A 72,089-nucleotide genomic window follows, 5' to 3' on the forward strand; every position below is an offset into this window, starting at 1 on the left:
ACTTTCTTAGTTTTCGAGGCTTCCTCTCGGAACCTCTTTATGTAGTTCTCTAAGGTCTCGGTGGGCAGTTGCTTGATGTTAGTCAAGGCACTAACCTCCAGGTTGACCTTTCTTGCGGCGACAAACTGTCTCCGGAAATTGGTCTGTAGCTTGTTCCAACAGCCCACGGATCCTGGTTCCAGCTTCTTGAACCATTCCTCCGCGGACCCACTTAGAGTAAGTGGGAAGCACAGACATTTGGCGTCATTGCTGACTCTCATGACCGTCATGACACGGTTGAACCGTGACAAGTGGTCGCTCGGATCAGAGTTCCCAGTATAAGCTGCCATCTCGGGCATCTTAAAGTTCTTAGGGAGCTCCGCCTCCAGGATGTGCTTAGAACATGGCTCCCGGTCCTCGCAATCTGAGTCGGAGTTGTCCCCTTTCTGCCTTCGGGAGACTCGGGCAATGTCTTTTCGAAGTATGGCGAGTTCTGCCATAATTCCTTCATTTAACGTACCTGTGGAGACCGCGGGTCCGTATCTTTTTTGGTCAAGGTGATCCCGGAGGTCACCTTGGTTCCCATTGATTTGATTTCTCAGATCAACGGTAGGACATCTCTGTCCTCTTCTTCCTCTACCCCCGGGCTCTTGGTGCACGGAAACGCTTTTTCGGTCCTCTCGATCCTGAGGGCCAAAACTCCCTTTTTGGGGTTTGCCCCTCTGCGGACCTTTCCCTTAAGGGAAATCTGAGCGGACTTTTCCCGGATCCTGTGCCTTTTTCTTTCGCCCTGGGGTAGAGGTAGGGTTTTTTGTTTGGTTTCCTTCACCAGGGTACCTTATAGGGCTAGGCTCCCTAGACTTCTGCTGTTGGGAACTAGGCGAGGATGCCTCTGGTTCCTTGCCAAGTCCAGCAGTCATTTCCTTGGGATGCACGTGAATGCCAGCCGCCTCCATGGCTTTTTGCATGGCCAGCATCACTTCTTGCATTTTTTGGTTTTGTGCTTTTTGAGCTTCGATCTCGGCTTCGTGATCGATAGCTTTTTGTCTGAGAAGCACCAACTCTGAGTAGCTACCTTCGTCATAGGCATACTCATCGAGGTTTCCCTCGTAGTCATCATCTGGAATTCCTTCTTCTTCCTCAGAACCCTCAGCTGCTCTTGAGGCTACATCTTCCTCATTTGGGTCTTGAGCATCTTCTAGTGGGCGAGGCTGACGAGTACTTCTAGTCTCCACCATTTTTGTGAAGTCAAGTGTTCGTTTACAGTAGCTTTCTTCAGCTCTCAATGAAAGCACCAAAATGTTGACCGAGGTTTTCGGCAACTAATAAAATATTATAAGTTTATAGAGCTGTAAGAAAATTAGAGAATGATTTTTACGTGGTTGGGGCGTTAATGAGCGTTAGTCCACGAGTCTTTTTTATTTATGGATGTATTTAATACAGAGAATGTATTTGGTGAGTATTTTACTCTTATAAATACAGAGAATGTTCTTGGTGAGTATTTACTCTTCTTGCTCTTATGCAGCCCAAGATTCTCGATCCCCTTTAATGAGCTTTGAGGGGGTATTTATAGTGTTTTTGGTGGGATGATCCCCAGAATTAATATTACAAGTGTATCTGTAAGTATCCATAAAGTTGGGCATTCCCAATGAATATACCATGAGTAATGCATGGTCAAATCCCTAGGTGTTGTAGGGCTTTTATGTGGAATGTCCTTATTGTCTTTTGACTGATGTGACTCTTCACAGTGTAGCCGTCGCTAGACTTAAATGATCATTACTTTGTAGCTGCTGGTTGGAGGTTGTGCCGTCAGACTTTATTGCGTGTAGCAGTCCCAACACGCTTCCTCCCATGCGGCATTAAATGCGACTTGATTGCTCAGGAGAAACCTGACACCTCGCGGAGATGCCTTAGCGTTACTCGAGCTTCCGAGAGCATATGGGGTCCCATATGCTTTCTCCGGGAGCTACGTCCTGGACGCTGCCTTACGGCATAAAGACTTAGCAAATATTTTTGGATTGTAAATTGCTTGATCCACGTGTCCTTGTCTGGTTGGTCCACGTACATTGGGCAAAATCAGGGGCAACAGGTATGTATACTATATTTATGATAAGTTGAGAAACCAGTTATTACATATATAAAGAAAATACATATTAATACATAAAAACAAGTTACTAACATGTGCTTATAATTTTTTTTACTTTTTTTATACTTGTTACAATTTCATATATAAACAGGTTGAAGCAATAACTACTATACTATACCAAGTAAAAGTGGTAGACAAAGGGGATTTTACTATAAACTTACTTGACAAGACATGTACATGTAGAAGGTTCCAACAAGATCAGATACCATGTGCACATGCAATAGCAGTTTTTGCTAAAAGAGGACTAAAAACTTATGACTATGTGGCTGACTACTACAAAACATCAACTATGAGAGCAACATATGATACAACCGTACATCCTCTACCTAATGAAAGTGAATGGAGACTACCTGAGAGCTTGGAAAAGATTGTGATGCCACCAAAAACAAAAAAGACCTGAGGGAGACCTAGAAAAAAAAAAAGAATCAAATCTAGAGGAGAACCAAAAGTTGTAATGAAATGCTCAAGATGTGGACAGCTTGGACACAACCGACGAACATGCAACAATCCACAGATTTACAAACAAACCAATCGGAAGAAACAGAAGATGGACACAAAGCAACAATAAGTAATAGAACAAGCACTTGGAAAAAAAAAGTAGCTTTCAAAAACTACAATTACAAAAGCTACAAACTGGTTACTTTGCTATTATGACATTTGATAAAATTGCTTTGAAAATAGATTTTTTATTATTATTATTTTATTTGCTTTTTTTAGAGAGGAAAATAGATGTTTTGATATTAAGGCAGCTAAAAAATTAAAGAAACTAGTTATGCATCAACAATAAAAATTACAAAAAATAGATACCTTGAAATTTGAATAATATGTACCTACTAGTACCCGCAAAAACACACCATATCCTACAAAACAACATTAAACCAAACAAAAAAATATAACCAAATTAATAAACAAAAAAAAAAACACCCACAATACATAACCAGTGAAAAAATTACTTTCACAAATTTCTAATAAAGTAATAAACAACATTATAAAACCAGTTTTACCTGAAAAAATAAATTAGCTACAAAAATAGATTTTTAAAAATTGAAAAAATTAACGCAAAACTACTTATAAAAACCAGTTTTTGGATATAACATCAATTTCCATTAATAACCATAACATAGTGTGTTTAACATAACACATCCAAGATAACAAAAGAGAAACAAAAACATTTAAACCGTTAAGTATCATTGTCATTACTAAAACCAGTTATCTAAATGAAATAAAAAAAATTAACAAAAAGACTGCTCCAGAACATCAACATTCTCAAACTTCTTTTCTTTTGCCTTTAGCATTTTTCTTCTCCTTTAGTTTCTTTGACTTTTCCTTTCTGACTTGAACATCATCTTCAGTCTGATACCCACCAATTTGTTTCCTCTAAGCATGAGTAAATAAACTAACAGCCAAATCATCTCTGTAAGTTGCAATCCTATCAGCCATATTTCGTGGTATCTCATTTATCTTCTCATTGATGAACAAATCAGCAAACTTGATCACAAAAACTCCACAATAACTGTATTTAATAAAAGTTTTAACAAACAAAAATATAAAAATATCAAACATAAAATATATATTATAAAACTGGTTATAATAAGAAAATTAAAGGAATATTAATAACCAGTATTAATAAAACCAGTTTCTATTATAGAGTTAGAAAATTTACCTCTTCTTTTGAGTAGGCAGCCCCTTAATGAAGGTATAATTAAGAGGCTCCCTAATTCCCACAGAATATGACTAGCTTCCATGCTAAGATCTGACCTCGATGCATAAAAGTTGAGGAATTCCAAGAAATAAGGCAACATCACAGAATATGCCATACCATGGGGCAAGACCTTGTTCTGATTGCGTAACCCAGATAAAGAGTTGTACACATTAAGCATCCTGTCCTTGATGCTGAAATGGATCAAAATCCAGTGAGATTGATCTTTCACATGAACAATTATAAGAACATGATCTGTGAAAATCCAAGCAGTATTTGAAAACAAATATTCCCCAAGAATATAGCGAGATATAACACTATCAAAATTAATTGTGCTCGAATTGGAATGATTTTCCAAAAATTTGTTATATTCGCTGAAAATCAACTGATCAAACACACAATCGGTTGTTGTTATTCTTTGGTTCAAAGATTGATCTTGTTTAACTTTCTTTCTCAGATAATAGAAAGCAACATTCATATGCTACACAGGGGAAAAAAACAACACAAGAAACTAGTTATTAAACAAATAAACTAAAACTCGTTATTCAAAAAATAAAATACAGAATAAAACTAGTTTTATACAAACATTAAAACAACAAACACAAAAAATATAATGTATAAGAAAACAATTAAAAAAAAAAAACTTACAGAATCTGAAAGGAACTTCCCACAAGTTTGGAGTGTGTAAAACCACATTTTCTCATCAATTTGAATAAAACTGAAGTCCATAGGGGGATCAATCTTATTATCAACGTCGGAGTATTTCTTCTTAGTGCTACATATAAAATAAATAAATAAAAAATTAGAAAGCTAACAAAAACACATATATACAAAACACAAAATAAAAAACTAAAAAACTTTGATTACCTTTTCATATTTATATTATGCTCTAACCATTGAATGAACTTCAAACACTGCTCATTAGTGTTATTATCTCCAATCTCATTTTTAAAAGGATTAAGCCCATCAACTATCAATTTATCTCCAATCAAAATATTCATCAAGTTGTCTTTGCCTGAATCAGATGATCCAAAATCAGTTATAAAAGGAGACAATACAATAGCACTCTCCTTCCGAATGCGCTTTGGATTTTTTGGCATTTGATAAGAATCATCAAACACAACCATTTCCATATTATTATTTTTTTTACAAGAAGGCTGATCTTTTGAACACAAAACGTCTTTGATTGTATTGTCAACAACTTTCATAACATCAGGAGACAAATAATATTGACCATAATCAACATTGTCCTCATGAACCTACATAATAAAAAGAAACTAGTTATATAAAAAGGGAAAAAAAAAGATTCAAAATCACATAAACTGGTTTCAAAATATACAAAAAAATGGTTAAAACATGCACCGCAGACTTAACACTGTGAACTGATAATTCTAGACCACCAACATCATCAGACAAATCCCGATAATAAGCCTGTAAAAAATTAAATAATTTGATTAAAAGAGAAGAAAACCAGTTTCATACACAAAACAATAAGAAAAAAAAATATTTTGACTAAAAGAGAAGAAAACCAGTTTCATACAAATAACAATAAGAAAAAACATAATGGTAACTATATTAAAAAAAATTATATTAACTTCAAAAAGCTATTTCAACAACAACATAAAAAAAATAAAATAATGGAACAAAAAATAACTTTAAAAACGGTGCCAACATTTAAAATTAGTTTAATCAACAACAAATTAAACTAATTCTTCAATTTTTTTTTTTTTAAAAAAAGAATAGTTTCTTAAAAAACATAAAGAAAAAAATACAATACAAAAAGAAAAATTAATCAAAAAATAGTAACAACTTAAAAAAAAACAGTTTCAATGATAATCAATTATACTAAAGAATAATTACATATAAAAATTAAAGGAAGCTAATAATTTCGTTAATATAAACAATAATAAACAGATTTACCTCTTTATCAGAAGCACCAAATAAATCGGCTGTGTCCATCTTTTCATGGTTTTTGGAGTTCATCTTTTCAATCATCCCACTCAACTTAGCCAAATCCCTAGAAAACTCATCTCTAAAGATTGTCATCTCATTACAAATGCATACTTGAGAATCTTTAATAAATAATAAACTTTTGCAAATATTCTCAAACTTCTCCTCAAAATCCTATAAAAGACACAAAAAATATTAAAAAAGAAAATATGAAATGATAGCAAAACAATTTGTAAAAAAATGTTTAAAAACTGGTTTCTTACCTTCTCATCATCCACACTCTTAGGAAGATACACGGGTTGAAACTTAAAATTTTTCAAAAGACGATTACGTCTCTTAGCATCAGTAAGACGAAAATCCTCTACAATGACCTGTTAAAAAAACCAGTTTCAATACTATAAAACAAGCCAAATAAAAAAATCAAATAGCAAAACCAGTTACAAAGACTATTATACCTCAGGGTTATTGAAAATCTTTTCGAGTAAAGTCACAAAACCAGGAACACCGAAACTTTGCCAATTAAGTATTCGGCGAAACTCAGAACCTTTCCTCACACAATATTCAGAGGACAAGCTAGGAATAATCTCATAAAGCCAAACATGAAAGGGAACAACAAATCCAGGAAGTTTGTACTTCTTGAACTTCTTACCCTTTGTTTCAAGTTCATCAAATATAGAATTACCATCCTTAATAGCAATTGTCAAATAGTAGAATGTCCTCTCCCAAAGCATTTTTCCAAATGCAAAACCAATTAGAACATCTAGATAATCATCACCATTAACAAGCCCAAAAAGAAAATTATCTACATTTTTGTCATGTGTAAATCCAAACAAGTAGCAAGAGAGTAAATACACAACACCCATCTTAACTACATCATCATCATCCATGAGAAATTCTTGATCAAGAAAAACATCTCTCACATCCCTTCTTGTGACTTTGTCAGTAATGCCAAAGTTAGGAAACATCCTAGCTTTAAACTTTAGCATCTTCTTTTTGCTAAGAGGTTTCAAGTCGTATTGACCACTACAATTAAAACCAGTTATAGCTGAAAACTCCTCTACTCCAAATCTAACGGCTTTAGAACCTATCTTATACCAACACTCCTCATCATCCCTCTCCATGTTAAGTTGCCTTAATAACATAAGATGCACTAATTCTTTTTGAAAAACAAGTGTATGCATATCAAACAAAAATCCAAATGGCGTCTTTTGAAAGATTTTTTCCTGCTCACGTGAAAATCTTAACTTTATTTCAAGGAGGACACTTGTATCGTTGAAATCTTGAGCAACACCTCTGAATCTCTTTTTGGGTTTAATTTTAAAATAAAACACCTGAGATATAAATTCAAGAAACAAACAGAAAAATAATTTAAAATATCAAATAACAAAAATAAAGAAACAAATACTATAAATAAATATATAAGGGATAAAAACCGGTTTCGCAACAATAAAACTAACTTATAACAAAATATACAATTGACAAAAAGAAACCAGTTTCATGTTATAATTACCGTAGGGGCAGCAGGAATAGAAGAACCACTCGGTTCCATCGGGCGCTTTCTTCTTGTCACAGACTTCAACAGGGTTTTCTTTTTTTTCTTTACTTATAAAATCAACAACATGCTCAGAACCATCATCTATGGAATCAGACAACTTTGCCTAAACATTAACAAAAAAAATAATGTAAATAATAATGAAACATATTCAAATTAAAAAAAAAAAAAAAAAAAAAAAAACATATTTTAATACAATAATACAAACACATAACATGATGTAAAATGTATAAACATACCATATTTTTCTTTGTTTTATCCTTTTTTGATATACCACCAATATTACGAGAAGATTTTCTTTTACTGCCAACGACTGAACCAGTTTCAGCAACTCGTTCCATCTGTTAAAAAATATAAATACAAAGTGAAAACGAAATAAAATAGAAAGGATGATAACAAACACAAATAAATACAATTTAATAATTAAAGTCTAAAACTGGTTTATGAGCTCTTACATAGCTACCAAAATTTAATAAAAAAAATCGGTTTATAACAAGTACAATAAAGACATTCTTTTTCTAGAAAAGATAAAATAAAGAGTATGAAAAGAACAATCACAAAGGAAAAATAGTAACATGTCAAAAGCAAAACCATGAACAGAGAATATGGTGGGCAATGGTTGAGTAGTGTGACTCGACATGTGAGGATCTATGCATCTTATATAGATCCCGTTACATGCGAATTCGATCTAACCCAGATGGATAAGCTCACCTTTATTCTTGATCCCACCAATGAGTTTGTGTGGAACTCTAATGCTTGTAATAAAGTCTACTCTTACTTCCAGGAGCTTGTTGATCACTATGAGGTAAATAAATCTTTATATATATGTTAAAAAAAATTAATGAGTTAATAACATCAATACTAACAAATTAATCATTAGGATGCACCATTGACTGAGTACACTCTTCGCTTGATTGGTTCAAACATGGGGAGATTAAGTACCATATAAATATATATACACACAACCATAAATCTCACACAATGTCAAAGTGCTTAACAATGTTGTAAATCACTAAGAGATTCACTGTTTTTAGTTTATGATATATAGCTAATAGCTTCTTTTACTTTTTAATTAATTACCTCAGAAATCACTAAAAAGGGTTTCCATTACAAAAAAAAAAAGTACAACAAAACATGAACACATCAAAAAAGCTAATAAACAGTCCCCACTTATTCTCATTCTGCTCTACATTTTGATAACAAAATTTTTAACTCAAAATAGCAACCGATGCTCTAACACCCATTCTCCTAACACTCGACACACACCTACATCAACTCGGCAAAAACAAGACAAACAACACCTATTCAAAAGCACAAAACTTGGTTTACAACATCATTATGAGGCTGAAAAATTAAGAGAACATCATCAACTTACCACCTTATTAAAAAAATAAAAATCGAAACACAAAACCACACACCCACCAACAAAAATAAACTCAAATATAACACTGAAAATTTAAAACAACCCATAAAGAATAAATATAACCCGAACCCATAAAGAACCATAGATAATATAACACTTTCATATTTGAAACTTGTAACAACAACAACACTAAGATACCCACTAATCAAAAACATAAAAAAAAAAAATCAAAAGATAATATGAACAAACCTTATAGCAACTCCAATCCACACCACAAACGAAAATGCAAACCGGTTTCCGCCGATGACTTGCGTGAGGATGACGCCGTCAAAATATGAAGGGAAAAAATTGTTAAGATAAAGGAATAAGAAGAAGAACAAAACAAAGATAATAGCTAGAATGAGAATAAAATGAAATGAATATCAACGAAGAGAAGAAAAAAGAAAGAGAAAGAAACCCTAAAATGGGATGCACAAACTGGTTAGAAGAGAAACTTTGAAATGATATGAAAGGAAAACGGTAGATGAGTAATAGAGGTACTCATTACATGCAGAAGTTGAAAAGACAAAGGCTGATTTTTATTTTTTTTATTTTTTTTAAAAAAAAAAAGAACAACCCATGAAAAAAAAACGGTTGGCAAAAAATAATATAAAATTACAAACATACCCTCTCAAATTGGGCTGAATACACAATATGGGATTTAAAATTGAATTTACAAAATTATGGCAAAGGAAATACAATATATACCTTTAAATTTGGATAAATGCCATATAAGGGTGGAAAAGTTAAAAAAAGCCATATTTATCAAACTTTTTTGTAGAATCCCATATTTGGTGTAATTTTCACTTTTTTTTATATATAAGAAAAAAGAGAGAGAGAGAGAGAGATACGTAGGTATGATTGTTTTGAATAGAATAAAAAGAAAATTCAAATAGAAAGAGAGAAATATAGGGAGTAGATGTTTTTAGAAAAGAAAAAAAAAAGTATTCGTACATATAAATATACTAGGTGATTATTAGTTTTATTTAATATTTTAGTTTTTTATTTTAATTAATAATTAAAATAGTATAATTATTTAAACGATTTGTTTTATAAAAATAAAATATGTGTCAGTATATTTAGTAAGTAAAACATAGTTGTGTTATAATAATGTATGTTATTAATAGTAAAATGTACATTAATCTTCTAATTGAAAAAAGTTCTATTATCACATTTCATATCTAATAATAGCTACACAACTATATATTTATAGACTTTCACATTCTTTGCAAATTACTAATAAGCACCAATAATATTTTCATATTATAATATTTTTCAACCTTCTCCTCTTGGTGGTAAAATTATAAATAAAACTAAAAATAAGCACAAACATATAAGGTAAATACTAATTACAGCCCATTTCATCTTTGTTGCTCCAAAATTCGCCCAAAATACGTGGACCAGTCGAGAGGGGACACGTGGATCAGATAACTTGGAAAGATTTGCTAAGTCTTTTTATGCCACCAGGAAGCGCTATTAGCATGGGTCCCGGAGAAGACACCCGGAGTACAAGGTACTCCAGGAAGCTAGTATAGCATGAAGGCTCTCCGGGATGTGTCAGGTCTCTCCCGAGAAATCAAGTCGCATTTAATGCTGCATGGGAGGAAGCGTGTTGGGACTGTAACACGCAATAAAGTCTGACGGCACAACCCCCGAACAGCAGCGCTACAGTAATGATCATTTAAGTCTAGCGACGGCTACTCTGCGAAGAGTCACGTCAATCACAAGACAAAAAGGACATTCTCCATAAAAACCCTACAGCACCTAGGGATTTGACCATGCATCACCCATGGTATATTCATCGGAAATGCCCAACTTTATGGATACTTACAGACACATGTGTAAGAACAATTCTAGGGATTACCCCACCAAAACACTATAAATACCCCCTCAAAGCTCATTTAATGGGGTCGAGAATCTTGGTTGCAAAAGAGCAAGAAGAGAAAAAACTCACCAAGAACATTCTCTGTATTTAAGAGAAAAACATTCTCTCAAGTGTAGAATCAGTATTAAATACATCCATTAATAGCAGTGGCTCGTGGACTAAGGCTCATTAACGCCCCAACCACGTAAAAAGTCTTCATCTCACTTTCTTACAGCTCCTTATTATAATTATATTCTAATAGTTGCCGAAAACCTCGGTCAACATTTTGGTGCTTTCATTGAGAGCTGAGGAAAGCTGCTTCACAACAAGCATTTAACTTCACGACAATGGTGGAGACAAGAGCTACACGTCATCCTCGCCCTCTAGAAGACGCTCAAGACCCTAATGAGGAAGATGTAGCCTCAAGGGCAGCAGAGGAGTCCGAGGAAGAAGAAGAAGAAATAGTTCCCGATGAAAACTACGAGGAACACCTCGACGAGTATGCCTATGACGGAGGAAGCTACTCGGAGCTGGTGCTCCTTAGACAAAAAGCTATCGATCATGAAGCTGAGATCGAAGCTCAGAAAGCGCAAAACCAAAAAATGCAGGAAGTGATGCTAGCCATGCAGAAAGCCATGGAGGCAGCTGGTATTCACGTGCATCCCAAGGCGATGGCCGCTGGACTCGACGGGGAGCCAGCAACGTCTTCGCCTAATTCCCAACAGCAAAGGCCTAGGGAACCTAGCCCTATAAGGCACCCTGCTGAGGAAAACCAAACAAAAAACCCTACTTCTGCCCCTGGTCGAAAGAAAAAGGCGCAGGATCCGCGAAAGGTCCGCTCGGATTTTCCTAAAGGGAAAGGTCCGCAGAGGGGCAAGCCCCAAAGAGGGAGTCTTGGCCCTCAGGATCGAGGGGACCGAAAAAGCGTTTCCGTGCACCAGGAACCAGGGGGTAGAGGAAGAAGAGGACAGAGATGTCCACCCATTGATCTGAGAAATCAAATCAATGGGAATCAAGGTGACCTCCGGGATCACCTTGACCAAAAAAGATACAGGCCCGTAGTCTCCTCGGGTACTGTAAACGAAGGGATTATGGCAGAGCTTGCCATACTTCGAAAAGATATTGCTCGAGTCTCCCGGAGGCAGAAGGGAGATGACTCCGACTCGGACAGTGAGGATCGGGAGCCTTGTGCCAAACATATCCTGGAGGCGGAGCTCCCTAAAAACTTCAAAATGCCCGAAATGGCAGCATATACTGGGAACTCCGACCCCAGTGATCACTTGTCACGGTTCAACCGGGTCATGACAGTCATGCGGGTCAGCAATGACGCCAAATGCTTATGCTTCCCCCTCACTCTGAGCGGATCGGCAGAGGAATGGTTCAAGAAATTGGAACCAGGATCGGTGGGTTGTTGGAACAAACTCCAAACCAACTTCCGGAGACAGTTTGTCGCTGCCAGGAAGGTCAACTTGGAGGTTAGTGCCTTGACCAACATCAAGCAACTGCCCACCGAGACCTTGAAGAATTACATCAAGAGGTTCCGAGAGGAAGCCTCGAAGACCAAGAAGGTCGACGACGGACAACAGCTTGCACTTCTCCAAGCAGGAATCCGCACTGGGACTCCCTTCTGGAACGAGTTACAGCAAGAAGGCGCTGCTAGCCTTCAGGACTTCCAGAAGCGAGTCCAAAAATATATTAACCTCGAAGAAGCCCAGATCGTGGCTTACGGAGGCTATTATCCCACTGGGATAGCGGGATACATGCCAGGAGTGTCGCCCTCGGGTACTGTCCCGACCGCGACTCCTCCAGTAAGTGGCATACAGTTCTCTGCTACTCCCGGATACAGCCAGGGCCAGGCTTTGGCCCCGGCATCTTCCCATTACGGCAACCCGTCCGGGGTAAACGGACGGGCTCCTTCACAAGCTGCCCCGACTGTTAGCTTAACAGGCCCTACCCAGGGGTCGAGGAGCAAAAGGTCTTCCAAAGGCAGCACCCGAACGGGAGAGAAGCGCCAAAAGAAGGGGTACGCACCCCAATACACCCAGTACACAGAGCTCACGGACTCTCAGGAACGTGTATATTTTGCCACAAGGCAGAATACGCACTACCGGAGACCCCAGCCATTGTACAAAGACAGCTCCCGGAGAGATCCGAGTAAAAGGTGCGAGTACCACAACGACATTGGTCATAGCACCAATGAGTGTAAAAATCTCAAAGACGAGATTGAGAATTTGATCCGTTTGGGCCACCTCTATGAGTGGATCAAAAATAGGTTGCCCCACCTTAATCCGGGGCAGGTGGCAGGGGGTATGCCTTCGGGAACACCAGGGGGTACAGCAGGAGTATTGCCTCCAGCTGCTCCCGCAGGTGACACCCAGCATATACCCGGACTACCGCCCCGGCCTAATGGACGGGTAGCCATGATCTCCGGAGGTCCCCATATCGGAGGAAACACTCGCAAGGAGCGAAAAAGATATGCCGAGGCCGCAAGACACAGTGAGGTGTGGGAGGTCACTCAACTCCCGGCTCAAAGGCCTCGGCTAATGGACCAACCCATAACGTTCACGGAAGAAGACGCCAAGACGGTGCGTTTTCCTCACCACGACCCGCTGGTCATAGAGACCCCCATCGCAAATAAAGTGGTGGCTAGGGTCCTGATTGACAATGGGAGTTCCGTGAACTTGCTCTTCAAAGAAGCCTTCACTGCGATAGGGTTGACCGACCGGGACCTCTCTCCTAGTGGATCGCAGCTCACAGGGTTTAACGGGACAACGCTAATCCCGATGGGAAAAGTCAGGCTCCCAGTTACCCTGTGCCCGGATACCCCCCAAAGCACATTCAAGTATTGCACCTTCGTGGTGGTAGACTGTCCAACAGCCTACAACGCAATCTTAGGCCGACCGGCCCTCGTCGACTTTGGTGCAATTACTTCAATCCGACACCTATGCCTAAAATTCCCTACCCAGGAAGCCGGAGTCGGAACGGTGAGGGGAAATCAAGGAGAGGCCAGGCAATGTTACAATGTTGCCACCCACTTGCCAGTACTCATGGTCCGGGGGCCCCCTGAGATAGAGAAGGCTGAAGAGGACGAGTTGGATCCTCGCATAGGGTCCGAAAGGGTCGTAGAACCAATGGAGGACGTCGAAGAAATACCAGTGTGCGACGACGACTCCACTAAAGTACTCCGGATAGGGAAAAGCCTGGATCCGGAGGAAAAAGATAAAATAATAAAAACACTGAAGGGCGCCATCGACATTTTCGCATGGCGCCAAGAGGACATGACCGGCATCAGCCCTCATGTCATCACCCATGTACTCAACGTCAACCCGGACATGCCCCCTGTACAGCAAAAGAGACGCCCGCTCGACTCGGTGAAAGCCGAGGCCTTAGAGAAAGAGGTGGACAAACTTTTGTCCAATAGCATGATCCGCGACGTATACTATCCGGAATGGCTGGCCAATCCGGTCCTGGTGCCCAAGCCGAACGGGACTTGGCGGGTTTGTATAGATTTCACAGATCTAAACAAAGCCTGCCCAAAGGACTGCTTTCCGCTGCCCAGGATCGACCAGATGGTAGACGCCACGTCCGGATTTAAGCTGCTGTCTTTCATGGATGCCTATGCTGGGTACAACCAAATAAAAATGCATACGGCAGACCAGGAGTGCACTAGCTTCAGGACCGATAAGGGGGTATACTGTTACCTAGTCATGCCTTTCGGACTGAAAAACGCCGGAGCAACCTATCAAAGAATGGTTAACCGGATGTTTAAAAGCCTCCTGGGACGAAACATGGAGGTATATGTAGACGACATGCTCGTCAAATCCAAAGCATGCAACAGCCATGCAAACGACTTAGAGGAATGTTTCGAAGTCGTCCGGAGATACGGCATGAAGCTCAATCCGAAAAAATGCACCTTCGGGGTCAAGTCGGGGAAATTCCTGGGCTTCATAGTCAGCCAAAGGGGGATCGAGGCGAACCCGGAGAAAATCCAAGCTCTTCTGGACATGCCGTCCCCCAAGAAACATAAGGACGTGCAGAGTTTGACCGGAAAGGTAGCTGCCCTGAGCCGCTTTATCTCACGATCCACGGACAAGTGCATACCCTTCTTCAACATACTGAAGAAATGCCAAAAGTTCGAATGGACAGATGAATGCGAGGAGGCATTCAAAAGGTTAAAAGACCACATGGCCAAACCTCCTATCCTATCAAAGCCCGTCCTTGGAGAAGACTTGTTCCTTTACTTGGCCGTCTCCGAGCATGCGGTCAGTGCTGCACTGGTCCGGGAGGAAGAAAAAATTCAGCACCCCGTGTACTATGTTAGTAAGCGCATGGTAGGGGCCGAGACAAGGTACCCGGTTATTGAAAAATTAGTATTCTGCCTCCTGATGGCATCAAGGAAGTTGAGACCATACTTCCAAGCCCATCCGATCAGAATCTTGACCAATCATCCACTCCGGCAAGTTCTCCAGAAGCCTGAAGCATCCGGAAGGCTCCTCAAGTGGGCGATGGAGCTGAGTCAGTTCGACTTACATTACGTGCCCCGGATTTCCATAAAAGGCCAAGCCATGGCGGACTTCATCACCGAATGTAATGAAGCCGAGGCAACAGCCAATACACCGGAGCCACCCATCCCCACTTGGAGAGTATTTGTGGATGGAGCTTCTAATGAGAACGGTTCAGGAGCCGAAGTGGCTATGATATCACCTACTGGATTGCGGCTCCAGGCAGCACTCCGATTCAACTTCACAGCTTCGAATAATGAAGCCGAATATGAGGCCCTGATAGCAGGGCTAAAATTGGCTAAAGCTGTAGGAGCCAAGAGGGTGGAAGTCTACAGCGATTCTCAGCTGGTCGTAAACCAAGTTTCCGGAGAATACCAAACTCGCGGCGAAAGGATGGCCGCGTACGTAACAATAGTCCGAGAACTACTCCACGAATTCACGGACTATAAAATAGAAAGAATCCCCCGAGAAAAGAACGCTCACGCGGACTGTCTGGCTAAGTTAGCCTCGGACAGCGAAATCGAAGAGCTGGGGGTAGTACCAGTAGAACGCTTGGAAGAGCCAAGCATCAAAATAAAAGAGACCACACAAACAGTTGGGCAAGAACCCAGCTGGATGGTCCCCATCATAAAATACATAACCACAGGTGAGTTGCCCCAAGAGAGGGCACTGTCTCGAAAGATTCAGTATCAGGCTCATCGTTATGTAATGATGGATCAAATTCTCTACCGGAGAGGACTCGGCATGCCTTATTTAAGGTGTGTATCGGACCACGAAGCTAGACAAATCATGCTGGAGGTCCATGAAGGGTTCTGTGGAGATCATACGGGAGGACCCAGCCTCTCAAAGAAAATATTGAGGCAGGGATACTTCTGGCCAACAATGAAAAAAGATTGTATAGACTATGTCCAAAAGTGTGACTCGTGCCAAAGGTACGCGAACATACCGAGAGCCCCTCCAAATGAGATCACTTTGATGACCAGCCCCTGGCCCTTCGCGGTCTGGGGAATAGATCTCATCGGGTCTCTACCTACGGGAAAAGGAGGGGTAAAGTATGCAATAGTAGCAGTGGACTACTTCACCAAGTGGACAGAGGCTGAGCCTATGAAGACAATAACTGCTAAGAAGGCGTTGGACTTTGTTATCAAAAACATAGTGTGTCGATACGGCTTGCCTCACAAGATAGTCTCAGACAATGGAAAGCAATTTGATTGCGAGGAATTTACTGACTTTTGCAACCAACACGGAGTGGTAAAAAGCTTCTCCGCGGTAGCCCGGCCTCAAACAAACGGCCAGGCGGAAGCAGTCAATAAAATCCTAAAGGTCACCTTGAAAAAGAAGTTGCTGGCCTGTAAAAATAACTGGCCTGAAGAATTGCCAAGGGTATTGTGGGCCTACCGGACGACCCCCAGAACCACAACCGGTCACTCGCCGTTCTCAATGGCGTACGGTTGTGAAGCAATGGTCCCGGTGGAAACATTATTCCCATCCCACAGGAGGACGACTTATGATCCGGCCACCAATCAGGCCCTGCTCCAAGAGGCTCTGGATCAAGTCGAAGAACTCCGGGATGAGTCCCAAATACGGATGGCTGCTTATCAAAAGAAGGTGACCAAGTATTTTAACTCCAAGGTTAAAAATAGAAAATTCGCTATTGGGGATATGGTCCTAAGAAGGGTTTTCCCAGCCACCCAAGAACCCGGAGTGGGGGTACTTGGACCAAATTGGGAAGGACCATATGAAATCGAGGACGAAATCGGTTCTGGCACTTACAAACTGAAAAGAATGGACGGAACTACTGTCCCAAGAGCCTGGAATGCCGATCACCTCAGAAAATATTACCAGTAGCGAATTAAACTTAGATTTTGTTCAAAGGGTTTGTACCGTCCAAATGTATGCCTCCTCTATATTAAATAAAACTGAGTGCCTTAAAAACAAAGTTTCTATGCCACTCAGGGGGGTACTAGGGTATACCGCACGGACAAACAAAAACAAACTAAGTAAAATATCCTGACCCAAAGGGCAGGTCAATCTAAGTAAAATATCCTGACCCAAAGGGCAGGTCAATCTAAGTAAAATATCCTGACCCAAAGGGCAGGTCAAAAAATATGCGCAAAAATAAAGAGCGTAAGTATAAAAACCCTGAGCCAAAGGACAGGTTAAAATACCTAAGTGTGACAAATAAAGATCGCATATATATAAGAAAAAAAATATCCTAGCCCGAAGGGTAGGTCATACACATGTAAATGGCCCGGGGACAGGCCTTAGACATAATTGTCTCCCCTTCAAATAAAAGTTGCCGCCTATATGTAAATTGTTCTAAGGCAGCAGCAAATATGTACAAACAAAAAAAAAAAAGGTTATAAGAAGAACGGGTAGAATCTGGGTCAATAATACGGCAGCTCAGTCAGCCCGCGGTGGAAGACGAGGTCCAATCCGTGCCTCAAGCGCAGCATCAAGCTTCTTCTTCTTTTCCCGAAATTTGGCAATCATGTCCTCGGGTTTGGGATAAAAAGTAAGCTTGATACTCTGATCATTGGTGGCCCAAGCCATGTAGACACCATCATCAAAGCGCTTCGGGCACCGGGCGCAGGAGACAGGAGAAAGGAGCTCGGCCCTCTTGGCCTTCCTGGTAGACTGATCTTTGTAATCCCTAAGCTCCTTCAACTCCGCAGCTAGAGCGGCCTTGGATTCGATATCCGACTGGTGAGTCTCCTCTAGAGACCTCACCTTGGCGGCCATTTCATCCAAAGCCTCCCTGGCCTCCCGGAGATCTCGCCTGGCCTTCTCGACAGCCTCGGTTTGAGCCCTTAGTTCCTCCTGATGATGGGCCTCCATCCTGTCTCTCCGCTGGGCCTCGTCCCGGATCATGGCCTCCGCCTGAGCCTCCCTCCGGTGGGCCTCCTCTTCCTTGGCCTTGGCCGCTGCCTCCTGGCGCTCGGCAGCCTCCTGGTAGATCTGCCTCTCCGCTGTGAGGTCTTGGAGGACCTTCCTGACGTCGTTCATGTCCCCAAAGTCGGACAGAGCGAAGCCATGGTTTATGATGTTCCTGGAGAGGCGACCAGCCTCAGCAGCAAGCTGGACCATAACGAGATATAAGAAAAAATTTCTCAAAGGAAGAAAACAAAATACAAACAACAAAAAGGAAACGCAAAAAATTGCAAAGTACTTACCACTGTGAGAGAATGGCTGAGGTCCTGGACCTGGAAGATAGAGTTCAGGGAAGCACAAGTGGCAAACCGCTTGGGCGCACAACGTGTAAGCTGAGAAGCGAACTCACCGGTCATCTCCGCGGCAAAGGGAGCCAAAGTGGGCCCTAGGAGGGGACGGAACCAGTCCGTTAAGGGGTCCAGATTGAGGTTCCACGGATCATGATAGTCCGGGTGGTTGATGCTCGCCTCAACCTCAGCTCGCAGAATCCTCCTAAGGGCCTCCACTTCGGCATACCCCCGGGAGTACTCGTCCATAGCATAGTTGTGTTTGGCTATGCGAAGCTCCTGCCTCACCTCATCCCCCGGAATCGGGGTAAGATCAATGTGGGGAGGAGCAGGATTTTCCTCCATCGGGGAAACCCCGCCGTCTAGGCCATGAGCAGGAGTGTCGGCCCTCCGAGGCCTCTTCGGCTCGTCCTGGGCAATCATCTTGCCCTTACGCTTGCGAATCAGAGCCACTTCGGGCTCCTCCTCGTCCTCCTGCTGCTACCACCGGAGGGGCTTCGAGGCTCTCCAGGTACCCTCGACCCGGCTTCCTCCGAGAAGTCCCACCCTCTCCCTTGGCCTTCTCCCGGAAGCACCTCCTCGTCATCCACTAAGTCAATGGTTTCGGGGGGAGCGCCGGAAGGAACCTTCAAGGAAGGAGCCGGGGGAGACGGGGTGAAAGCCGGAGGAGCCACGGGAGTATGAACCCCGGCAAGCTGTTCCAGGATGGCATCCATGGAGGTACCTGTTCCAATAAAATAAGCAAGTGTTAGAAGTTCGTGAGGAACCGCTCATAAAAGATGCAGCAAATAAACTACTCCTACCCGAACTTCCTAATTCGGCCCTAGCAAAGTCCCGAACTTTAATGCTGGCAGCATCATCTCCAAGATAACTGTCCGAGGGCCGAAACCAGTTGGACGCTATGTAAGCCGACGGACCTAAGGGAATAGGTTCCGGAGGGCCGGAGCCCATCCGGGACCGACCTAGGTAATCTCCTAAGTTCGTAAAATAAAATTCCTTCAAATGATCCCCCCACCGGGTCGACGGCATCTTAAACCTACGGAGACGCTCGTCGAACCCTATGGGCCTATGACTGGTATATTCATCAACGGAAGGAACATAGCGAATTATTAAGGGAGACTTACCACCGGCACCGGAAGTGCTAGTACCGGGAGCACCCGAGTTTGGTTCGGGGGCTGAAGGCTGAGGCCGGGAAGTCTGATTCTCAGAAGAACCTTCAAGACGAAGGGGCCTCCCGGCGGAAGGACCCCCAATCTCTTCTTGAAGTATCTTGTCAAAAAATTTAGCCTCGGACTTCCCGCCAATGGCTTGGCTCCTTCGCACCACCGGACTCCCCACGCGAAGCCCTCTCCCAGAGGCAGCCTGGGCCTTAGAATACGCCTTCTCCTGGGCCTTCCGGTAGAGATAATCTTGGTACTTCTTCTCTGCCGTAGCAATGAGCTCATCCCGGAAAGCCTTCTCCGCAACCGGCGCCCTCACATTGGGGCAAATGACCCGTGAGAGGTTGGAGTCATCCACGGATTGATGAGAAAGGATAAGTTTGGCCTTCCTACAATTCTCCGTGGTGACCAGGCCCCCGACATCAAGATCGGCATGGTCGTAGGAGGCAAAGGCTTGGGCCCTTTGAAGGAAAGCCTGAGTGGGAAGCGTCCGCTGGTAAGGTGGGATCCGCACCCACTCCGTGAGAAGCTCCGGGTGGTCCACGGCCCTGAACCCGGACGAGAAGAAAAAGCGGTGGCGGTACTCCTTAACATGAGTCTGCCTATTATATGGAACCACCCCCTCGTTAGCAGGGTGGATCCGGAACCCATAAAAACCATCCTTAAGTTTGTCCCCTTTCTTGGGGACGGATATAAGTTCATAAAAATATAAAATTTCCGCCGGGCTGGGAGACCCCCAGCCACGGGCGGTGTAAAAAATAAATAAGCCTGAGAGCAGGCGGTAAGCTTGAGGAATAAGTTGGTATGGCGCAAGGCCGACAAATACAAGAAAATTCACAAAGTAATCTTGGAGCGGGAGCATGGCACCGGTCATCAAATGGGTCTGACTCCAAGCCCCGAAGCCCTCATAGTTGTGGTTAGGCGTCTCCGAGTCACGAGGAGGCCGGTGGAAGGTCCCCGAGGTGGAGGGTTTGATCCCTGCCACATTAATAATGTTCTCCAGCTGGTGAGGACAAGTCAGGGTCGAGCGAAGCTCGGCCGCTTCCCAACCAGTTGCACGGGACTTGTACCCCTCCTGGGCAACGGGTCCCAGAGAAACCTCCTCCAGGGTGGCCATGCTTTTCCCTTTCTTCTTCGAAGATTTCGAGCCAGAAGCAGACATTTTATGTTCTGAGAAAAACAAAAGGGAAAAAGAAAAACCCAGCAGTTAGGTCCCATACCAAACCCTAAATCAAGAAAAAGGGAGTGGGGGTCCCCTAACCGCTGGAAAGAGGCCCCCTCCGGACACGTGTCACCTGGGAAACTCTGGAGAGAATCCCTCAACAAGTGTCGGGTGCAGTGAAATCGCAGAAAGTGGTTTCGCAAAAAGAAAAAAAAAAGGAGAGAAAAGCCAGCCTATGCCCTAAGCAACTGTTAAACGAAGAGCACATGGCCCTCTTCAAACAGAACTGTATAACTACAACAGGGGCATGATAAATGGCGATTCTACAACTAATGCAGTAAACATAAAAAATAAAAAAGAACTCGAAGAACTTAAACACTCACACACCCAGAAGCCTCTAAGTGCGAACCCAGAAAACGAACGAAGTAAATATAAGCATGTCTAAGGATGCAAGAAACTTACAGTCGATTGTTGAGCTGGAGGAACTGAAAGGTGGTTGAGTGAGAGTTGAGAAGCACTGGCAAAATCTACATTTTGATAACAAAATTTTTAACTCAAAATAGCAACCGATGCTCTAACACCCATTCTCCTAACACTCGACACACACCTACATAAACTCGGCAAAAACAAGACAAACAACACCTATTCAAAAGCACAAAACTTGGTTTACAACATCATTATGAGGCTTGAAAAATTAAGAGAACATCATCAACTTACCACCTTATTAAAAAAATAAAAATCGAAACACAAAACCACACACCCACCAACAAAAATAAACTCAAATATAACACTGAAAATTTAAAACAACCCATAAAGAATAAATATAACCCGAACCCATAAAGAACCATAGATAATATAACACTTTCATATTTGAAACTTGTAACAACAACAACACTAAGATACCCACTAATCAAAAACATAAAAAAAAAAAAAATCAAAAGATAATATGAACAAACCTTATAGCAACTCCAATCCACACCACAAACGAAAATGCAAACCGGTTTCCGCCGATGACTTGCGTGAGGATGACGCCGTCAAAATATGAAGGGAAAAAATTGTTAAGATAAAGGAATAAGAAGAAGAACAAAACAAAGATAATAGCTAGAATGAGAATAAAATGAGATGAATATCAACGAAGAGAAGAAAAAAAGAAAGAGAAAGAAACCCTAAAATGGGATGCACAAACTGGTTAGAAGAGAAACTTTGAAATGATATGAAAGGAAAACGGTAGATGAGTAATAGAGGTACTCATTACATGCAAAAGTTGAAAAGACAAAGGCTGATTTTTATTTTTTATTTTTTTTCTTAAAAAAAAAAGAACAACCCATGAAAAAAAAACGGTTGGCAAAAAATAATATAAAATTACAAACATACCCTCTCAAATTGGGCTGAATACACAATATGGGATTTAAAATTGAATTTACAAAATTATGGCAAAGGAAATACAATATATACCTTTAAATTTGGATAAATGCCATATAAGGGTGGAAAAGTTAAAAAAAGCCATATTTATCAAACTTTTTTGTAGAATCCCATATTTGGTGTAATTTTCACTTTTTTTTATATATAAGAAAAAAGAGAGAGAGAGAGATACGTAGGTATGATTGTTTTGAATAGAATAAAAAGAAAATTCAAATAGAAAGAGAGAAATATAGGGAGTAGATGTTTTTAGAAAAGAAAAAAAAAAGTATTCGTACATATAAATATACTCGGTGATTATTAGTTTTATTTAATATTTTAGTTTTTTATTTTAATTAATAATTAAAATAGTATAATTATTTAAACGATTTGTTTTATAAAAATAAAATATGTGTCAGTATATTTAGTAAGTAAAACATAGTTGTGTTATAATAATGTATGTTATTAATAGTAAAATGTACATTAATCTTCTAATTGAAAAAAGTTCTATTATCACATTTCATATCTAATAATAGCTACACAACTATATATTTATAGACTTTCACATTCTTTGCAAATTACTAATAAGCACCAATAATATTTTCATATTATAATATTTTTCAACCTTCTCCTCTTGGTGGTAAAATTATAAATAAAACTAAAAATAAGCACAAACATATAAGGTAAATACTAATTACAGCCCATTTCATCTTTGTTGCTCCAAAATTCGCCCAAAATACGTGGACCAGTCGAGAGGGGACACGTGGATCAGATAACTTGGAAAGATTTGCTAAGTCTTTTTATGCCACCAGGAAGCGCTATTAGCATGGGTCCCGGAGAAGACACCCGGAGTACAAGGTACTCCAGGAAGCTAGTATAGCATGAAGGCTCTCCGGGATGTGTCAGGTCTCTCCCGAGAAATCAAGTCGCATTTAATGCTGCATGGGAGGAAGCGTGTTGGGACTGTAACACGCAATAAAGTCTGACGGCACAACCCCCGAACAGCAGCGCTACAGTAATGATCATTTAAGTCTAGCGACGGCTACTCTGCGAAGAGTCACGTCAATCACAAGACAAAAAGGACATTCTCCATAAAAACCCTACAGCACCTAGGGATTTGACCATGCATCACCCATGGTATATTCATCGGAAATGCCCAACTTTATGGATACTTACAGACACATGTGTAAGAACAATTCTAGGGATTACCCCACCAAAACACTATAAATACCCCCTCAAAGCTCATTTAATGGGGTCGAGAATCTTGGTTGCAAAAGAGCAAGAAGAGAAAAAACTCACCAAGAACATTCTCTGTATTTAAGAGAAAAACATTCTCTCAAGTGTAGAATCTGTATTAAATACATCCATTAATAGCAGTGGCTCGTGGACTAAGGCTCATTAACGCCCCAACCACGTAAAAAGTCTTCATCTCACTTTCTTACAGCTCCTTATTATAATTATATTCTAATAGTTGCCGAAAACCTCGGTCAACAATCTTCTTTTTATTTTCTTAAGCCCAAGCCCAAAAATCTCTAAGCCAGCACAATCAATCTTCTTCTTCCCCAATAGCAATGAGTTGCCCCCTTCTGTAATTATTTATATATATATATTTTTTTTTTTGAATTAAATTCTCTTACAGTCTCACATATATCTATTCTATATAAAGTGTGCCTATGTAACTGAAATTCTTGGTTTATGAGAAATTCATGGTGATTTTTTATTTTTATTTAATAAAATAATAAAATATTATTTATATATAATAAAATAATAATAAAACAAATCTCATTAATATTTGAACTGATATTTGATCCTAAATATTCGAGAATGAGAACCCATTTAAAAAAAAAACAGCCGGGGATTTGAGAGGAGCTTCTCAACTCAACCAACCATGGCAACCGTGATGACATTTCAACCGTGATGCGTGATGCTCACAGTGATGCTGGAAGTGGCAACCGTGAAGCAGAAAGGCGAGCAACTGGTGTTGTTAATGGAGGACAGGGTCGGCACAACCTCACGAACTTGAATACGCAGATGTTGAATGGACTTAGTTTGAGAGATCCACCTCCTTTGAGTCCATCAAGTAAAGAAACTAAGGCTTATAACTCACCAGGAGAACCTGTATATGAATACCTTGAAAGTGAATCACCATATGTTCGTAAACCTTTATATGATCAGGTAAGTCCATTTTCTTGGAGTTTTATGTATTGATTTCTGCATAATACTTTTTTTTTCCTGATATGACATTATGCTTGTGCCTCTAATTCTGCTTTGATTGCCAACTGTATCAGATTTTAAATCTTGCATCTAAATTTCCTGGGCTCAACGTGTACAGAAGCTGTGATATATTGTCGATTACATATACACACATACATATATGTATGTACATATATATATATTGGACATTAGAGAGGTTCTTTTATTATTTACCACTTGTTTCTTTTTATTTTTTGTAACAGTTTTATGTATGTGATTTAGTCATTAGAGTTGTTTGTGATTCTTCAGTTGCGATAAAAGATATGTTGATAGTGGCGATAGTGGGGTAAACTTTTATGCCTATAAAGTGTTTGATATAATTCTTCGATGACTTCTTCAAATTGCCTAGAGCAGCAAGTACCCATACACCAACAATACAAGGTATACGATTTATATAAGCATATTTTAGGTTGTATCAATTAGTCTATGATGTCAAGAATTATCATTAGATTGTATTACTCTTGCTTTATCAGCCCTAAAAGCCATTGAAGCTAGGAAATTGAAACTTAAACTTGGAGGTAAAAATCTTCAATTCTCATAACCAATTTTTACAATTAATCAATATATTTATGTTGGGGTTTCAAATTTCAATATATGTAGGAGTTGCATTGGGAGACAGTTGGATATCTCCTGGAGATTTTGTGGTAAAAAAACTATGATCTGAATTTTCAATTTCTTTTTGATTTTACAACTATGGGAATCAAGTCATTTCAATGTTTGATTTTACAGTTTTCATGGGGTCCTCTTCTTAAAGATGTGTCAAGACTTGATGATAATGGATTTAAGCAATCACAAAGGTTCTTTTTTTAAATTTGGTTCTTATGTTCTTGAGATTGGAAAAGCTTTTCTGGTATCTAATCAAAAACCCCATTTCACAAAACAATTTATCTGAGAAGATTAGGCAACTAATTCAGGAGGGTCAGCATAAGGAAGCAACAAATTCATGGGGTGAACTTGAAGGTGTTATAAGCTCTAACAGCAATGAAGTAGTACTTATGAACATAAAATGTGGAATCATTTGTATGAACATTATATGACGTCATGACCTTAATTCTTTTCTTCTTTTTTTGTTGTTGTTGTGATCAATTTGAGGACTTTTATAACTTTTTATTGGTTTCAGGAATGGACTCAATTTCATCATCTTCAATAACAGTACTTCAATTGTCAAAAGAGAGTGCATACAAGAGATACTCAAGATATCTTAGTGTATTGAGATCATCATATATTGCATTCATTATTTACTTTTAATTGTCAAAATTATAAATTATATTATTTAAATATACATAATAATAATCTCACCTAATAATTAATAATAATTTTTTTTTAATTTTTAATTGTATCACTTTTAAATAAAATAGAAAATACTTAGCATAAAATTTAATATACGTGCCTCGCACGTAGATTTTTACTAGTATATATATATATATCTATACATTTTATCTTTTTTAGGTAATTACAGAAGGAGCAACTCATATACAGTCTCACATTTATATTATCTTTTCTAGACATTTTATCTATATTTTTCTTTTTTAAAAAATAAATAAAAAAATTATTAATATTCTCCCAAGATAGGTTTGTTAGAGAGATATGTAGCTAAGATGATTTTTTTAATTTAAAAAGAAATTATTAATATTTAAAAGATTGTTTAATTTTTTGGTTTAATTATTGACTTTATTTGTTAACGGGGGATTTTTAAGTATATTCTGTTAAACCAAGAAATGTTAAACCAAGAAATGTCGTTAAATAGGCACTTTTAATATATAAAGATATATATAGTTTTTTTTTTAATGAGATAGGTAATTATGATTATTTTTAATAGAATAGAAAGAGAAATTTAAAATAAAATAGAAAGATAGAAAATTAAGAGAGTAGATATTTTTAGAAAAGAAAAAAAAATGTATCCGTATAAATTTTTATTTTTATTTATTTAAAATAATTAACTTTAATAAAAAAATTAGAATAAATGAGCAAAAAGAAAAATAACTTTGGAGAGATTTTAGACCGCCACGTCACCGCCTCATACTTCTCCTATATATATAGATCTTATATATAGATATATAGATTCTATATAATCATATTTTTTTGTAATTTTTTTTATTATTTTTGTGTATTTGTAAAATATATGTTTTTAATGTGAGAATAAAAAAAAGAGGAAATTTACACCCATTACTGTTTTTTCCCTTTTTTTTCGTTTATACTGTTACACGCTCAAGTTTACTTTTATACTGTTTTTGAATTTTAAATTTTTTTGGCAGTATTTTGCCTTTGGAAAGTTTAATATACAATAGTTTTTTTGCTTTACACTTGTCACGATAGGGTTTTACCACGTTTTTGTTTAAAAAAAGAAATCATTTTATATTTTTTGATTTGACGGTTTTGTACACTTATCAAAAAGGTGGTGTACTTTTATATATTTTTTTTATTTTTTTCGAATATAAAATTTTTTTTATAACCCACTCTCTCCTCAAACTGTTCATTTTCTCCATTTTCAGTTTTTCTTTACAGTTTCGAGTAGTGGGTGGTTTATCCATTTGAAAAAATTTCAAATCTCATCCCACTTTCTTAAACTTCCCTCTCATTTTCTCCCCCATTTTTCTTATTTTTGTCTATAAATACCTTCATCATTGCTTCTAATGGTCGTTACTCGTTCATCTCCTTCTTCGGCTAAAGCTACAAAACCCACAAAACAATCCCAGAAAACCAGACCCAAATCAAAAATGGGTAAAAAAAATATTAAAGACAACCCTCCTAGCCCCACTTCCCCTTCTGCTAAAAGAAAAACTCATGGTGGACCTTCGAAGAACACTCGAGGGAAAAGACCTCGAACTGTGGTTGAAAACTCAGACTCAGATTTTGAGTTGGAATCTGAATTTCTTAAGTCGCCTGTCTCTGTGAAGATATTTTACTATTTATCTTTTGTTGTTTTTGATTTTATTTTTTTTTTGTTAAATTTGATTTTTCAAGTTCATATAACTGGGTATATGTTTGTTTTTGTCTCTGTATTTGTATATGTTTTATATATCTTGTTTGATTTATTTATGTGCTTTTTTTTTAATTTTTTTTTGTTGTTTTGTTGGTGTTGTTTCGTTTTATTTTAGGGCAAGGGTAAATCTCCTGTCAAGGACGTTGCCATCAACAGGTGTGGCTGAGGAAATTTCTGTTAATTGGATTGTTGAGGTTTGTGATGTTATGCATTCTGTTCTCTGTTTTTTTTTTCATTGTTTTTTTTATTGTTATTTCGTAGTGTTTTATGGTGTTTTAGCAGTGTTTTTATTGTTCTGTTATTAGGATTGGGAATGCAAGTACACCCGATCTCAATTCTATCATTCTAGACTAGTAACATTTGGTTATTACTCTGTAATTGGAGACATTAAGAGAATTCTTACTGAAAGCCAATTGGAATTTTTTTCAAAATCTGTGTTTGGTTATTTTCTTCGGATTCCGGAGTACATAATCCATTACCAATTACTTCATTGTTTGCTGTTGAGGGAGGTTCAGGAGCCTAATGGGTTGGAGTTTTGGGTTTGTGTCCAAGGGAAATATCTTAGGTTTAGTATCGAAGAGTTTGCGTTGGTCACCAGGTTAGATTGTCATGTTGATTCTGATTTTTATCAGTTTAAGCAAGATGATAATGAATTGGCCAAACATTGTTTTAAGGGGTACAAAAAAATTACCAAGGGTGCTATTCAGACTGCTTTTATTGCTGACAATCTGAAGGATAACGACGATCTTGCAGTCAAGTTGGTTGTCTTGTATTTTGTGTAGTGTTATTTGTTAAGTGGTCCCCCGGGTAAAGTTGTTTCGTCAGAGGAAATAGATGTTGTCGATAGTGGTCGATATAATGAATTTGGTTGGGGAAAGCATTGTTTTGATATCACTATGCATTCTTTGAAGGGTAAGATAGATTCTGGTTATAAGAGGGTAGTTCGTAGTGACGAGGATGGTGGGTATTACAGGTACAACAACAGTAAAACAATAGCAAAACAACAAAACAAAATCAACAAAAAAATTATACAACAACAGTAAAACAACAGGAAAACAACCAAATAACACTACCCATTATATTTTTTATTAGTTTTTCTTATTCTATTTGTCTGATACATATATTTAGGAATGTTTTTGTATTAATAACCGCAAAACAACATTAGAACAACCCTAATTTTTTGTATGAACAATTGTAGTAATTTGTCAACTATTTTTTTACCAATCATTTTGTGTTACAAACGACAAATTAATAATAGAACAACCCTCATTTATCATTTCGCATTATAAATTAAAGAATATCACATTACTGTTTTCGTTTTTTTGTCCTAAACTTCAGATCTAAATCTGGGGTTTTATTTTTTTTTTTTAGTTTCTTAAGAATTAAATTAATTTTGGGTTTTGTTGTGTTTACCTCTGTTTTTTGGGGGGACAATGTTCTATAATTCTTGTTCTTCGATTATGCTTCCATTTACCAAAAACTCTTCGCCGGATTTAATGGTTTCTTGGTTATCTCTGACTCCGGCGACTCCCCAAACACGAAGCAGTTCGTTTTTCCGTGTTTTTTACTGTTCACAGTATAAATGTTAAGTTGTTGGGCTTGGGCAGTATAAAAGTAAAGAAAATGGGCTTGGGCAGTAAAAAAGTTGTTTTTGCCGTGTCCCAGTATTTTTGTAAAGTTTTGGTCAAAAAACAGTATATATGTAAATTTCCCTAAAAAAAATCAATCGAAAGTGACTATTAGGCTGCCTATAAGTTCGGGCTGGAAGCCCCTCCTCAGGATGAATGACAAAGTGACAAATATATAGCTACTAAATTAGATTGGTGGGCCTAGATAGCTTATAGATTTGGGCTTTTTGAGTTTCTTAACAACACTTCTTCATACTCTTGTGGCTTAGCTTCTATTGTTTTTTCTTTTTTTTTTCTTAAGATGAGTGATAGTTAAAAACTCTTAGTCAACCTTTACCTAAAGTCATATTGTTATAAATTCTACCCGACAGAGTGTTTGATATTTCAATTTACTATGTTTGTTTAAAAAAATTAAATCTATTTTCGACATAGTAAATTATTTGTATTTTTAAAAATTACAAAAATAATAATGTAACTATAATGAAAATTGAAATAAAATATTCCAACATTTTCAAGGAAGAGAGTTGTAATAAAAGATTGACGGCATTTTTTTAAGTAAAAACTCACAAAGTAAGAAAATTCACACATTTCTCAAAATATATTTTAAAGAGAAAACCAGGTTAATTTATAATATGTAGAATTCTAAGGAAGCTTCATTTACTAAGGAGTAATGATATGTAACAAGTCACTTCCATTAATATTTTAAGTGTGTGTCACATGTATCATTACTGTTTAGTTCTTAAATCATAAAATTCAATTTAGAGGTGGTGAACTTGAGTTCATGTTATCTAAATTAAATCCCAATTACTCTTACTGTTAATTTTTCTTAGGATTCCACGCTTTATTGTTGTAGGTTTTGTCCCAATGAGCTAATGCCAAATCATCATTCTATTCAACTATTGACATTGGTTAGTTAAGTTAGTTATCTAGCTTGACACCTAAGCTCTACCTACTTGATTCAACCAATGCCTATAAAAGGAAGCACCAAGACCTCATTCAAGAGTAGTCCAATCCGAGCCTCTCATCTAAAATTCTCTCTCTTTCTCTCTAATTTCTGTACCAATCTTGTGAGTGTTTAGGAGGGTCGTAAAAGTAGAATTGCTCATCCATTGAGATGACTTCTACCATGTGAGGTTTGATATGTAATGTGTTCTACACTTAAACTCAATTGAGTGCATGAATCGGATTGCAAAGGTGCTAGACATTTGAATAAAGTTTCATTTGATTCAATGCTAAGTCTTATTTAATTTTCATTCATTTCTGGTTTTAGTTTCTGGTTTGTATTAATCTTGTTTGCTTGTTATGTTTTTGCTATTCTTGTTGTTAATTGGCACTGGTTTGGCCAAGTATTGAGGGTGTTTTCACCACAAATGGTATCAGAGCAAGGTTGTCTTTGAAGATCAAGAACAGCAATCAAGTGATCAAGATTCATCTTCAAACTTTCATGAACCAAATTCGAGTCATCAAAAATCAGATTCAAGCTTCAAGAACCTGATCTGAAATGACTTCTGCAAGGTTTGAGGTGGACAAATTCACTGGCTCCAATGATTTCAGCTTATGGAGAATTAAGATGAGAGCCTTTCTGGTGCATCAAGGGATCTATGAGGCTCTGGATCCTGATGCATTGGACCTGATTGATGACAAGAGAAAGAAGCTGGAAATTGAAACAAAAGCACACAGTGCTATCTTGCTCAGTCTTGGAGATGAGGTTCTGAGGGAAGTTGCTGATGAAGAAAAGGCCCTAGGCCTCTGGAACATGTTGTCTTCAATCTATATGAAGAAATCTTTGGCTAACAAACTCTACCTCAAGAAGAAACTGTATACACTGAGAATGGATGAAACTAAAGAACTAAGGAAGCACCTAGATGACTACAACAAGATCATTTTGGATCTAAACAACCTTGGAGTGAAAATTGAGGATGAAGATCAGGCTATAATCCTGTTAAGCTCACTCCCCAAGATGTATGAACACTTTGTTGATACAATCTTGTATGGCAAAGAGCCATTGACAATGACTGGGGTAAAGGCAGCACTGAACTCTAAGGAAATTTAGAAGAAAGGTGATGACAAATGGAATAACAATGGTGATGGCTTGCTCATTGTTACTGGTAAAGTCCCAAGAAGAGAGTTCAAAGGAAGGCATGGCACAAGTGGTTTCAGAGGAAACCAGTCCAGGTTCAGTTCAAAGAACAACTCAGAGAATTCCAATTCCAATGCTGCAGCAGGGAAGAAATGTTACTACTGCAAGAAAGAAGGGCACTTTAGAGATGATTGCTTGGCTTTGAAGGCTAAGTTAAAGAGAGAGAATCAGCACAAGTTCAAGAAACATGGTGTTGCTGATGTTGCAGATGGCTATGTGTCATCAGATGCACTTGTTGTGTCTAGCTCGAGATCAGATGGTGAATGGATCTTAGATTCAGGGTGCTCATTTCACATGACACCAAATAAAGAACTGTTTGATTCAACATTGGAGAATCACAGGGGTACAGTTCTTTTGGGGAACAACAAGGCTTGTGAAATACAAGGGATTGGCACAATTCAGCTAAAGAATCATGATGGAATCATGAAAAGTTTGCAGCATGTGAGGTATGTGCCAGATCTTAAAAGAAACCTTCTTTCTATTGGAATGTTTGATAGACTAGGTTTTATTGTCAAGATTGAGAATGGAGTAATGAAAATTGACCAAGGGTCAGAAACTGTGTTCAAGGGAACACTTAAGAATGGTCTATATTTTCTAAACATCAACACTACAACAGGGAGTGCTGCACCTGCTGTAAATTCAGAAAAACTGAGTCATGTCAAGCTTTGGCATCTCAGATTAGGACATGTTAGTCAAAGAGGACTTGAGGAGTTGAATAAGCAAGGCCTATTCAAGAAGAAATTGACAGAGGGACTTGAGTTTTGTGATGAATGTGTGTTAGGGAAATCTTGCAGGCTGAAGTTTCCTAAGGCTGAACACAACACTACTGAAAAGCTTGGTTATGTGCAATCAGACCTTTGGGGACCCTCTAGAATTCAAACTAAAGGAGGAGCTCACTATTTCATAAGCATGGTTGATGATTTCAGTAGAAAAGTGTGGATTCACCTACTGAAAAGCAAGGATGAAGCACTGCCTACATTTGACACTTGGAAAAGGCTGCTGGAAAATCAAACAGGGAACAAAATCAAGGTATTGAGGACTGATAATGGCCTTGAGTTATGTTCTAATGAGTTTAATGAATTGTGTAGCAGGTTGGGAATTCAAAGGCATAGAACAGTGATCAAAACACCTCAGCAAAATGGAGTTGTTGAGAGAATGAACAGAACCCTGCTTGAGAGAGTAAGATGCATGTTGCTGAGTGCTGGAATGGACAGGTCATTTTGGGGAGAAGCCATCAAAACAGCATGCTACTTAATCAACAGATCACCCTCAGTGCCTAACAACTTTAAAACTCCTCAAGAGATGTGGACAGGTAAAGCTCCTAACCTAGACCATTTAAGAGTTTATGGTTGTACTGCTTTTATGCATGTTAAGCAAGATAAACTCCAACCAAGAGCATTGAGATGCATATTTGTGGGTTACCCTGAAGGAGTTAAAGGTTATAGGCTATGGTGCCTAGAACCTGGGTATAAGAAGTGTATGATTAGTAGGGATGTAGTGTTCAAGGAAGATGAAATGGCTCTCAAAGCTGTAAACAATTCTAAGAACAATGAAACTACACCAGATGAGAATGTACAAATTAAGGTGGACCCTCAATCTACACCTGCACCTGCTAGTCAAAGAGAAATTGAGACTATTAAAAGTGATGAAAGTGGAAGCCAGCATGATCTAAGTGAGTATCTATTAGCAAGGGACAGGGAGAGAAGACAGACCAAAGCCCCTGACAGATTTGGATATGCTGAGTTCATTGCTTTTGCACTTATGGTTGCTGAAGAGATAGATAGTTCAGAACCATTGAGCTTCTTGGAAGCTATGAGGAGTAAGGATGCTGCAGCTTGGCTGCAAGCAGTTAATGAAGAGATGCATTCTCTTAGAAAGAACAAAACATGGATAGTTGTGAAAAAACCAGAAGGGTACAAACCAGTTGGGTGCAAATGGTTATTCAAGCATAAAGAAGGATCTGAAAATGAACCTCCAAGGTTCAAGACAAGATTAGTAGCGAAAGGGTTTACTCAAAAGGAGGGTGTAGACTACACAGAGATTTTTTCCCCAGTTGTCAAACAAGCTTCAATAAGAGCAATGATGGCAAAGGCAGCTAGCTTGGATCTAGAAATTGAGCAAATGGATGTGAGGACAGCTTTCTAGCATGGAGAATTAGAGGAAGAAATCTATATGCAACAACCTGAGGGGTTTGAAAATGGTAATCCTAATGATGTTTGCCTACTCAAGAAGTCCCTATATGGCCTCAAACAAGCACCAAGACAATGGAATTTGAGGTTTGACACCTACATGCAAAGCATTGGATATACCAAAAGTAAGTATGACTCTTGTGTATATTTCAATAATCAAACATACATATTGCTCTATGTAGATGACATACTGATTTTCAGTAAGTCTAAACCAGAAATCAGCAAGCTTAAAAGCAAACTCAGTGAGGAGTTTGTCTCAAGCCTCATATCTACAGAAGGTACTCTCCAAATTTGGCATGTCTAAGAGCAAACCAGTTGCTACCCCTATTGCACAACATTTCAAACTGTCTGCTGCACAATCACCCAAAACAGATGCTGAAAGAGCAAAAATGAGCAAGATCCCTTATGCTAGTTGTATGGGAAGTCTCATGTACTCTATGGTTTGTTCAAGACCAGATTTAGCTCATGCAATGAGCATGGTAAGCAGGTATATCTCTGATCCTGGTTCAGAACATTGGGAAGCTCTTAAATGGACCATGAGATACCTGCAAGGAACTCTGAATACAGGAATTGTATTCAGTAAGGATAGTCAGTTTCAAGAAGAAATTACGGGCTATGTTGACTCAGATTTTGCAGCCAATCTAGACACAAGAAGGAGCTTGACAGGTTTTGTATTTACTGCTCTAGGAGGGTGCATCAGTTGGAAGTCTAACCTGCAGAAAGTTGTTGGTCTGTCTTCAACAGAAGCTGAATATATGGCAGCAACAGAGGCAATTAAAGAAGCTATATGGCTAAGAGGTTTAACTGAAGAACTAGGCTTCAAATCTGAGGACATTACATTATATTGTGACAATCAAAGAGCCTTGCATCTCATGAAAAATCCTATGTTTCATGAGAGGTCCAAGCACATTGACATCAAACTTCATTTCATTAGAGACATTGTGTCATCTAAACAGGTTCAAGTCAAGAAGATTAGCACTCATGATAATCCAGCTGATATCTTTACTAAGAGTGTCACAGGAAACAAGTTTCTTCATTGCTTGAATCTGCTCAATATCAGAAGCTCTTAAGCTTCTCTTCTGACATTAGCTCTTTGGAACAAACCAGGTGGATTTGTTGTAGGTTTTGTCCCAATGAGCTAATGCCAAATCATCATTCTATTCAACTATTGACATTGGTTAGTTAAGTTAGTTATCTAGCTTGACACCTAAGCTCTACCTACTTGATTCAACCAATGCCTATAAAAGGAAGCACCAAGACCTCATTCAAGAGTAGTCCAATCCGAGCCTTTCATCTAGAATTCTCTCTCTCTCTCTTTCTCTCTAATTTCTATACCAATCTTGTGAGTGTTTAGGAGGGTTGTAAAAGTAGAATTGCTCATCCATTGAGATGACTTCTACCATGTGAGGTTTGATATGTAATGTGTTCTACACTTAGACTCAATTGAGTGCATGAATCGGATTGCAAAGGTGCTAGACATTTGAATAAAGTTTCATTTGATTCAATGCTAAGTCTTATTTAATTTTCATTCATTTCTGGTTTTAGTTTCTGGTTTGTATTAATCTTGTTTGCTTGTTATGTTTTTGTTGTTCTTGTTGTTAATTGGCACTGGTTTGGCCAAGTATTGAGGTTGTTTTCACCACATTTATTAAATTAAGAAGCCACTTAAAGCAAAAATAAAAAGGAATAATAGGCATACTTACTTTATTGAAAACTAGAAAAATAATTATTACATGAGATTTGGATTATCTATCTCAAGAAAGAGTAGAAATTTAATTTGTAAGGAAAAAACAACACTCTTACGTTACTATCCTAGAATCAATGGCCGTCAACTACACTCTGGTACTCTCTCTCTCTCTCTCTCTCTCTCTCTCTCTCTCTCTCTCTCTCTCTCTCTCTCTCTCTCTCTCTCTCTCTCTCTCTCTCTCTCTCTCTTTATATATATATATGTACATATCATCTATATTTGTATGGCCATCTATATCATCAGGTGGATGCGTTCACAGAGTCAGCCTTCAAGGGAAACCCAGCAGCTGTTTGCTTGCTAGACGAGGACAGAGACGATCAATGGTTACAATCGGTGGCAGCCGAGTTCAATATCTCCGAGACTAGTTATCTGACTCGGCTGCCCAGTGAGTCGAACTCTGATGGGTCTTCAACTCCAAGGTTCCGTCTTAGATGGTTCACTCCCGTTGTTGAGGTTTGTTTTTCACCATTTCTTTTAGTTACACTTGTATATTTACTTTTAAAAATTCACACAAAGGAAATATGTATTTAGAAATTTTGTTGATTAATTTTTGCTAATTTGAAAACCCATAACATGGATTTTGAATTCAACTATAAGATCAATTGCTTATTTCTTTAGTTGTCTTTCTTTGCTTATCTGTTGATTTTGCAAGTTAAGAAAAAATCTCAAAAAAATGATTACATAGTTTTCTTTGAATTATAATGACTTGTAGTTGTACCAGCATTTCCCCCAAGTGTCACTCAAGCTTCAAAGATCAATGCTTTGGCTAATTAGGATTTTTGTTTCCTAAACTTTAACATGTACCAAATCATGCCCCTGAATTTTTATCTAATTTCATTCAATTTTAGTATTTTAGTAATTGTTTATGTATTAAACCATGCTCCTTAGATTTTAATATCTACCAAATCATGCCCCTCGAACTTTTACATGTTCTAGATCATGCCCCTTGAAATTTCATTCATGTTAGACTTTTTTAATTAAAATTGGACAAAAGTCCTTAAATTCAACAATCTCCTTAGTTCAGGGAGCATTTTTAACGACCTTAAAAGTTCAAAGGGCATGATTTGGTACGTATCAAAGTTCGGGAGTAAAAATCTTAATTAGCCTTTTCTTTTTTGTTGTGTAGGTTACTCTTTGCGGTCACGCAACATTAGCAGCCGCGCATACACTATTTTCTTCTGGGAAAATTGATTATGATGTTATTGAGTTTGTCACCTTGTCGGGAATTCTAACAGCCAAGAAAGTGGCTCAAAACAACAAGGCCTCTGATGGTGTAGCACACAAAGGCTTCTTTATTGAATTGAACTTTCCAAGCGATCCAATTGCCATATTCAATTCCGTCGAGGTTTCAATGATATCTAATGCCTTGGGTGGTGCTTCAGTTATTTATCTAGGAAGAACAACTACTTTGGATTATCTCATTATAATATACTTATTCTGGACATGTTTAATCTTTTGTATTCTGTTCACTTCTCGTTTTAACGTAGCTTGTTAATTTTTCAAGGTTGTGGTCCCATCAGCAAAAGATGTTATAGATCTTCAACCAAACTTTGATGCCATTGGAAAGTTTCCCGGAAACGGAATGATAGTGACAGGGATAGCTCCTTCTGAGTCTGAATCTGACTTTTACAGTAGGTGCTTCTTCCCACAATATGGGATCAATGAGGTAATATCAGTTTGCCCTTCATTTTTTAGCATTAGGTTGTTTCTTTGAGCTACTGATAATCCTTAGATTTGAAGTTGAGCCTTGGTTTCCCTCTTTAATGTCCTAGTTAGAATTAAATACTGGAACTAAAAGGCAGGTTTGATTCGATTTGCCCATGGCTGTCCGGAATTAAGGTGACGTTTGGTTGGAAGTAATGAAATGGAATGGAATGGAAAAGAAACAATCTTCATTCCATTATAGTTGCATATTAAAGTATTGGAATGTCATCCCAGTAAAATGACTATTCTATTTTAAAATAGAAAGAAAGACTATTCCAATGCATGCTGAGAAAATATTTAATAATTTTTTATGTATTTTAAATTTTATTCTATTCTTATTTTTATTCTCATTCCCATTCATATTCCTATATTTTCATTCTTCCTAATTAAACGCTACCTAAGTTAGTCAAAACTTGGTTTCAGGATCCTGTTACAGGGAGTGCACATTGTTCCTTGGCATCATACTGGAGTAAAGAGCTGGGAAAGTGTGATTTTGTTGCATACCAGGTACGTAGATTTATACTCTGTGTTCACAGCTGGCTATTTCTACCTCTCTTGATCTCCAACATTTGATCGTATTGTGCTATTATTGATTATCCTATTCAGGCATCACCAAGAGGAGGGGCGTTGAATATTCATTTGGATGAACATAACCAAAGAGTGTTTTTGCAAGGAAAAGCCATTACAGTAATGGAAGGAATACTTTTAGCTTAACTATTTTAAAATTTTTATAAGGGTAAATATTATTTTGAACTTGTATTTTGCAAAAGTTATCAATAGAACTATTATTTATTGTTAAATGATAAATTAAACTCTCTTTTCTAAACAATATAAAATAATAGTTGAAATTAATTTTTGTTAAACTTAGTTTGTTTTGAACATGGGCGGCTCTTATGGGGTGCTGGGCTATTGCACAGGCCCCAAAAAATAAAGGGCCTAATATATTTTTTTAATGCTCTTTAATTTTTTTAGAGCATTGCTATTGGGCACCAGTAGTGTCTAGCACCCTTAAGACGTGTCGCCTTGCGATTGGCTAGCGATACTTTCTAAAAACTATTATATTAAACTATATGGGACCCGATACTTAATTAGACCAATAGCGATATTGTCACGTAGGAGAGTGCTTGGCACCAGTGGTGTCTTTTAGCATTTCTCTTTTTTTTTTGTAATGAATCCAACTTTTTAAAGAGCTAACAACTTATCATTGATTATTTCTATGTCAATTTTCAAAATTTATTTTCAATTCTATTATTGCTTTTAAGCAAAAAAAAAATAAAAATTCATTGTTGCTATTTTTTTTTTCAAACCTTTCATATTTTTTTCTATCATTTTTTTGTTGTATTGCAATCAATAACAATTTTTATAAATTAATTAGAGTTTTTTGGTGTTTTGTAAATTATAGAACCATATGATAATATTTGAAAATATTATTTATAAATTACTTTTTTTTATAGGGACCCAATTTTTAAAATAGAACAGGGCCTCCAAAATATTTAAGACGGCCCATTCTCTATTTTTTGGTTGAAAATTTCTTCGTAATTTTTTGAAGAAACAAACAATGTTTCTGCAAAATTAATTTTTAATATTACTTCTATAATTGTTAGGATAAGATTCATTAAGTTCTTAACTACGAAAATATTATATATATATATTTATCTATATATATTTAAATGTGATAATATACTTTATTCAAATATGACTTTAATTGAACAACAATATACATGATAATATGGTTTTTTGCAACATCTCCATACATCACATCATCTAGTATTTCGGTACCATTGAAAAAGAGCTATAATTTTTTATTTGAATGTTATTTATTAATGCATGTGTTATTTTATTGTTCACTGTTATAATTCATGTAATACAACGTCAATGTATATTAACAATGAAAAATATAAAGCTTCCCACCATAATAATTACAACCATAAAATTTTTGTAGTATATTGTTCCTTACATTATTATTTAATGCAAGAATTTTAAATTATTAAATTAATTTAAAGTTAAATTAATAATAAATAAAATAAATCATGCCTTTATAAGGGTAGCAATTCGATCGTTTATAGTATGTTTGAAGCACCTCATATTATCCAAAGTTATCATAGACTATTAAATTTAGATGAGATCGACAATAAATCGAGATCTTTCAGATATTTTTTTAGTGTAAAATTTTTCATCTATTTATAATGTATTTTTTTTTTATTTGAAAAAATTTATTATTCAACTTTTCAGATATTGTTATTAGGGGAATTATCTCATATACTGTTTTTTTAACTTTTTTTTTTCAAAATTACGGTTTGGGTTTCTAAAGTGGTTTCTCCAGTGTTTTCTATGTGGGTTGCTATACGATTTTTTGTTGCGATTTAGATTACATTGCTAGTTGCAATAGGGGTTTCTATGTAGAATTCCGTGAGAATACAAAAAAAAAATGTTTTCAAGTATAAAAATGAATAAGCTCCTTATTATTATTATTATTGCATGTGTTATTTTATGGTTCACTATTATACTTTATGTAATGCAACCGTCAATATATATTAACTAATAAAAATTAACGACTTTCCACCACAATAATTACAAACTTTACAACTTTTATGGGATAAGAAATCTTCCATATTAGTAAATATTAAAAAAAAATTATATTATTGAAAGGATTGAACTCATGTCATTATACTTCATATAAGATAATTTTACTAGTTATACCATGATTATATTATTGGTTGAATTGATTATTGTAGGATTAAATAACTTGAATATTTTGTTCTTTTCTAACTGCAATTATTACGTCAAGTAGAAAATAAAATTAATTAAAAATAAATTTATAAATTCCTAATTAAAAAAGTAATTAATTGAAAGTTATTCATAAGGTAAATAAGTCAAAAAAAATTATACGTTTGGAAGGTGTAGAGTTTTGTTAGCTAGAGCTAATTAATAATATTTAAAAATTAATTATAAATAATAAAAATTATTAATTATGTTTAAGTTTCCAAAAATTAATTTGAGCTATTTGATTAAATCAATAGCTATAAATTACTATACCTATCAATAAGTACTACAATAATACCTAATACATTAGCTCCCTGTAGATTATTAATTGTTGTTTATTTCAGTCCTTAATAAAACCAATTAAGTAAAAGGAATGATGACATGGCAAGTGAGGACTTGACACATCAGCATGTGTTAGTTTAGTTAGGTTTTTTCAGTTATTCTTGTAATGGCAAAACCTGATGGGGTGCTGCCTATATATAGTTCTGTTCTTTTCTATTTCAAAAAGTAGCAGATAAGATAGAGAGAGAGAGAGTGAGAGAGAGAATGATGTATGGTGAGGAAGATTACTTGTTTTAGAGAGGGAAACTTATGAAGCATTGAAGAACAGAAGGGTTAGAGACCAAGGGAAGCAAGTCCAAGCTTCAGGTGGTTTCAAGGTGTTCAAGCTTCAGGATTAAAGCTAAACAAGGGGAATAACTCATCATCTCTATGTTCTGTAATTTGTACAACTAAACATAGTGTAATCTTGCCATTTGATTCATAATAAAGACTAATCCTAAGGGAGTTCAAAGAGGACTAGGCTCTTCACTTTGTGAAGGAAGTTCGAACCTTTATAATCTTGATTGTGTTCTTTAAATTCTGTTATTATATTTTCTGCAACTCATTAATTCATTTCTGGTGTGTTGATTATTGTTTGTTTGCTGGCTAAGGTTGTTGTCTAACACAACAAAACTTATGAAGCATTGAAGAACAGAAGGGTTAGAGACCAAGGGAAGCAAGTCCAAGCTTCAGGTGGTTTCAAGGTGTTCAAGCTTCAGGATGAAAGCTAAACAAGGGGAATAACTCATCATCTCTATGTTCTGTAATTTGTACAACTAAACGTAGTGTAATCTTGCCATTTGATTCATAATAAAGACTAATCCTAAGGGAGTTCAAAGAGGACTAGGCTCTTCACTTTGTGAAGGAAGTTCGAACCTCTATAATCTTGATTGTGTTCTTTAAATTCTGTTATTATATTTTTCTGCAATTCATTAATTCATTTCTGGTGTGTTGATTATTGTTTGTTTGCTGGCTGAGGTTGTTGTCTAACACAACAAATGGTATCAGAGCTAGGATTCAAGAGAAGGATCGGCTAAGCAACAATCAAGAAACCTGCAGAATTTGACAGAGAAGAAAAAGTGTTTTGATTACTGTTTTGAATTACAGCAGCAAGAACCTCAAGATTCAGATTGAAAGTGACCAAGAAAGATGTCTACAACAAAGATAGACATTGAGAAGTTCAATGGCAAGAATGACTTCTATTTGTGGAGAGAAAAGATGAAAGCTCATCTTGGAAACATGGGATTAGATGAAGCTCTCAAGGGAGAAGACAAAATGTCTGAAACATTGGAGAAATCCAAGAAGCAAGAGATCCTGAAAAAGGCAAGAAACACTATAGTGTTGAGCCTTGAAGATGAGATTTTGAGAAAAGTAGTTAGAGAGAAGACAGCTGCTGCAATGTGGGAAAAGCTTGAACAAACCTACATGACAAAAACTCTACCCAGCAGGGTTTATTTGAAACAAAAATTCTATGGTTTTAAAATGGATGAAGGTAAATCTATTGATGATAATCTTAATGAATTCACTAAACTTCTTTCTGATCTTTGCAGTTTAAATGTGGAAATTGAGGAGGAGGATCAAGCAATTTATCTTCTCAATTCACTACCTCAGCAATATGAACAATTCAGAGATACAATTTTATATGCAAAGGACACATTGGTGATGGATGAAATCGTTGGTGCCATATATTCAAAGGAACTATCTTTGAAGAACAATGGGAAACTATCAAGATTGAATGGTGAAGTGAATTTCACAAGAGGAAGACAACCACAAAGATCTTACAATGAGAATAAGAACAGCAACCATTCAAGAAACCATGGAAGATCAAACTCAAGGGATTCTAGCAAAGACTCAAATAAGGATGTAAAGGGGTGCTATACATGTGGAAAGTTGGGACATTACAAAAGAGACTGTTACTTTAACAAGAACAGAAGTCAGAATCATAAGAACAAAAAGAACTATCATCATAGCTCCAACAGCAAATTTGAATCCCAAGATTCAGCAAACTATGGTGATGGATATGATTCTGGAGAAGTTTTGCTAACTGCTTCTCACATCCAAAATGAAAATTGGATCTTAGATTCTGGATGCACATTCCACATGACATACAACAAGCAACTACTTAGAAATTTCAAGAAAACAAGTGGTGGAAAAGTAGTTCTTGGAGACAGCAATACATGTAGTGTAGAAGGCATAGGAAATGCTCATTTCAAGATGTTTGATGGAGCAATTCGAATTCTCAAAGATGTGAGGTATGTGCCTAATCTAACTAAAAATCTAATCTCTGTTGGAACCCTTGATGATGCAGGTTATACAAACAAGATTGAATCTGGCATAATGAAGATAAGCAAAGGTTCAATGGTGGTTATAAAAGGAGAAAAGAGACATGGACTCTACTACCTAATTGGTAATACAGTGACTGGAGATGCATCTGTAGCTACAAGTGATGAAGATTCTAATGCCATATTATGGCATAGAAGGCTTGGGCATATTAGTGAGAAGGGACTCAAAGTAATCCATGATCAAGGCCTGCTTGGGAAGGACAAAATCAGCAAGGTTGATTTCTGTGAAAGCTGCATTTTGGGAAAACAACACAGGTTGAGTTTTATTGTTGGCAAGCATTGTTCCAAAGGAATTTTGGATTACATCCATGCAGATTTGTGGGGGCCAGAAAAAGTGTCTACACATGGGGGTAACTCTTACTTTCTCTCTATTGTTGATGATTTCTCTAGAAAAGTTTGGGTGTTTTTATTGAAAACCAAAAATCAAGCTTTAGAAAAGTTTAAACAATGGAAACTGTTAATTGAAAACCTAACAGAAAGAAAAATTAAGACCTTAAGAACTGACAATGGTCTTGAGTTTTGTAGTGGAGAGTTTGATGATTTTTGTAGGAACCATGGTATACAAAGACACAGAACTGTAAGGATCACTCCTCAACAAAATGGGGTAGCTGAGAGAATGAATAGAACATTGCTGAACAAGGTGAGATGCATGATGTTCAGCTCTGGTCTTCCAAAAACATTTTGGGGAGAAGCCTTGATGACAGCAGCCTATTTGATCAATAGAAGTCCTTCAACAGCTATCAACCTCATGACACCTAAGCATAAATGGACAGGTAAACCTCCTGATTTGTCTAATTTGAGAGTATTTGGATGCATGGCTTATGTGCACCAAAGTGAGGGTAAGTTAGAACCTAGATCAATAAAAACTGTATTTCTAGGTTATCCTCAAGGTGTTAAAGGTTATAGAGTTTGGCTCAACAATGAAAGAGGTTTCAAAACAATAAATAGTAGGGATGTTATATTTAAAGAAGATGTATTTCCTTGCTTGAAAACTACTAACCATGACAATGCAGAAAATAAGACTAACCCTGCAGGTAGCATTGAAAATCAGATACAAATCAATGAAGAAGAAATGAGAGAAACTGGAAATGATCAAGGCACTGATCAGGTGGAAGATACAAATACTGAGGGACAAATTGGAAATATAGATCAGGCGGAACCTGATCAGGAAGATGTAACAGATCCTCAAGACTACCAATTGGTTAGAGATAGAGATAGGAGGGTTTCAAAACCTACTCAAAGATATGGATTTTCTGCTTTCACAGATATGCTGGCATATGCTTTTATCACAGCTACAGAACTTGTAAAAACTGAGCCAAAGACCTATTTAGAAGCTATTTCAAGTAAAGAAGCAAAGCATTGGAACAAGGCTATGGATAATGAGATGGGGTCATTGAAAAAGAACAAGACCTGGATAGTGGTTCCAAGACCAAAAGGAAAAAGGGTGATCAGTTGCAAGTGGATTTTCAAGCACAAACCAGGTTTTAGAGATGATGAAATGCCAAGGTTTAAGGCTAGACTCGTGGCAAAAGGTTTTAGTCAAAAAGAAGGAATTGATTTTAATGAAATCTTTGCACCAGTTGTGAAATACAAGACAATAAGGATAATGTTGGCCTTGGTTACTCAGTTTGATTTAGAATTGGAGCAAATGGATGTAACCACTGCATTCTTGCATGGAGACTTAGAAGAGACTATCTACATGGAACAACCCGAAGGTTACAAAGAAAAAGTCAAAAATGATCATGTGTGTCTCTTGAAGAAATCCTTGTATGGGTTAAAACAAGCTCCAAGACAATGGAATAAAAGATTCAATAGCTTCATTACACAACATGGATTCACAAGGAGCATGCATGATACATGCTTGTACTACAAAGGCACTGAAATATTACAAGTTGAATACCTTCTACTCTATGTAGATGATATGCTACTGATTAGCAAAGAAAAGAAAAAGGTTGAAGGAATGAAGGAAATTCTGAAATCTGAGTTTGACATGAAAGATTTAGGGACTGCAAGTAAAATTCTGGGAATTAACATCAAGAGAGATAGGAGCAAAAATCTGTTATTTCTCAGTCAAAAGGATTATTTGGAAAAGGTAATTGAAAAATTCCAAATGAATGGTTCTAAGAAGGCAACAATGCCACTGTCAAGTCAGTTTCAACTATCTAATAAACAGTCTCCTAATACTGATAAAGAAAGGCAAGAGATGGAAGAAATACCATACTCAAATGTTATGGGATCTGTGATGTATGCTATGGTCTGTACAAGACCAGACCTAGCATATGCATCAAGTGTGCTGAGCAAATACATGGGAAATCCTGGGAAACTCCATTGGGCTGCAATGAAATGGATGCTCAGGTACATCAACATCACTACCAAGGTTGGTTTATGCTTCAAGAAAAACCAAGACAAAATTCAGGTGGAAGGCTTTGTGGATGCAGATTTTGCAGGGGATAAAGACTCAAGGAAGTCTACTACAGCTTACACATTTCTCATTTCAGGCAATTGTGTAAGTTGGAAATCTCAGATTCAACCTGTGGTAGCTTTATCTTCCACTGAATCTGAGTATATAGCTGCAACAGAGGCAATTAAGGAAGGGTTATGGATACAAGGTTTGCTAGAAGAGATGAATCTGTTCAAAGGAAAAGCTACTGTCTATACAGATAGCCAAAGTGCATTATACTTGTGTAAGAACCCAATATTTCATGATAGAACAAAACATATTGAAGTAAGGTATCATTTCATAAGGGAGAAAGTTACTCAAGAAAAAATCAACATTGAAAAGGTACCAAGTGAAGAAAATCCTGCTGACATGGGTACTAAACCAGTTACACTTAGCAAATTCCAACATTGTTTGGAATTGCTAGGCATAGAAGAGGGTTAAGTCAGTAGGTGGACTGAACAATGATCTTAGGAGAAGTTTTTCTTTAGATTGGTTTTATTAAGTACTGAGGTGGAATTTGTTGTTTATTTCAGTCCTTAATAAAACCAATTAAGTAAAAGGAATGATGACATGGCAAGTGAGGACTTGACACATCAGCATGTGTTAGTTTAGTTAGGTTTTTTCAGTTATTCTTGTAATGGCAAAACCTGATGTGGTGCTGCCTATATATAGTTCTGTTCTTTTCTATTTCAAAAAGTAGCAGATAAGATAGAAAGAGAGTGAGAGAGAATGATGTATGGTGAGGAAGATTACTTGTTTTAGAGAGGGAAACTTATGAAGCATTGAAGAACAGAAGGGTTAGAGACCAAGGGAAGAAAGTCCAAGCTTCAGGTGGTTTCAAGGTGTTCAAGCTTCAGGATTAAAGCTAAACAAGGGGAATAACTCATCATCTCTATGTTCTGTAATTTGTACAACTAAACATAGTGTAATCTTGCCATTTGATTCATAATAAAGACTAATCCTAAGGGAGTTCAAAGAGGACTAGGCTCTTCACTTTGTGAAGGAAGTTCGAACCTCTACAATCTTGATTGTGTTCTTTAAATTCTGTTATTATATTTTCTGCAACTCATTAATTCATTTCTGGTGTGTTGATTATTGTTTGTTTGCTGGCTGAGGTTGTTGTCTAACACAACATTAATTATACATATATATAATCCTATTATATATATAACAATATTATTATCTAATCCTACAAATATTTATTAATAAATTCTGTCTTCTAATACAATTAAAATTAACTAATATTTAATCTAACTATCAAAATCTCTAATTACCAAAATATAATTGTATTTAACAAATGCCAATAATACGCATATCTGCAACAATAAAATTATAACACACAATAATATATCAAATAATAATATACTTATTGTGGATATTACATCATCATAACACCCCCAACAAAACCCAAAAATAAAATAGAAAATTAAAACAACACACACATACATTTAACACACCTAGTAAAACCATGGCATATAAAAGCCAATTGTACTATGTTTATTGTAATATTTTATTAAAGGCGAGGTAGTGTTGTTTTTATTTAATTAGTATTTTAGCAATCTTTAGTGCAAATACAACGTCGGCGAATGCCACGGCAGCGGCCGCTAGAAAAGCCCTCGGTTTGGCAAACATTATAGCAGAAGCGGGTCATCACGCATGGTCCCGTGAAGCTACGGCTTGGTGCCTCACATGTCTTTCCTTCCGCTACTCTTGGCCCCATTTCTATATGTTCAAATATATTTTTTTATTATCAATTTAAGAGCACTCAAATCAAATATTTTAAAATAAAAATTATTCTTTAAAATATTTATAAAATTAAATTAAAAGTAAGCTAAAACAGATGCTCTAAACTCATATTCTATCAATTAGTTAAGTACTTTTTCTAATTCACACTTGTTAAAGATGCTTTAAGTACCAAAAGTATTCCATTTAATTAAGCTACTCTAAAACAATTAATGATAATAATCCATTTATAGACTTTCATTGATTTTTCTTCTTTTTTGTGTTAATGACTAATATAAGTATGTTTGTTTAATTGAAAAAGATTGTAAGAAAAAAAAAGTGTAAGTAGTATACCAGTAGACAACATAAGCAGGAGGAGGACAAAAAGAGTTGAAAGAGAACGCATGAAGAGGCCCATATTATATTAAAGAGAGAAAAGGAATGTTTTGGTGATGAGAAGAAAATGGATGTGGAAAACAATAAGAAAATGAGTGCCCTTATATAGAGAGAGAGACTTAATAATGTGTCAATTAATGTTATTCAATAGCAAAAAGTAAGGGATAATAAGGATTTTAGTTGTACGGACTTTTACATGTATCAAATCGTGTATTTTAAATTTTTTAGTCGTTAATATTTTTTTTCTAAACTAATTAAATTATTAGATATAAGAACTTTTGTTTAATTTTATTAATGTGATATTTGTCTATGTATCAAATTGTGTCTTCCAAACTTTGACAAAAGTACATAAATTTAACAATCTCAATAGCTTAGTCAGAATTTGTAACAACCTAAAATCATAATATAATACATATGTTAAAGTTCGGGGACGAAAATTCTACTTAACCAAAAAAAATAAAAGATAAATTCTATTTGCACCCCACAAAATAATAAATATACTCCAATTTTTAAAAAAGTTAATCTCAAAATAATTTTTTAAAAATCACTCTTAATATTTTTTTTTTAAAAAAAAAAAAAACTTCATATTATTTTGTGTTAATTTTAATATTTATTTTTCAATTTTTTTTTAAATAGTGTATAACTAGTAAACAAGTCACGCTTTGCGTGCGGTGGTTAAATTATTCTATAAATATTAATTGAACAATAAAATTAGTATCAAATAATTTTAAACTTATTTTTATTTATATTTCTTAAAAAAAAACATTTGTTTATTAAAAAAATAATAAATCTATATAGAAAACTCTAAAGAATTCAAAAAAAAATTATCATACAATTTCTTATATAAATAAAAAATATAGTGAAAAAAATTAGAAACTGAACAATTCTTACACAAAATAGAGATCTAAAATAAAAAGAAATCAATAAATCTATATAAAAAAAAACTCATCATATATAATTTCAAAATAACTATCATCGTATCTCATTTATAATCACCACTGTATTTAAAGTTGATGTCATCACTGTATCTCACTTGTAATCATCATTAATATCCTTTCTAATATGTTTGCTTTGTACATAAAATTAATTTAACAATGATGGTAAGTACATAGTTTTATTATGTGAGGGGAGATAAGGAGGTGATAAACATAATATTTTTGGTATATTAGTTAATAATTTCTTTTGATACATTATATTAATTAGTTAATATTAACTATATCTTTCTCTTAGGAAAATTGTATATAGATTAATTTTTGGGATTTTTTTTTTTATTTTTACAATTCAAAACAATTTTTTTTTTTTGTATTTTTATGGAATTCTACATAGAAATCCCTATTGCAACTATCGAATCAACCTAAATCGCAACTAAAAATCGTATAGCAACCCACATAGAAACCACTGGAGAAACTACTTTAGAAACCCAAACCGTAAATTTGAAAAAAAAAAAAGTTAAAAAAATAGTATATGGGGTAATTCTCCTTAATTTTTTTAATTCATATATATATTTATTTATTAGCTATTATATATAAATATATAGTTATTTTTTAAAAAAAATTTAATTAATTAGTGATCTCTAATAATAAAAAAAATAGAAAAATAAGAGAATTAAGAAGAAAATTTAAAGTAGGAAAAAAATTAAAAAAAAAATGAGAGAATAAAAGAGAGAATAGGTAGTTAAAAATTTAGTTATTATGTATGATTAGATATTTTTTAATTATTAATTATAAATAGAGAGTTTTTTTTTATAAAAAAAAAAAAAAAGAACTATTTATTACTAAGGTGTTATATATATATTTTTTTTAAAAAAAAAAAAAGAAAATAATACTTGAAAGATATATACGTATGAAAAATATTGTGTCGTTTGTTCGTATAGTTTCTTTTAGATAAATATTTTTGTTTTTGTTCTTCTTAGAGATTATTTTTTTTGATCAAGAAGGAATAAACTTCATTAATCACAACCAAATACAAAGCTATACAAGCCTTAAAAGGCAACAAACAAGAATTACAAAAAAATTCTTTCTATGTATCTTTTCTCATGATCTTTTAAGTTCTTTCCTTTAGCTATATGTAATCTATAATACAATGTTTTTTTGATCTCTTGTATAATCTTTGTAGCTGTACTCGAGAAATTGTTGAAGATACAGTTGTTCCTATTGCTCCAAAGGAAGTAAATCACGGCTGCCATGGAAGCAACAAGGATCCGGTGCTTTTTGTCCCTGTCTATCTGCAGCAGCCATTGTTTCCAGCAGTGGAAACCAGTCGGCCAAATCCGAACTCCCAACCAGTCGCTCACCATCTTCACCACCTGCTGTGATAACCAGCAATCAAATAACAGATGGGCAGTGCTTTCTGGAACATCCTCACAAACCGGGCAGAATATATTGTCAAGCTTAATGTGGAACTGCTCAAACTTGTCACGAGTTAGCAGTTGAGAATTAATGGCTTGCCAAAATATGAACCTGTGCTTCGACATGCTAATAGAACACCAAATATGCTTGCTGTATTCGAAGAGGGTCTGAGGAATGCTACTGTTATACAACATAGCAGCTTTGAACTTTGTACCAGCCCCTGCTTTGTGGATGTCTTCCCTAGTGAACTTGTCCCTTAAATGACATAACTTCCTCCAATACCAACTAGTGTCACTCTTGAGTTCATACTCCCACCAATTCTTGCTTTTTAAATAAATGGTATTGACCCATCTCACCCATAGGATATCTCTTTTGGACGATATGGCCCAAACATATTTAGCAAGAATAGCTTGATTCCACTTGATACCATCCTTGAAGCCAAGACCACCATAATTTTTTGGAAGACACACTTTCTCCCAAGAAGCCACATGAAGTTTGCTTCTATTCCCATTCCAACCCCAAAGGAACCCACGACAAAGTTTCTCAACCTCCCTTGTGACACTATGAGGCAAAATGAATATACTCATCCAATAGTTTCGTAACCCAAGAAGGACAGAGTGAATAAGTTGAGCTCTACCGGCAAACGACAAATGCCTAGTAGCCCAAGTGTGAAGCTTTTGCTTGATTTTCTTGATAATCACACTACAATCCTCCGCTTTCCATTTAGTTGGTCTTAGAGGGACTCCCAAGTATTTAAGAGGATACTCACCTTCTTGAAGGGCCAGCTCTGTCACTATTGCTTTCTTTATATCCCCTTTCACACCACCAAAGTAAAGCTGGGATTTAGTGATATTAATGGTTAAACCAGATTCAGCACTAAAATCATCCAACACCCTCCTTATAACCTGAATGGAAGCAAGATCTCCTTTGCAAAATATCATCAAGTCATCCGCAAAACTCAGGTTAACAATCTTAACACTTTTACATAAAGGGTGATACCTGAATTGTGGTTCATGGGCTGCTAGCATCAATCTTCTGGTCAAATACTCCATAATTAGAACAAATAAGAGAGGAGAAAGCGGGTCACCTTGTCTCAACCCCTTCTTGCCTTGGAAACTCCCTTGGACTCGCCCATTCATGAAGATGGAGTAGGAAGTCGATTTCAAACAGGTCATAACCCAAGAGATGAATCTGCCTGGGAGTTTGAACTCATTCAAAAGATTCTCCAGAAATTCCCAATTGACAGTATCATAAGCCTTGCTGATGTCCACCTTAATCGTGCATCTCGGTGATATGTTTTTCCTCTTATAATTCTTCAAAAGATCTTGAAGAATCATGACATTGTGAGCTATAGATCTCCCTTGAACAAAAGCACCTTGGTTCTGGTTCACGATACCTGGAAGAACTTGAGAAAGTCTTGAACAAAGCAGCTTGGAAATACACTTGTATATGGTAGAACAGCAGGCAATAGGTCTATACTCCACTGCCCTAGTCGGATTGTCAGTCTTAGGAATGAGTGTGATCATGGTAGCATGAAGTTCCCGCGGCATGAAACCTGTCGTGAAGAAACTCTCAATAGCTCTAGTAAATTCAATTCCAATCTCAGGCCACATCTTCTTGAAAAAGCCAGCTCCATACCCATCTGGACCAGGAGACTTAGAATCTGGAATGCTAAAAAGCGCCTTTTTTATCTCCTTGCTGGTAAAGGGTTTGACCATTCTCAATTGTTGTTCTCTGTTAAGGTGGTTCCCCATCTCCATACAGTCTTTCCTTAAACCTTGACTGGGTCTTGAGCTAGATCCCATGTAGTTCTGGAAGTGCTTTATGAAGTGATCAACTACCTCTTTGAAATTGTCTATAACCTCACCTTGGTCATTGGTGTAAGAAACAATGCTGTTTTCCATCCTTCTTTTTTTTAGGAAGGCATGAAAAAAGGCATTGTTCTCATCCCCTTTACATAACCAAGTGATTTTGCTCCTCTGTCTCAGAAAACTGTGATACATCTTCTCTTGATTGTTGAACATCTTTGCTGCCTCTTTTTCGTTTTGTTGAAAGTTAGTATCATGTGGGTGTTCCTGAGCTTGATGTCTAGCTTGAATATATAAGTCCTTAGCTAGTTGAAAGTTCCTCCCTACATCCCCAATTCGCTCTCTATTAAACTTCTTGATGGTGTGCTTCAGTCTCATAAGCTTCAAGTATAGACCCAACATGCCCTCTCTACCAATCGGCTTGTTCCAATTGTCAACAACTTCTCTTTTAAAATCTGGGTGATCAGCCCAAAAATTATAATACCGGAAAGGTTTGAAACCAATATCCACATTGGTTGCCATTGAAATCACACACAAACAGTGATCTGAGGTTGTCTCCCAACTATAGTGCGTTTTGGTTAAGGGAAAGCTATCATTCCAATCTTCATTCACAAAAGTGTGATCAATTTTGGAATATATCCTCTTATCCCCTTCTTGGTTGTTCGTCCAAGTAAATCCCGAACCAGTTCTAAGAGGTCTATCCAAGTGACTTTGTGCAAGCCAAGTGGTAGAGTCCCTTATATCATTAAGATTGACATCCTTGCCACCCTTCCTATCTTCCAACTCAAATAAAGAATTAAAATCCCCTGTGACTAGCCATGGTTTAGCATTAACCTTGAGATCAATCAAACCCTCCCACAACTCCTTCCTTTCCTCACCTGTGTTGAAGCCATAAACAAAAGTAACATTCATAGCTTCTGAATAACCCGCCAATTTCACATAGCAATGAATAAATTGAGGGTCTTCCCTAACCACAATAACCCGAGTGAAATTCTTCCTCCATATGACCAGAATTCTGTTCTCAACAATCGAACTAGTATACCAATTCCAATTAGGGAATTTCCTTGTCATCATCTCACTTATTCTATCATTCTTGAGTTTGGTTTCCAACAACCCACACACTCCAATTTTATTCAAGCAACATAAATCATAAACAGTATCCTGCTTTTCCATTTTATTCAGCCCCCTCACATTCCAACACCCTATGTTACTACTATCCATAGGCAGCAGTAGTATTAATAAAATCAGTGTGTTCAGTAGATACCTGCATCTCTACCATGCCTTCATTCTGCTCTTGTAACAGAGAAAAAGAGTTACTTCCAGTCTCATCTTTCTTCCTCGGACTTCCATGACTAGCTGTTGCAACTGGAATTGATTTCTTCGGTACTACCCATTCCTGTTGAATCGTGCTTGCTGCCTTAGCTTTGGATTCTTTCTTCGGTGGCTGCTTGCTTTTCTCTTGCTGGTGATCTTGCTTTTCAGCCCTCTGTTTAACAAATTCATCATGTCTACAAGTGGCTTTCGTGTGACCAAATTTAGAACATTGGGTACACTTTGCGGGAAGCCACTCATACTCTACATTCTGATCTTGAAGCTGCCCAAACTCATTAAAAAAAGGAATGAATCGGGGTGGCTCATCCATGATCTCCATCTCAACAAGCACTCTAGCATACTGCAGCCTTGTTCGGTCTTTCGTATGTTGATCCACCATGATCGGTTTCCCGATTGTGCTAACCAAAGCACTTAGACTTTTGGTTCCCCAGTATTGAAGCCCCAAATCATGAAGTCTAATCCACAATGGAACAGTGCGCACCAGGTTCATGGCATTCAAATCCGCTGACCAGGGCCGAACTATCACTGGTTTTCGATCGAATTGCACAACCCCTGCCTCCACAACCTGGTCACGGGTTACTTCATCATTAAACTTTACCATAATCAGTCCCATGGAAAGTTTGCTTACCTGAAGAACACCCAAATGCCCCCAGATCCTCTTCACGAATCCTTCAAATATCGTCACCGGTGGATTTGCTCCCAGAACTTTGCAAATAACTGCTGTATTCCAATGTTTTTCCTCTTCTTGCACCTCGTCCAAGTCGACTTGTGCAATTTTGATGCCATCCCGAATTAACGGTTCAGTGAACAATAATCGCTGATCTCGACTCTGAGTTTTCCCCTGCGTGAATGTCTCCCAGATTTGTTTAGCAGAGCCTGGCGATTGCTGGTTATCCAATCTCACATTCCGATCGTCTTCAACCTCCTCCGCCCAACTTTTGGTACGACTACTCCCAGATCTGTGGATCGCATCCATTTGTGCTTCCTGGGAACGAGTCATCTCTGCAGCAACATTCAGCCTATCTGCTTCATGTAACTCAACAGTGACCTCTTCGACTTCATCCATGTCTTCGCTTCCTACAGTAGTCTCATCAACAAATGCTCGAGTGACTGGTTTCCTTCCAACTTTTTTCTTCCTCGCCATGGAGGGAGAAAGCAGAGAGAACGAAACGAAAAACTTTTTACTTAGAGATTATTACTATTATTATTATTAGTTTAATTAGAGATTTTTTCTTTTAAAAGTAATAAAAAAGTAAAAAAAATTGATATAATTAAGAAGAGAATATATGGAAGTGTTAAAAATATATTTGGTTAAATTTTTCTAAATTCAAAAGTCTAAGAAATCATGAATGAAATATAAAAATCTCAATTGTCATTTGTTACAACAATATGTATTATGAGATATTAAATAGCAATGTTAAAAACTCAAAAGAAAATCAGAATAAATAATAATTTTATGAAAATAATATTTTGTTTATGATTTTCGATAAATAAATAAATAAAAATCAAACAGTGAATTAAAAGAGAAAATGAATATTGTAAAATAACACAATATTATTAAAAAAAATATTTCAAAACAGTAAATTAAAATGGCGTTAAAATAATACTTAACATATAAATATATATATATTGTTCAAGAAAAAAAAATACTTATATATTCATCTTCCCTCATCTTTATCACATCATCTTGTCTATTTTAATGTACTATTCCCTGCATTAGATATTTTACATATAGTAACCATCTATGTTTTAAAATAAGGTGTATAAAACACGATATCAAAAGAAAGATATCTTTTATTTTGCCAAAAAAGATAAAATGACATGATTTAGCATGGATATATGTCATGTATAGTATAGCAGTAGCTAAACAACTCAAGCCATCTTTTTTTGTTGGTGCTGTCTAGTTCATAAATGAAGTTTGTGGCAATACAATTTCTGATTTATAAAAAAACAGAGAAGAAATAGTAAATCATTAATGAAAAGAATCTCAATATTTGAGGAAAAAGTGAAACTCCAAATCCTTTCGGCGCTAAAGTAAAAGTTAATTTTTTTCAATAGAAAAAATAAAACTATTAGTCACAAAGTTAAAACATAAATTACAAAATTGAAAAAATATAAAGTTTATAAAGAATTTACTTAATTTGATTAAAAAAAAAAAAAAACTCTTGTGAAGAGTATATGTTTGGTGTTGTAATTGTCTTCAAGGAGTTTGAGATCATCACCAAAGAAAGTCAGATAAAATACATTGACTGCATGATCTATTACTAAAAAACTTGAAATTCCTAACAGTTTTACACCGTCAGGTAAAGAATTCTCGACGGTCTATAAAACTGTCACCTACACAAGCGTTGCGAATATTTAGTAGAATAGACGACGGTAAAAAAATGTCAGTATAAAAGAATTCCCGACAGTTTAAAATTGTCGGCTATAGTCAGGACTATAGGCCACAGTTTAAAACTGTCGTCTATAGTATAGAAGACGATTTTAAACCATCGCTATAGTGGATTGCCCAAAAAAAATTATCATCTTCATCATCCTCAAAACCACTTCTCGTATATGTTGCAACTGCTCCAAAACCTTTACAAGCTTCATCATCCTCCACTGTTGTTGTGCTCGTCTCCATCCTCCTCGAAATTTTCTTTTACAAGTTTCAAAATACTTTTCACTTGACGATCCTCAAAACTTTCTTCAATTTACAAACTTCGAATTTATTTTGAACACACACAAATCAAGATCAACAAACTAAATCATGGTTAAAAGAAATTTAAACAACAAATAAAAGAATGTTGTGCTTATCTTATATTGATTTTTACGTATGTATATTATTAACTATACATATATAATTTTATTATATATATAACAATCTTATTATTTAATCTTACAAATATTTATTAATAAATTATATCTTCTAATACAATTAAAATTAACTAATATTTAATCTAACTATTAAAATCTATAATCATTAAAATATAGTTATACTTAACAAATACCAATAATACGCATATATATCTCATTTAGTACAATAATAAAATATAACACACAATAATATATCAAATAATAATATATTTATTCTGGATATTACATCATCATAACACCCCCAACAAAACCCAAAAATAAACACACACATACATTTAACACACCCGGTAAAACCATGGCATATAAAAGCCAGTTTTACTATGTTTATTGTAATATTCTATTAAAGGCGAAGTAGTGTTGTTTTTGATTAATTAGCATTTTAGCAATGTTTAGTGCATAAACAACGACGGTCAATGCCACTGCAGTAACCACTGGAAAAGCGTTCGATTTTGCAAACATTATCGCAGGTGTGGTTCGTCACGCATATTCCCCTGTGGCTTTGGCTTCGTGCCTCACATGTTTTTCCTTCCGCTACTCTTGGCCCCATTTCTAGATATTCAAATATATTTATTTATTATCAATTTAAGAGTACTCAAATCAAATCTTTTAAAATAAAAATTATTTTTAAAAAAATTTATAAAATTAAATTAAAAGTATGCTAAAATAGATGCTCTAAACTCACATTCTATGAAGATTTCCCTTTCAAAAAAAAAAAAAAAACTCACATTCTATTAATTAGCTAAGTACTCTTTCTAAACACACTTGTTAAAGATGTTTTAAGTACCAAACGTATTCCATTTAATTAAGCTACTCTAAAAGAATTAATGATAATAATCCATTTATAGACTTTCATTGATTTTTCTTCTTTTTTGTGTTAATGACTAATATAGGTATGGTTGTTTAATTAAAAAAGATTGTAAGAGAAGAAAGAGTGTAAGTAGTATACCAGTAGCTAACATGAGGAGGAGGAGGACAAAAAGAGTTGAAAGAGAACGCATGAAAAGCCCCATATTATATTAAAGAGAGAAAAAGAATGTTTTGGTGATGAGGAGAAAATGGATGTGGAAAACAATAAGAAAATGAGTGCCCCTTATATAGAGAGAGACTTAATAATGTGTTAATCAATGTTATTCAATAGCAAAAAAAAAAAAGATGATAATAAGGATTTAATTAGTTGTACGGACTTTTACATGTATCAAATCGTGTATTTTAAATTTTTCAAACGTTAAAATTCTTTTCTAAACTAATTAAATTATTAGCTATAAGGATTTTTGTTCAATTTTATTAATGTGATAATTGTTTATGTATTAAATTGTGCCTTTCCAACTTTGACAAAAGTACATAAATCTAACAATCTCAATAGTTTAATGAGAATTTGTAACAACATAAAAAGTTCGAAAATCATAATATAATACATGTTAAAGTTCGAGAACAAAAATTATACTTAACCAATAAAAATAAAAGATGAATTCTATTTGCACCCCACAAAATAATAAATATATTCCAATTTTTAAAAAAGTTAATCTAGAAATAATTTTTTTAAAAAAAAAATCATATTATTTTGTGTTAATTTTAATATTTATTTTCAATTTTTTTTTAAATTATGTATGACTAGTAAATAACTCACGTTTTGCGTGCGGTGGTTAAATTATTTTATAAATATTAATTGAACAATAACATTAGTTTCAAATAATTTAAACTTATTTTTATTTATATTTTTCTAAAAAAAATATATGTTTATTAAAAAAATGATAAATCTATATTAAAAACTCTAAGGAATTCGAAAAAAAATTATACAATTTCTTACATAAATAAAAAATTACGCAATTTTTTTTAAATGTACCTTATAGTGAAGAAAATTAGAAACTGAACAATTCTTACACAAAATAGAGATCTAAAATAAAAAGAAAGCAATAGATCTATAGAAAACTCATCATATATAATTTCAAAATAACTATCATCGTCGCATCCATTTATAATCACCACTGTATTTAAAGTTGATGTCATCACTGTATCTCACTTGTAATCATCATTAATATCATTTCTAATATATTTGCTTTGTACATAAAATAAATTAAACAATGATGGTAAGTACATAGTTTTATTATGTGAGGGGAGATAAGGGGGTGATAAACATAATATTTTTTGGTATATTAGTTAATAATTCTTTTGATACGTTATATTAATTAGTTAATATTAACTATATCTTTCTCTTAGAAAAATTGTATATAGATTAATTTTTGGAGTTTTTTTATTTTTACACTTCAAAATAGTTTTTTTTTTTTTTGCATTTTTATGGAATTCTACATAGAAATTCCTATTGCAACTAGCGGAGTAACTTAAATGGCAACTAAAAATTATATAGCAACCTACATAGAAACTACTTTAGAAACCCAAACCGTAAATTTGAAAAAAAAAAATAAAAAAATAGTATATGGGGTAATTCCCTTTAATTTTTTTAATTCATATATATTTATTTATTAGCTACTATACATAAATATATAGTTATTTTTTAAAAAGAAAAATTAATTAATTAGTGATCTCTAATAATAAAAAAAATAGAAAAATGAGAAAATTAAGGAGAAAATTTAAAGTAGAAAAAAAATTAAAAAAAATAGAGAATTAAGGAGAGAATAGGTATTTAAAAATTTAGTTATTATGTATGATTAGATATTTTTTAATTAATAATTATAGAAATAGATAGTTTATTTTTTAAAAAAACTATTTATTACTAAGGTGTTATTATATATATACTAGATATATATTACGTGCCAAGTCAGGTATGTTAATTTTATTTTAGTTTTTAGTTTTTTTTAATATCATAATTTTAAAATTAATAATATTCAATGTAGTGATAATCATTGAAATTTGAAAGCATAATGGTGATTTAAATAAAAACAAAAATTACTATTATACTTTATAATAGTAATTAAAAAAAAAATATTAATTCGTCCTAAATTTATCTTCGCAATTAATGAAAATACTCATCTAGTTAAACTATCAAAACATTCAAAGTTAATTTAAAATAATATTTAAAATTTAACTAATTCTAAATATCAAAATTTAAAAACAATTTTTCATAAAAAAAATAAACAATATGAACAAATTTATTATTAATTGCAACACTTTAGGTGGATTAATTATATTTAGGTTTAACTAACTACATGGATGCTCACCCTTTACGGCAACATCTAATAATTTGTTATTTTTTTTTATTTTTAAAAAAAGCCCCCAATAATTTCTCATAAATCAAGAATTCTGTTATATAGCCACATTTTATATAGAACTAGCAAAAAACTACGTGCGAGGCACGTATACTAAATTTTATGCTAGGTTTTTTCTATGTTATTTGAAAGTGAGATTATTATTGAATACTGAATGCAATATATTAGTGTTTAAGAAACATTACTTAAATGGGGGTAAGATAAAAAGAAAATTAAAAATCAATCTCTAAATTGTTGATAATTGAAGATAACATTAGTCTAAAAATTGTAGATAAGAAAACTAATGATAGTCATTGGTGGATTTCAATCTTCATTTTCTTTGATAGAGACAATAGTGTAATTTTTGTATTTTGCACTTTTCATTCTAGTCGGGTCCGCATATATCTGGATTATTCATTTTTTCTTTGATAAATTGAATATGGTAGTGTCGACAAAGCGGCGGTGTTCCTTCAAACAGTGATGTATTTTCATTTAAGATGATTAGACATGGTGTGCATAATTTATGATTAAAAAATCAACTTATGAAAGGCATGTAAAACTATTTAATTTTTTAAAAACTACACCTCTGCAGTATATTTCATTAGTTGGGCAGCATTACACGAAAATATTTTTTCCACAATATCTGCGAACATGACAGCAGATAGGCTCTTTGTATTGTCATCAAGTTCAACATATGCTATAGCACTGTAAAATGCATAATAAGATTGTTAGTATATTTTTTTATTTTAACTTAATTTCAATAACATCATATGTATTTTGTAATATATCGTGGTGTAGGAAAGCCTTCTTGGCCGCATATTGGCTTGTCACATATGATTTTTTCATCGCGATTGTATAAATCTATTTTTTTATGACATGCGTCACATGACATGTAATAAAAATTCTAGAGAGTATCAGTTATTTTTATTGCCGCCTCAATCCAAAAATATTTTTTCTACATCCAAATCAAATGGTGTTAATAATAGTAAGATATTGTTATTCTTCTGGTTGGGCCTGCTCTCATCAATGTCACTCCACCGTCAAACGTCGATTAGAGGTTTGATATCGATCAAAAGGCAGAGAAGGCGAAGTGGGCAGTGCAAATTTTGATGGTATAAGCGAATATTAATATCAGTTCAAATATTAATAGGATTTGTTTTATTGTTATTTTATTATATATAAATAATATTTTATTATTTTATTAAATAAAAATAAAAAGTCACCCATGAATTTCTCATAAACCAAGAATTTCAGTTATATAGGCACACTTTATATAGAATAGATATATCCGAGTCTGAGCTGCCGAGTTCATTTGCCCTTTTAAAAAAATATATTATTTCTATTTAATTTTAGATGAGTGTAATATGTTAGTGTATGTATGATTGTGTGTAATTTTGTGTAAATTGTGAGAAAAACATTTGAAATATTGTTGCAAAGTTCAAATTAAAATTTTCACCTACATTTTTGTTCGTTTTCCTTTAGGTATATTAAAAGTTTACATTTATTTGAAGAAATGTTTTCACCAGATTGTCCATTGATTAATTTTTGTTTATTCAATTGTACACAAATAGTTATCATTATTTTTTATATATATTAAATCAAAATAAAAACACAATATTTTATCTAATTATCAAAAAAAAAATTGAAGGAGTGAAGGTAGCTAAATGTATACATATAGTTGAATAGAATTTTTACTTTAGTAGATATTTTTTGCTCCTAAAGGTTCTGCTAAAATTCATATGGTAACATTCAATTGGTTAAGATTTCGTATTATTGGTGTCCTCGCTACCTAGTGAAACAAAAACTCATAAATAAATAAAGAAAAGTAAATAAAAATATCAGTTATATAGGATGGTATAAGGGAATATTTAATATCAGTTCAAATATTAATAGGATTTGTTTTATTATTATTTTATTATATATAAATAATATTTTATTATTTTATTAAATAAAAATAAAAAGTCACTCATAAATTTCTCATAAACCAAGAATTTCAGTTATATAAACATACTTTATATAAAATAGATATATATATGTATATATTGAAAAAAAGTAATACTTGGAAGATATATACGTATAAAAAATATTGTGTCTTGATATAGTTTCTTTAAGTTAAATATTTTTGTTTTTGTTGTTCTTAGAGATTATTACTATTATTATTATTAGTTTGATTAGAGATTTTTTCTTTTTAAAAGTAATAAAAAAGTAAAAAATGAAATAATTAAGAATAAATAAATGGAGGTATTGAAATTATATTTAGTTAAATTTTTCTAAATTCAAAAGTCTAAGAAATCACGAATGAAATACAAAAATCTCAATTGTCATTTGTTGCAAGAATATGTATTATGAGATATTAGATAAGTTAATAAAAACTAAAAAGAAAATCAGAATAAATAATAATTTTATAAAAATAATATTTTGTTTATGATTTTTGATAAATAAATAAATAAAAATCAAACTGTGAATTAAAAAATAATATGAATATTGTAAAATAACACAATATTATTAAAAAAAATATTTCAAATCAGTAAATTAAAATAACGTTAAAACAATACATTTAAATTATACTTAATATATAAATATATATATTGTTCAAGAAAAAAAATACTTATATATTCATCTTCCCTCATCTTTATCACATCATCTTGTCTATTTTAATGTACTCTTCTCTCAATTTTTTACCCGCATTAGATATTTTACATGTAGTAACCATCTATGTTTCAAAATAAGGTGTATAAAACATGATATCAAAAGAAAGATATCTTTCATTTTGCCCAAAAGATAAAACAACATGATTTAGCATGGATATGCAAATTGTAGAAGATATATGTTATGTATAGTATAGCAATAGCTAAACAACTCAAACCATCTTTTTTTGTTAGTACTCTCTAGTTCATAAATGAAGTTTGTGGCAATACAATTTTTGATTTATAAAAAAATAGAGAAGAAATAGTAAATCATTAATGAAAAGAATCTTAATATTTGAGGAAAAAAATGAAACTCCAAATTCTTCCTGCGCCAAAATAAAAGTTAATTTTTTTAATAGAACAAATAAAATTATTAGTCACAAAGTTAAAATATAAATTACAAAATTAAAAACAAAATGAAGTTTATAAAAAATTGATTCAAAAAAAAAAAGTTTATAAAGAATTTTACTTGATTTGATTAAAAAAAAAAAAAAACTCTTATGAAGAGTATATGTTTGGTGTTGTAATTGTCTTCAAGGAGTTTGGGATCATCACCAAAGAAAGCATCAGATAAAATACACTCACTGCATGATCTACTACTAAAAACTTGAAATTCCTGACAGTTTTACACCGTCAGGTAAAGGATTTTCGACGGTCTATAAAACTGTCACCTACACAAGCGTTGCGAATACTTAGTAGAGTCAGCGACGGTGAAAAAATGTCGGTATAAAAGAATTTCCGACAGTTTAAAATTGTCGGCTATAGTCAATACTATAGGCCACAATTTAAAACTGTCGCCTATAGTATAGAAGACGATTTTAAACCGTCGCTATAGTGGATTGTCCAAAAAAAAAAAGTCTTCTTCATCCTCAATACCACTTCTCGCATATGTCGCAGCGGCTCCAAAACCTTTACAAGCTTCATCATCCTCCATCGTCATTGTGCTCGTCTTCATCCTCCTCAAAATTTTCTTTTACAAGTTTCGGAATGCTTTTCACTTGATGATCCTTAAAACTTTCTTCAATTTGCAAGCTTTGGATTTATTTTGAACACACACAAATCAATATCAACAAACTAAATCATGACTAATAGAAATTTTAACAAAAAATAAAAGAATGTTGTGCTTACCTTGTGCTGCCACGAGAGAGCAAAGGAGTGCGACATAGCGAGAGAGAGTGGAGGAGAGGGACGGCGTGGCTCGTGGTCGTGGAGGCGAGAGAGTCGAGAAATGAAATAAAATTTACAAATGACTTTGAAAAAATGAGATATGATTTTTTTGGGGGGAGTTTATATCTTAAAAGGAGGGAAATGAAATTTAAGATGGGGAAAATAAAAATTTGAAATTTAAGATGCAAGAAATGAAATTTCAGATTTGAAACGCGTGAAATTGAAGCATGGGAATTGCCGACGGTTTAAAACTGTCGGCTATACTATAGGCTACGGTTTAAACTGTGGGCAATTCCCTTTCACAAATATACGAAATTTTCTTTCTTTTTTTCCTTTCTTTCTTTTTCTTTTTCTTTTTGAGTTTTGGGGGTTAAGTGAAACCAAAATAAAAGTTTTGGGGGTTTTACATATTTTAATTTTTTTACTATTATTTATTTAATTAATAATGAGAAAATAAAGTGACGTGATAACTCTTTTTTATATATTGATGATTTTTTATTTTTTTAATAAAATTTTAAATAATTTAATTTTAATTTTTTGTTATAATATTAAAAATATAATTTATTTTTATTCGATAAATATATTTTTTAAGAAAATGTATTGGAAGAAAAAAAAAATTAAAAAAATTGATATAATTAAATATATATTTTTATGTCAAATGAAAATTATTAATATAAGGTGTACTTATAAATTTTTAGACTGTAAATAAAATTTCTATAATTATGGAGTAAAACTACATTATTGATATTAGGGTACGTTTGGTATGTTGTATTACACAGTATTGTATTGTATAGTATCATATTAAATGGGAAATTTGAAATTATATGCATATTAGGGATTAAAATTGGTATCCTAATCTAAAACTATACATAATTTGTAAAATGGGATAACTTTTACTTAAACCCAATTTTACCCCCCTCATTTCTAAACTGACTCTCTCTCTCTCTCTCTCTCTCTCTCTCTCTCTCTCTCTCTCTCTCTCTCTCTCTCTCTCTCTCTCTCTCTCTCTCTCTCTCTCTCTCTCTCTCTCTCTCTCTCTCTCTCTCTCTCTCTCTCTCTCTAGCGTTTGAAATTGCACCACCACGATTCCCCACTTGAACGAAGAACCCACCGAACCCACCACCCCACGGAGGGAACCCATCCACTGAGCACGCGACGAGCCTTTCCCCTTTCGGTTTTTTAATTTTTTTTTCTTATTGATTATGGTGAAAATGTTGTTAGTTGATAGATTTAGGTTGGATATGTGCATTCTTGATTAGATCTAGGGTTAGATGGAGTAGATCTAGGGTCTGTGATCTTTCTGGGCAAGAAAATTCGATTTTCTAGTTTGATATGATCTTGAAGATGAAGGCCCGATGCATGGCCCGATGGTCCGATGCATGGCCCGATGGTCTGATGCCATTTTGGATTTTTTATTTTTTTTTTCTATTTATAGGACTGGCCCGATGGGCCCGATGTAGGGCCCGATGGTCCGATGCATGGCCCGATGTAGGGCCCGATGGTCTGATGCCATTTTGGATTTTTTAAATTTTTTTCTATTTATAGGACTGGCCCGATGGGCCCGATGGTTGGCTCGATGGTCAGATGCCCACTTTATTTTTTTTTAATTTTTTTCATTTTATAGGACTGGCCCGATGGACCCGATGGTCAGATGACTGGCCCGATGGGCCCGATGTAGGGCCCGATGCCCACTTTAATTTTTTTTTTTTTTTATAACAAAGAGAGAAGAAGAGAGTGGGGAGGCGGTAATGTAAATGGGGGTATTTTAGGGATATTCTAAAATGTGTCATATCCCACAAATATTAAATGTTATGTGTTTTAAAAAAAAAATATTAAGTATATGTAAGTATAAAAAATCAAATTTCCCTATTAAATTGTATTTTATGTAATATTTTTATGTAAAACTATATCTAATATTAATTTTTATAGATACCTAAATATGTAATATTTTTAGTATAAATTAAAGTGTAACATAAAATTATATGAAAATATAATATATAATCCAATTTAATATAATACAATATAATATAATACCACCTAATACCGTGCCAATGGATTCCTTACAAAATTATTTGCGTGTAAGATATAAAAATTAAAGATAGACGGATGAAGCCACAAAAAGTGATTTGAAAACACAGACACTACTGATAAAGCTGATGCATATACACATACACTTTATATGCGAGAATAAGCATATGACTTACTTTTGCTTTTTCTGTATACATTTGTCGGTTTCCTTTTCCATTCACATCTCATTATCATATTTATTATCTAACTTTCACTTTGTTTGGTAGAGTAAATACAACAAATGAGAGAAAATTAGAGATTAATTTTTTCATAATTAACCAAAAGAAATTATAAAAAAATACAACTTCTTTTTTTCCTTCCTATTTAGTGGATTGACTGAAAAATTAAATGTATCCTTTTATAGATTCCGTCTTAAAACTAATTAGGGTTTTATTGTTGGATTAAAATTCTTAATATGTGTTCATATATATTGGTGTATTGGTATTTGAAGTTTGATCCAAATAATATAATTAATGGTAGTGATTCTCAAGAAATAAGAGCAATTATATTCTCATTTTCTCCATCAAAAGAGAAAATTAGAAAATTTAAATATTTATTTTCTTGGAAGATTATTACCCAAAATCACCACAAAGATCATTCCTACAAGATGGATTAAGATCATCACTATCTATGGATTAAGGTACGCTCTTACTATTTGAGTTCTTCTCTTTGAATCAACAAAGGTTTTCTTTAAATATTAAAATTCTTTGTTTATACACTTATATTAGTATGTGTGTTTATAGATCTGAACATTTACATATTATAAGTAGTACCAATCAATTCATTTAAGCCTTCTTCAACTGTGTAGTCTCATAACTGCACAGTCTCAAAATCATCACACTTCCCAAACGATGTGGGATTACACAGCTTACCTGGTGTTTTCCCTTACGGATCACAAGACTACTGACTGTTACATTTTAACTAAAATAATTTCACAATTAGAACTATAAAAATATTTAAATAAAATTGATTTTATGTATACAATTAAAGCCTTAAAATATACAAGTTTATACATTAATCAACCCCCCCCCCCCCCCCAACTAGCTTCTTGCTAGTCTCTACTAATTCAAGCGAAAAATATTAATATGAAAGGTAATTTGTAGTCAAACTCTCTAAACTTTGAAGTTTAGAACGATCAATCCCCTATACTTGAAAAATTAGAATTGAACTCTCCAATCTCCATGATCGTTTTGCTTTGTACTCCTTCCATTAGTTTTTGGATATTAAATGTCAAATAGACCGTCACTATGTCCACGTGGCATAATTTCATTAGTCTACAACATTTGAAGGAGGACTGTAAATGAGCTCGAGGTTTGGGTTCCTAGGTTTCAAGGGGTCACGAGTTCATTTATGGAACTCGTTTTGGACCATTGACGCTCGCGGTGGAGGAAACTCATCGGCGTCGAGCGGAGAATGCCACAACAAGAGAAGAAGAGACTGAATGAGAGGGGGAGAGGGATGAGTTAGGGTTTTCCGAAGAGGAAGAAAGAAGAAAGAGGTACATGAAAGGAAAAAAAAAAGAGAAAAAATAATTTTTAATTTTTTTTTTCTAATTTTGAAGTTTTTAAATATTTTTTTAATTATTAATATTAGGTGGACTAATAAAATATTGTCAAGTGTACATTTGCATACATAATGGCAATTTACTTTGACACTTAACAGATTAAATAGAGGCAAGGAGTATAAAGCAAAACAATTATGAAAGTTGAGGAGTTCAGCCCTATTTTTCTAATCTAGGAGATTAATCGTGCCTAGGGGTGTTCATAAAATAGCCGATCCAATCCAATCCCAAAGTACGGATATCTGCACTTGTGCGGATTGGATTGGATTGGAAAATTCAAAATCCGCACTTGTGCGGATTGGATGTTGATTGACATATAAAAGTAACCGATCCAATCCAATCCACACATATTTATAACAAAATTAAAAAATTATATATACAAATAATATTTTATGTAAAAAAAATAGTAATTTAAAAGTCTAATACATATAATACAATTATATTGCAAAACTTAACAGATAAAATGTATCTTCTATTCTTATATTTTTTTTTCTACATATAATTTAAAATAAAATTAAATATTTTTTTATATATATACAAATTTTTTTCTTCCTTTGAATTTGTTATTTGTTATTTTATTTATTTAATGTGTTGTTTGAGACATAAAATAACTATAATTTGTTTTATTTTGTTGCTAGTTATATGAAAAAAAATATTTTTTCATAAATATTTAATAATTTAATATTAAAAAGTAACCAATCCAAAGTAATCGATCCAATCCGTACTTTTGCGAATTGGATTGGATTGGATTTGAGCTATTGTGCGGATTGGATTGGATCTAAAAAATAAAATCCGCACTTAGTGCGGATTGGATGTTGTTTGACCAAAAATGTGCGGATTGGATTGGATGAACAGGTCTAATCGTGCCAAACTTCAAAATTGAGAGAATTTAGTCGCAAATTACCCTAATATAAATAATATGTGTGACTATTCAATGGATACATTTTTATTGTAACTATATGGTTACATTTTTCTTTGTACTGTAATAGTAGGTTACTAATAGGTAGAAATTCCTTTTTTAAAATTAATTAATTATAATTAACTATTTTCTTAAAATAATTAATTAAAACAACACCTCTTTTAGAATTAATATTTATATTTAAATTTTTACTCTAATTATTTTAATAATTAAGCCATTTAATTATAATATTCACAATAAAATTTAATTTTTTTTACAAAAATTAAATTTCTTTTTACACAAATTAAAAGTCTTTTCTTATAATAAATTTTTAAATAATTAACTATTTTTAAATGATATTTAATTATTTTGTTACAATTATATGAACTAAGTATGAGGCCTCAAGCTAGTCAATCGATAACAAGTGTAGCCATTTTTTTTCTAAAAAATCCTTCAACTTATTTCACTTTTTACTTTTTAAATATTTAAATAAAAAAATTAAATAATTAAGTGTAATAATTTAAAATTGAGATTACAAGTATAATAAAATTTAAATTATGAAATTATATGTGTATAATTTTAAATTATAAAAAGTTTTGCTAAAAAATTTTAAATAATTTAAGTGCAAAAAAAAATTGCTAAAAGATCCTTATATAATAATAAATTGCAAAAAATTAATTAATAATTATAATTAATTTAATTTTAAAATATAATTAATCTTAATTAAAGTTTTATAAGGAAATAAATTATTAGGTTACTTTCGGGTTACAAGTTATTTATTATTTATTTTTATTTAGTTTTCAAATTAATCACAACCATTTAATAGTAATCCAATGGCTTAAAAAAATGTAACCATGATGGTTACAATAAAAATGTTACCATTGAAACCTCTTCCAAATAATATATATAATTGTGGCATACTCATTAAAATTACATATACTTACAATTAATCTCAACCATATAACTAAAAATTATACAATCCTTACTTAAAATTATATTGGACCAAACTGAATACATGTCATTATAGCATTATATGTATAACTTGTGTGTAATTTATTAATATATATTTCTCATATATTTTTATACATCCTCAGGGAAAAAAATATATTCTTCTCTTTTCATTAAAATTTGTGATTCACCCCCTCCCCCTAATTATAATTTCTTTCTTCTGGCTTTTCTCTTAATTTCAACTCTAGCCATGTCCTTCATTATCTTGTTCAATAACACAACACAAAATACTTGAATAGTCTTTTTATTATTATTAAACAATACTTATGTTAGACATATACCACAATATACAAATAACACTCACCCTTTTATTTTGACTTGACACTCACACTTAGCTTATTTAGGCATGTACACTTCTTTAGAATACTTAGCTTACACACGCTATTTAGACTCACTTGGATTACTTTTGGATCATACTTGTTCAAACACACACCTTGAGGATCCAAGTTCCTATTTATACTACACAAAAAACAACTATAATATTCTAAAAAAAAAAAAATGTAAATAAATTGCGTAATTATATTAAAAAAAAAAAAAGTTAAACCTCGTAGTCATTAAAAATTAAATTAACCAGTATGAAAAACGGATCTACCATACCAGTCACATTACCGCCAAAAGTCCATTTAGTCACATTATAGACAGTAAAATTACATAATTTAGAAATAAACGAAAAATTACTAGTCAAAAGGTTTAAGAGCATTTTACATTGAAGCACGTAATTATTAATACCTCAAATGGAAGTAGTTCCCTTCTAAAAATTAATCAAGCATGTCAGGCTCCTCCTCCAGGACAATTGAAGCTTAATGTTGATGCTGTCCTTGACTTAGCTGCTGGGATTATGGGAATTGGTGACATTGTTAGGGACTCTTGTGGTAATGTTGTGGCTGCCATTTCTAAGTCGATTAGAGGTTGTTTTCAAGTGAAAGAGATTGAAGCGCATGCTATCTCGTTATGCTTACAATGGTTGCATCATTTTGGTTGTATTATTCATCTTATTGAAACGGATGCTCTTATTGTATCACAAAGTATTAATGCCTATCAAGAGCATTATAACTGTTTTCATGATTTAATATGTGATATTATTTATAAGATGTTTTTCTTTCCTAGAGCTTCTTTGAGTCATGTTTGTCGTTCTGTTAATAAAACGGCACATGGTTTAGTTAGACTTGCTTTAAGAATGAATTCTGATATTATTTAGCGAGTAGATATCCCTGCTCCTATTCATGCTGTTGTTGTAAATGAATTTTCTCATTAATTTATAATAACGATTTTCCTCTCAAAAAAAAAACTTCTACAAAGTTTTACTATTTCCATTTACTAATATTACAATGTCCTTGCCCTACAATAGTAAAAACATGTATTTAATCTTTAGAAAACTTCAAAGAATTTTTAATATTAGTTACAAAGATTATAATTTGTTTAATTGAATTTGGTCTTAGTCTCACATTTGTGATTAAAACAAAATTAGGAGTAATTTATATTTAAATATTACATTTTAGTAACAAACTGATTTTTATTGTCACTAAAACTTATATTTTGTAAATAAAAAATTATCACTAGTAACTTTTTTGATGGTGACAGTCCGGTTGGAGTACATAAATCATTCCAAATCAAAATTAAACATCAACTAATAGATCTATAATTATATAACATAACTTGACCTTTATAAGAACTATCATATTGATTAGCACCAAACAGAGACAAGTAGATCTGTTCTATACATATTTAGTTAATAAAAGACTAAATATTTATTAAGACATGGAATAAGGAAGCTGCATTAACAAGCAAAAGTTAATACAAAAGTGACAATCATAACACCCCAACAAAACCCAAAAATAAAAATAGAAAATCAAAACAACACACATACATCTAACACACCTAGTAAAACCATGGCACATAAAAAGCCAATTTTACTATGTTTATTGTCATATTCAAATAAAGGCTAGGTAGTGTTGTTTATAATTAATTAATTAACATTTTAGCAATGTTTAGTGCAAAAACAACGGCGGCGAAAGCCACGGCAGTGGCCGCTGGGAAAGCCCTCGGTTCGGCAAACATTGGCGCAGTTGCTCTTCCTCACACATGGTCCCTTGAAGTGATGGCTTTGTGCCTCACATGTCCTTCCTTCCGCCACTCTTGGCCCCATTTCTGTATGTTCAAATGTATTTATTTATTATTTATTTAAGAGCGCACTCAGATCAGATGTTTTAAAATAAAAATTATTTTTTAAAATATTTATAAAATTAAATTAAAAACACGCTATATCAGATACTCTAAATTCGCATTCTACCATATCAAATCCTCTAAGTACTAAAAGTGTTCCATTAATTTCTAAAACAATTAATAATCTTTTATGGGATATAATAATAATAATTTATTTATAGACTTTCATTGATTTTTTGTTGTGTTAATAATTAATTAATATAGGTATGTTTGTTTAATTAAAAAAGATTGTAAGAGAAGAAAGAGTGTAAGTAGTATACCAGTAGCCAACAGGAGGAGGAGGACAAAAAGAGTTGAAAGAGAGCGCATGAAGAGCCCCATATTATATTAAAGAGAGAAAGAGAATGTTTTGGTGATGAGGAGAATGGATGTGGAAAACAATAAGAAAATAAGGGCCCTTATATAGAGATAGAGACTTAATAATGTCTCAATATTATTCAATAGCAAAAAGTAAAGGTAAATTGGATCAAAAAGAAAAAAAGAAAAAGTAAAGATTTTGGATATAAAATTATTTCGTTCAATTTTACTCTATGTACTAAATTGTATCTTCTAAACTGTGATAAAAATACATAAATCTAACAATCTCAATATAAAAAAACTTTAACAACCTGAAAAAAGTTCAAAAATTATACTATAATACATGTTAAAGTTTGAGAACAAATATTCTAATTAATCAAAAAGTAAAAAAAAAAAATTCTATTTGCATCCCACAAAATGATAAATAAACTTTAATTTTTTAAAAAGTTAACCTTTAAATAATTTTTTAAAAATCATTTTTAATATTTTTTTTTTAAAAAAATCTCACATTGTTTTGTGTTAATTTTAATTATTATTTTCTTTTTTTTAATAAAATTTCATATATTTTTTATTTAATTTTTTTTGTTATCGTATTAAAATTATAATTTATTTTTGTTTTAAAAATATATTTTTTAAGAATATAAATTGGAAGAAAAAAAAATTAATACAATTAAAAATAAATATTTTATATAAAATAAAAAATATTAAATTAATGTGTATTTATAAATTTGTAGGGTTAATAAAATTTATGAAAGTAAAATTATGGAGTAAAACTACATTATTGATATTAATAAATTAATTACGTGTAAGATATAAAGATTAAAGATAGATGGATGGAGCCACAAAAAGTCATTTGAAAATACACACTACTAATAAAGCTGAAGATTATATGTCTATATTATGTGCATCAGATTGGTGTCTAATATTTTGGTCAGTACAATTATATTATAGGTATAATTAAATATGAGATTGTATATGATTTAAAAAATAATTTTTTAAAAATATTACAAATTAATCATAAGTAATATTTATAAAAAGTATTGGATACAATGAGTATTGCTATTAGATACTAACGGTGTGTTAGAGATTTTATAACAATGGAAGAAAATCAAGACATTACAACACTATTGCAATATAATACAAGGATCAACAAAGAGATTAAATAAATGTTACAATACATAATATACAATATATAGATATTATATATATATATGAAAGGTAGAAGAGAAGATAGATTACACAATATTATATAACACATACATATATATAATATGAAGAAGTAAAAGAAGATCACTCACTCACAACCTTGAGTGTAGATTAGTGGGGATCACCATGGCTTGAACAAGGTATTACACCTTTGTCCAAAAGCTTATTTCCCCCTATCTCTAAGCACTAAGGGAACTCTCTAGGAAATAGCTTTGGGAATTATCAAGCCTTTTAGGGTTTTCTAGCAAAGTGCTTTCTTGATAGAAAACTTCTTCTCTCACAAATGAGCACATTAGACTCCTTTATATAGTGTTTAGGTGATCATACTTAGAATTCAAACTCACCATCTCATTTCTCTCATATAATGAGCATTAATATAGTTTGTAACAACTATATTTCAAACCATTTGAATCCTATCATCAAATTGTGTAACATCTCTTTTATTACACAATATTATGATCAACCAAAAGAAGTTACAAAAGCAATTAACTTTGTAACTCTTCTCCATGTTATAAAGTGTAGGTTACAATTTTAGGTTAAATAAATTATATGTTACACAATTTATTTACCAAACACCTAATACATATTATTCACATAATAATATATATTACTACATTTTAATCTACACTTATTATATTATAAAATAATATAACACGGTGTGCCTAACAAGACGTGTCGTCTTGCGATTGGCTAACAATACTCTTTAAAAATTATTATATTAAACTAAATGGCACCCAATACTTAATTAGACCTACAATAATATTGAGA

The 72,089-nt window shown here is 34.1% G+C and overlaps 3 protein-coding genes and 1 long non-coding RNA gene across 5 annotated transcripts in view; 3 read left to right on the top strand and 1 right to left on the bottom strand.

Moving 5' to 3' along the window:
• LOC133031509 (uncharacterized) overlaps positions 1-2,525 on the top strand; it is a 20,328-nt gene extending 17,803 nt beyond the window's left edge. The window contains exon 2 of the mRNA XM_061105027.1: positions 2,217-2,525. Within this exon, the coding sequence (XP_060961010.1) occupies positions 2,217-2,525 (309 nt within the window). The remainder of the gene's footprint in view (positions 1-2,216) is intronic.
• Positions 2,526-23,748: 21,223 nt separating this feature from the next.
• LOC133031021 (uncharacterized) lies at positions 23,749-25,900 on the top strand. Its single transcript, XR_009684554.1, has 3 exons — positions 23,749-24,207; positions 24,321-24,666; positions 24,886-25,900. It is a non-coding gene; the product is annotated as an uncharacterized LOC133031021 (long non-coding RNA).
• Positions 25,901-34,887: 8,987 nt separating this feature from the next.
• On the top strand, positions 34,888-38,217 carry LOC115722927 (uncharacterized). 2 transcript variants are annotated; one of them, XM_061104228.1, is made up of 6 exons: positions 34,888-35,067; positions 35,216-35,425; positions 36,099-36,395; positions 36,477-36,638; positions 37,100-37,183; positions 37,283-38,217. In XM_061104228.1, the coding sequence occupies exons 1-6, from the start codon at positions 35,047-35,049 to the stop codon at positions 37,388-37,390; spliced, it is 882 nt and encodes a 293-aa protein (XP_060960211.1). In that variant the 5' UTR covers positions 34,888-35,046; the 3' UTR covers positions 37,391-38,217. The 2 variants fall into 2 exon arrangements, with proteins under 2 accessions (XP_060960211.1, XP_030508169.2); XM_030652309.2 differs by having other exon boundaries at positions 34,891-35,067; positions 36,099-36,317; positions 37,283-37,903.
• Positions 38,218-69,342: 31,125 nt separating this feature from the next.
• On the bottom strand, positions 69,343-70,231 carry LOC115723237 (defensin Ec-AMP-D2). The gene is made up of 2 exons (XM_030652672.2): positions 70,079-70,231; positions 69,343-69,743 (listed from the first exon to the last, which is right to left on the bottom strand). The coding sequence occupies exons 1-2, from the start codon at positions 70,137-70,139 to the stop codon at positions 69,574-69,576; spliced, it is 231 nt and encodes a 76-aa protein (XP_030508532.2). The 5' UTR covers positions 70,140-70,231; the 3' UTR covers positions 69,343-69,573.
• Positions 70,232-72,089: the final 1,858 nt, after the last annotated feature.

This window comes from Cannabis sativa, chromosome 9, assembly GCF_029168945.1.
Source record: "Cannabis sativa cultivar Pink pepper isolate KNU-18-1 chromosome 9, ASM2916894v1, whole genome shotgun sequence".
Classification (NCBI taxonomy): Eukaryota; Viridiplantae; Streptophyta; class Magnoliopsida; order Rosales; family Cannabaceae; genus Cannabis; species Cannabis sativa.

What these genes read in the sequence shown, in the direction of transcription:
- LOC115722927 (XM_061104228.1), top strand. Translation starts at nt 35,047, where the DNA reads ATGGCCGTCAACTACACTCTG. An exon ending in TGGCCGTCAACTACACTCTG is followed by an intron (nt 35,068 to 35,215) that starts GTACTCTCTCTC and finishes CTATATCATCAG; the next exon opens with GTGGATGCGTTCACAGAGTC. An exon ending in CACAATATGGGATCAATGAG is followed by an intron (nt 36,639 to 37,099) that starts GTAATATCAGTT and finishes ACTTGGTTTCAG; the next exon opens with GATCCTGTTACAGGGAGTGC.
- LOC115723237 (XM_030652672.2), bottom strand. Translation starts at nt 70,139, where the DNA reads ATGGGGCTCTTCATGCGCTCTCTTTCAACTCTTTTTGTCCTCCTCCTC. An exon ending in CCTCCTCCTGTTGGCTACTG is followed by an intron (nt 69,744 to 70,078) that starts GTATACTACTTA and finishes TTGAACATACAG; the next exon opens with AAATGGGGCCAAGAGTGGCG.